The sequence below is a fragment of the Oncorhynchus mykiss genome, chromosome 15 (genome assembly GCF_013265735.2).
Source record: "Oncorhynchus mykiss isolate Arlee chromosome 15, USDA_OmykA_1.1, whole genome shotgun sequence".
In the NCBI taxonomy this organism is placed as follows: domain Eukaryota; kingdom Metazoa; phylum Chordata; class Actinopteri; order Salmoniformes; family Salmonidae; genus Oncorhynchus; species Oncorhynchus mykiss.
Window position 1 is genome coordinate 61,651,441 of NC_048579.1, and position 54,294 is coordinate 61,705,734.

The 54,294-nt window shown below is 43.0% G+C and overlaps 4 protein-coding genes across 5 annotated transcripts; 1 reads left to right on the forward strand and 3 right to left on the reverse strand.

Annotated features, from left to right (window-relative positions):
- The first annotated feature begins 3,951 nt into the window (after positions 1–3,951).
- Positions 3,952–20,198, forward strand: LOC110490530 (lamin tail domain-containing protein 1). The gene is made up of 10 exons (XM_021563967.2): positions 3,952–4,039; positions 15,084–15,136; positions 15,228–15,301; positions 17,038–17,221; positions 18,207–18,390; positions 18,597–18,716; positions 18,928–19,103; positions 19,232–19,368; positions 19,539–19,618; positions 19,887–20,198. The coding sequence occupies exons 1-10, from the start codon at positions 3,956–3,958 to the stop codon at positions 19,998–20,000; spliced, it is 1,206 nt and encodes a 401-aa protein (XP_021419642.2). The 5' UTR covers positions 3,952–3,955; the 3' UTR covers positions 20,001–20,198.
- Positions 20,199–20,202: 4 nt separating this feature from the next.
- Positions 20,203–24,700, reverse strand: LOC110490528 (E3 ubiquitin/ISG15 ligase TRIM25-like). The gene is made up of 7 exons (XM_021563964.2): positions 24,114–24,700; positions 23,429–23,524; positions 22,690–22,923; positions 22,296–22,455; positions 22,147–22,191; positions 21,964–22,026; positions 20,203–21,872 (listed from the first exon to the last, which is right to left on the reverse strand). Exons 1-7 carry the CDS (start codon positions 24,432–24,434, stop codon positions 21,355–21,357), a joined length of 1,437 nt encoding a protein of 478 aa, XP_021419639.2. The 5' UTR covers positions 24,435–24,700; the 3' UTR covers positions 20,203–21,354.
- A 1,410-nt stretch (positions 24,701–26,110) lies between these two features.
- On the reverse strand, positions 26,111–34,339 carry LOC110490526 (plakophilin-2-like). 2 transcript variants are annotated; one of them, XM_036944904.1, is made up of 12 exons: positions 33,896–34,339; positions 32,651–33,271; positions 31,831–31,969; positions 31,378–31,576; positions 30,933–31,110; positions 28,506–28,623; positions 28,034–28,189; positions 27,535–27,708; positions 27,146–27,299; positions 26,790–26,982; positions 26,402–26,489; positions 26,111–26,294 (listed from the first exon to the last, which is right to left on the reverse strand). In XM_036944904.1, the coding sequence occupies exons 3-12, from the start codon at positions 31,831–31,833 to the stop codon at positions 26,238–26,240; spliced, it is 1,320 nt and encodes a 439-aa protein (XP_036800799.1). In that variant the 5' UTR covers positions 31,834–31,969; positions 32,651–33,271; positions 33,896–34,339; the 3' UTR covers positions 26,111–26,237. The 2 variants fall into 2 exon arrangements, with proteins under 2 accessions (XP_036800799.1, XP_036800800.1); XM_036944905.1 differs by having other exon boundaries at positions 31,730–31,969; positions 33,896–34,336.
- Positions 34,340–41,220: 6,881 nt separating this feature from the next.
- On the reverse strand, positions 41,221–53,311 carry LOC110490535 (diphosphoinositol polyphosphate phosphohydrolase 3-beta). Its single transcript, XM_036944906.1, has 5 exons — positions 52,875–53,311; positions 48,237–48,347; positions 46,759–46,803; positions 46,403–46,490; positions 41,221–43,914 (listed from the first exon to the last, which is right to left on the reverse strand). The coding sequence occupies exons 1-5, from the start codon at positions 52,968–52,970 to the stop codon at positions 43,706–43,708; spliced, it is 549 nt and encodes a 182-aa protein (XP_036800801.1). The 5' UTR covers positions 52,971–53,311; the 3' UTR covers positions 41,221–43,705.
- Positions 53,312–54,294: the final 983 nt, after the last annotated feature.

Sequence of the window (54,294 nt, forward strand, 5' to 3'; positions counted from 1 at the left end):
GATTTCATCTTTGTGCTCGCTTTCAGAGAGTTGAATTTGATTAAAGATGACCAGTAGTCTTCAAGAGCTAAACAATGCACCTGTCACGTCCTGACCTTAGTTCCTTTTTTATGTCTCTATTTTGGTTTGGTCATGGCGTGAGTTGGGGTGGGCATTTGATGTTTTTCATTCTATGTTTTGTTCTGTGTGCTGTATTTCTATGTGTTTGGCCTGGTATGGTTCCCAATCAGAGGCAGTTGTCAATCGTTGTCTCTGATTGAGAACCATACTTAGGTAGCCTGTTCCCACCTGTGTTTGTGGGTAGTTGTTTCCTGTTTTGTGTTTTTTCACCTTACAGGACTGTTTTGTGTCATTCACGCTCATTCAGCTCGTCGTTGTTTTTGTCATTCAGTGTTCAGTTTATTTAATTACATTTACAATGAACACTTACCACGCTGCACCTTCGTCCTCACCTTCTTCAACTCACGACAGCCGTTACAGCACCGAAATTCCATGACTATAATATCATGTTCATCTTTGATGGTTTGGGTGAAAGCGGACTTCCTTTACATTTTCATCAGAACAAGAATTTGAGTGATTTATTTTACTGAGAAATAATCAGTGGCTGTGTTGCTTACAAACCTCCTCAAGGGGAATCTGCTTCCCAAAACTCTCATCTGGATAACCTCACGGCCAGCAGCAACCAATCAGATCCCCCGCCAGTATATCAACAAGGTGACGGAAGTACGAGAGTTCACTGACAAACAGAAAGAAGAATACTTCAGGAAAATAACCTCCACATCATGTGTCACATGCCAGTCCTATTTATTCCATGGTTCTAGAGCAAATGTTGGACATGAGAGTGGAGAGATTATAACTCTGACTGAGATGTACATCACCTCCTGCTCATTCAGACAAACCTGAAAATCAGTACGTAAATGATCTAGACATAAAAACAAACAAAGAACCAAACAAAGAAATAACTGTTAAACTGGCCCAGATGGCATTTGAACAGCTGGTGAATGGCAATATCCTGTTCTATAAAAAAGACCTGGAAGAATAGGGCATGATGTCAATGCTGCTTCAGGATACTCTGGGTTTTGCACAGAACTCTTCAAGACTACTTTTTGTTTCATCAGAGGAAGGTGTACTGCTATGTTCATCTGAGCTTTCAGGAGTTCATTGCTTCTCTATATGTGTCCTGTGTGAGATGAACACTAGGGTGCTTAAGTTTTTCCTCAAGCACCCTTGAGGAAAATGTGTCTACAGAGCTCTGTTTGTTCATGAGTTGCTGAAGATGATAGTGGATATAACCTTGAAAAGTGATAATGGATATCTGGACCTGTTCCTCCGCTTCCTTCTTGGCATCTCACTGGAATCCAACCACAAACGGTTGCAGTGGTGTGTATTATTGGATGCCAAGGGAAGCCAGGCTTCCCCAAAACATTTACCAAGAAAAAAATGTATATATTGTATGTATGTATTTTTTTCTCTTTCGTCTCTTTTGTCTCTCTGTTTCATCATTTTCCTACAATTCGCAAGAGGCTGAATGTATCTCATGAGAGAAAGCATCAGAGCGAGCGACACAGCGCCCCTTTGTCTCTGTATGTGTAGGCATTCTATCTGATGCTGTCTGGTCAGAAAGAGTATGACATTGTTTCCGCCCATAGCCTTTTCCGCCAGCGAGCGCACGGCCTCCCTTGATAGAAAAAAAAAACGAATAGCCAATCAGTGTTGAGCTAAACTGTTAATGGTCCTGGACCACCAAAAAAAGTGACAAGGGAAGCCAGTTTTGATTTGGCTTCACTCCTATCACATCACATCGAGAGAAATATGTAATTGACAGAAACAACTTGAATTGTTGCACTTCGTTGTGTTGTTGTCCTTCGGTGGCTAGCTAGCTAACTAAATTTGGCCCTTTTCTAAATTAGCCATGGATGGAGATAGGGATTTGGACTTGTGGTTTTACCGGCCAATGATTATAACAGTGATTCTGATCCAACCATTAATTCATACATTGTGTCCCTGGACTGAGAGGATGGAAGTTCAATATGTAGCTAGATGTAGAAGGCCAATGTTAACTAGCTAACATTGCCCATGAAAGGAAGTTAGGCTAGCGAGCAAGCAAGAAAATACATTTCTGGTACACACTGCTCAGCACTGCCCAATGCTATGCTGATGTCAAAGGGCATGCTGGATGAGTTTGACATGAGAAAATATAACATATCTGGTTGGGGGAGTGAGAGACTGATCCCTGCTGTGAGGAAACGCAGAAAGGCAATGTAAGCACAATAATAACAAAATGCCAAACTCACACATACCACATAACTATAAATAATCATACAATTGTAGACCTTAGGGGCTTTGGTGTGTTATTTTTTTTGATTCACTTTGACACTTTCATACATCAATATGGTACGAGACACAACAGCATTGGGGACAAATATATGACACTGTAGGAATTATATTTTCTTTGCTTCTATAGATTGTTTAGACTTAGTCTTTCAGTTGAGAGCTGTGAATCACTGGCCTTCATACTCCAATCAGCAGACTCCCTTCTAAAAGAGCTGGACCTGAGGAGAGTTATGGTGAGGGCAGACTGTGTTCTCTTAGCTGGACTGAAACAATCACACCGTAAACTAGAGACCTTGAGGTCAGTACTTTTGGAATTTGGAGTGGTCTTGCAATTATGACTCAGTGGCCTTGTGGTTAGAGCATCTGCCCTCAGATTGGAAGGTTGTGAGTGATGCCTGGCTGAGTCATACCAAAGACAAAAAATGGGACCTGATGTGTCTCTGCTTGGTATTAAGGAGATAGATTCATGGTAAGGCCCTGCGATAGACTAGTGTCCTGTCCTGGTGTGCTTCTACATAAAGCTGCCTCATGATATAGAAACAGGAGATAGGCTCCTGCCATATGAGCTGGTCTGGCTCGCATAAGGCTACTTACTTCACATTATGATAGCCTTTAGATCTCTTAATTTTTGGACAGTTTGTTGGGGTCAAAATGTTTCCTGTTTTGTTCTAATAATTATTTTTATTGGTACTCACACACCTACAGTCACATGCATACAATGAGTATACAAACATTAGGAACACTTGCTCTTTCCATGACATAGACTGACCAGGTGAATTCAGGTGAAAGTTATGATCCCTTATTGATGTCACTTGTTAAATCCACTTCAATCAGTGTAGATGAAGTGGAGGAGACAGGTTCAAGAAGGATGTTTAAGCCTTGAGACATGGATTGTGTATGTCTGCCATTCAAAAGTTGTTAAGTGTCTTTGAACAGGGTATGGTAGTAGGTGCCAGGCACAGAAGTTTGTGTCAAGAACTGCAACGCTGCTGGGTTTTTCATGCTCAAAAATGTCCCGTGTGTATCAAGAATGGTCCACCACCCAAAGGACATCCAGCCAACTTGACACAACTGTGGGAAGCATTGGAGTCAACATGGACCAGCATCCCTGTAGAACGCTTTCAGCACCTTGTAGAGTCCATGCCCCCATGAATTGAGGCTGTTCTGAGGGCAAAAGGGGGGAGGGGTGCAACTCAATATTAGGAAGGTGTTCTTAATGTTTTGTACACTCAGTGTATGACTACAACAGATGACCCAAGACATGGACTTATCTCAACAGAGGACCACTTTCGAGGTCTGAATAGATTTCACGAAATGAATGTGATTTTGGGATGTAATGTCCCTTTAATTGTTTTATCTCGAATAATAGACACATCAACATTGGATTTCACTCATTGTATTAAATGTAACATTTAGGTTTCATCCATAGGATCAGATGGTTGACAATCACAAGATGGCAGGTAAAATATGTCACCAATGGCAGTAGGGGTGTGGGTCAGCATACAGTATGTAGTGCTGCTGTAAATCATATCTTAAACCCTCTATTGTTGCCTGGTCTTATGGACTTCAAGCTGCCCCATGGCAACGACAAACAAGCCCTTGACAAAGAAACTCCTGCAGCATGGAAAAAGAGAGAGAGGTCCAGAAAACAAGGCGCACATTAACGTTACATCACAAAGTGCCTGAAAATATGTCACACATGCTGGTGAGTTTGACATTTTCAATCGCCTTACAGAAACTTGACTCTTTTTGTCGAGCCTTTCTAAGAGAGAGAAAGGTTAGGTTCAGTCACACTGTTCATATAAAGGGAGATGGACATGTATGCACAAAAACATAAACAGTTTTGAAAATTACTGAATTACTGTGGACCGAAATTATGTTCTTTATATAGACTTCAATGTTTACATGGTGGATCATTTTGGTCTATTTTCAGTATTAATTTCAGTTTGATTAGGAGCAATCTGTAGCATGACCAGTGAAATGTGGTGTATCGGGGAGGAGGAAAATATCCATCTATCTTGTCCTCCACTCCAGAGTGGTTTTTAGAGTCTTGGTCAGAGCAGGAGGGCTCTTCTACTCATTACAGTATACAGTACATTGACTCTTAAGGTAGGGCCAGGGTGATACCAGAACATGACTTTATGCTGTGTACTGTAGTATTGTGTTTAGTGTTCTGTTTAGAGGCTAAGTTAGCCTGATTCACCAGCCTGACCACTGCGCTGAACTTTCCTTTCTCTTCATGTACGTTTGCGAGAGGCTAACCCTACTGTAAGTAGACACTAAACATTGTTGTAACATTGTCATAAGAATGACAATATACCTGACAGTACATGAAATGACAAGCAATGACACTGAAGTGATTTCCTCTGAAGCATCATGGCAGTTTCTTAAGAGTGTTCGTAAGGAACACTAGGAAACAGCTGGATTGCATCCGCAAAGAGGGACCTTTTGGCTTGCACATTAGGAATCCATCAATCCAGCAACCACAGTTGTAGCTATAGCAATGTGCCCTTAACTTGCACATTAGGAATCCATCAATCCAGCAACCACAGTTGTAGCTATAGCAACGTGCCCTTAACTGACCCTGTAGAGTGGTTGTTTTATTACTGGGATATATATTTAATCCTGGCTATATCACTGATCCTAAAGCCTGTTAAAAGATGATCAGCACAACATGGCAGTATTAGATTTGAAAGTGAGTGTATTTCCACTGTAAACTCTGAGACTGGTAACTAGATTGAGGGATGTAGAAAGCAATTCTCATTCTAGAGTAGTATGAGCATTAATCATGAGCACTGCGTGTGGTGATGATCAGGCAGAATCCTTAATCACTTCTCTCGCTACCCTCATTTCCGCTTATCCAGCCCACTCCCTATACATGCGTAAGCAGAAAAAGAGAGGGTGTGGGAGTATGATGTGGTGATTAAGAGCACTTGGAGGGAATCAATATATTACACAGGACGATACATATATATATAAATATATATATAATATAAGAAATTGGGGGAATAATATTTACTATTTTTTTTACATCTACATAAAACATTTTTTTATGAACAACAACTTACAGACACACACAAACAATGACTACATCTCATCTGCCCAAACCCTGTCACGACTTCCGCCGAAGTCGGCTCCCCTCCTTGTTCGGGCGGCGTTCGGCGGTCGACGTCACCGGCATTCTAGCCATCACCGCTCCATTTTTCATTGTTCCATTTGTTTTGTCTTGTTCCCCGCACACCTGGTTTTCCCCGCATTCCCAGAGACGGGGAGTCTCTCCGGCTCCGGTGCCCACGGAGCTGGGAGGGGCTGCGCTTAGGGAGACTGGAGGAGGGGCCTTCACGTGCACCATCTGTGGCCGCAGAGGGCACACTGCCGGTCGGTGCCGGGTTGTTCCCTCTGGGAGTCGAGGCAGCAGGCAGGGCTCTCTGGCATCACCCCGGGTGAGGCTGCACCACTCTCATCCAGAGCCCTCTGTTGACCACCTGTTTGTGCATGTTTGTTTTCCTGAGTTTTCCCTGCATTCCCAGCATAAGGCGCTCGTCGATTCAGGTGCGGCTGGGAATTTTATCGACAGAGCGTTCGCCCTTAGTTTAGGGATTCCCATTGTTCCTGTGGTTAGACCATTCCTGGTACATGCTCTGGATAGTCGACCATTAGGGTCCGGGTTAATTAGAGAAGCCACCATCTCCCTGGCCATGGTGACGCAGGGGAGTCACGACGAGAGAATCAGTCTCTTCCTCATTGACTCTCCTGCGTTTCTCGTGGTACCAGGCCTTCCCTGGTTGGCTAGTCATGACCCCACCATTTCATGACAACAGAGGGCTCTAACGGGGTGGTCGCGAGAGTGATCTGGGAGGTGTGTAGGGGTTTCTGTTGGTGCTACCACTGTGGAAAGTCCAGGCCAGGTCTCCACCGTGCGCATCCCCCCAGAATATGCCGATTTGGCTCTCGCCTTCTCCAAAAAGAAGGCGACTCAATTACCACCCCATCGACAGGGGGATTGTGCGATAAATCTCCTAGTAGACGCTGCACTTCCCAGGAGTCACGTGTATCCCCTGTCACAAGCGGAGACAGCGGCTATGGAGACATATGTCTCTGAATCCCTGCATCAGGGGTACATTCGGCCCTCCATTTCACCCGCCTACTCAAGTTTCTTTTTTGTGAAGAAGAAGGAGGGAGGTCTGCGCCCGTGCATTGACTATCAAGGTCTCAATCAAATCACGGTGAGGTACAGTTACCCGCTACCTCTCATCGCCACGGCAATTGAGTCAATGCACAGGGCGCGCTTCTTCACTAAACTGGATCTCAGGAGCGCTTACAACCTGGTGAGTATCCGGGAGGGGGACGAGCGGAAGACAGCGTTCAGTACCACCTCAGGGCATTATGACGAGACAAGATTTTCAGGGACCTGCAAGGGTAGGGTGGAGTGGTGGATATCGATAACATTCTGATATACTCCGCTACACGTGCCGAGCATGTGTCCTTGGTGCGCAGGGTACTTGGACGACTGTTGGAGCATGACCTGTACGTCAAGGCTGAGAAATTCCTGTTCTTCCAACAGGCCGTCTTCTTCCTAGGCTATCGCATTTCCACTTCAGAGGTGGAGATGGAGAGTGACCGGAGGTTTTTAAGGTTTGCCAATTACTACCGGGGTTTTGGTCAGGTGGCTGCTCCAATTACCTCACTGCTGAAGGGGGTCCTGTACGTTTGCAGTGGTTGGTTGAGGCGGACAGGACTTCTGGTCACCTAAGGGCTCTGTTTACCTCAGCTCCCATGCTGGCCCATCCGGATCCCTTTTTGGCGTTCAGAGTGGAGGTGGACGTGTCCGAGGCTGGGATAGGAACCGTGCTCTCTCAGCGCTCGGGCACGCCACCGAAGCTCCGCCCCTTTGCCTTCTTCTCAAAGAAGCTCAGCCCGGCGGAGCGGAACTATGATGTGGGTGACCGGGAGCTGTTGGCTGTCGTCAAGGTTTTGAAGGCGTGGAGACATTGGCTTGAGGGGGCTAAACACCCTTTCCTCATCTGGACTGACCACCGCAAGCTGGAGTACATCTGGGCAGCAAGGAGACTGAATCCTCGTCAGGCAAGGTGGGCCATGTTTTTTTACCCGTTTTGTGTTTACCCTGTCCTACAGAGCAGGTTCCCAAAATGTTAAGGCAGACGCACTATCCCGGCTGTATGACACAGAGGAGCGGCCCATGGATCAGACTCCCATACTCCCGGACTCCTGCCTGGTAGCGCCGGTCGTGTGGGAGCTGGACGCGGACATTGAGCATGTGTTGCATACAGAGCCTGCTCCCCTCCAGTGTCCCGTCGGGCGTCTGTACCCTCCGTCTGCTGTCCGTGACTAGTTGATGTATTGGGCCCACATGTCACCCTCCTCTGGTCATCCGGGGATCGGACGGACGGTGCGCTGTCTGACTGGGAAGTACTGGTGGCCCACCTTGGCAAAGGACGTGAGGGTTTATGTTTCCTCCTGCTCAGTGTGCGCCCAGTGTAAGGCTCCTAGATACCTGCCCAGAGGTAAGCTACATCCCTTACCCGTTCCACAATGGCCTTGGTCACACCTGTCAATGGATTTTCTAACCGATCTTCCCCGCTCACAGGGAAACCACGATCCTGGTTTTTGTGGATCGTTTCTCTAAGTCCTGTCGTCTCCTCCCTCTGCCCGGTCTCCCTACGGCCCTACAGACTGCGGAGGCCTTGTTTACACACGTCTTCCGGCACTACGTGGTGCCTGAGGATATAGTGTCTGATCGAGGTACCCAGTTCACTTCGAGAGTCTGGAGGGCGTTCATGGAACGTCTGGGGGTCTCGATCAGCCTCACCTCAGGTTTTCACCCCGAGAGTAATAGGCAGGTGGAGAGAGTGAACAAGGATGTGGGCAGGTTTCTGTGGTCTTATTGCCAGGACTGGCCGGGGGAGTGGGCGGCGTTCGTGCCCTGGGCTGAGATGGCGCAGAACTCGCTCCGCCACTCCTCGACTAACCTCTCCCCCTTTCAGTGCGTATTGCGGTACCAGCCGGTTCTGACGCCATGGCATCAGAGTCAGACCGAGGCTCCTGCGGTGGACGACTGTTTCCGGCGCGCAGAGGAGACATGGGAAGCCACACATGTTCACCACCGCCAAAAAAACAGAGCGCACCAGGTCTGGCTCTCGACCCGAAACGTACCCCTCCGCCTGCCCTGCCAGAAGCTGGGTCCGCAGTTTGTGGGGCCATTCAAAGTCCTGAAGAGAGTGAACGAGGTGTGTTACAGGTTACAACCCCCCCGCCTACCGCATTAACCCCTCGTTCCATGTGTCTCTCCTCAGGCCGGTGGTGGTTGGTCCGCTGCAGGAGTCTGAGGTGCGGGGGGTCCTCCCGCCTCCTCTGGATATCGAGGGGGCCCCGGCGTACTCCGTCCGTTCCATCCTGGATTCGAGGCGTCTGGCGGGGGGCCTTCAGTACCTCGTGGAGTGGGAGGGGTACGGTAGAGAGGAGAGGTGCTGGGTTCCGGTGGCGGACGTGTTGGACCCTGAAATACTGCGAGAGTTCCACCGTCTCCGGCCGGATCATCCGGCGCCTCGCCCTCCGGGTTGTCCCCGAGGCCAGTGTCAGCACGCTGCTGGAGCCGCACGTCAAGGGGGGTACTGTCACAACTTCCGCCGGAGTCGGCACCCCTCCTTGTTCGGGCGGCGTTCGGCGGTCGATGTCACCGGCCTTCTAGCCATCGCGCTCCACTTTTCATTGTTCCATGTGTTTTGTCTTGTTCCCCGCACACCTGGTTTACATTCCCTAATCAACTGCATATATATATTCCTCTGTTCCCCCCATGTCTTTGTGTGGGATTGTTTTGTTACGTGTTTTGTATTGATGCGCCTAACTGGTTTTTCCCCGGGTACTATGGTTCAACCCGGAGTATGTTTAATTGTTAAACATTTTTGCTTATTTGTGACTGTCGCGCTTTGCACTCTTGCCTTTGGCTGGAGGTTTGTTGGACACTGTTGCGTCCGTCTGTTGTTTGCTTCTGCCGAATAAAGTGTGCGCCTGATCACAACTCTCTGCTCTCCTGCACCTGACTTCAACACCAGTAGCACATACGCTAACAGACCCACATGCTCACACCCCCATCTCTAGTGCTTGCATTATTGTTTGCCACTTGGCCTTAGATTGTACCAATCTGTTTTTCTAAGTCATTACATATTGTATCATGCAAGATGTTTATTAAGGACACCCCATCAAGGTTGTTCAGGTATTCCCAATGACCTGTGTTATGTTCCAATAGGGTAGAAGGGATTTGATTTGACCTCACCTCACCTCATTTGACCTGAACCTACAGGAATTAAAAGGCTCCATGTTTTGACCTTGCCTGCCTAACCAGATGAAGCCTCTAGGATCTTTGACAGATGTTTGTCTACAGCTTTCAGGATATAGTCAATGTTACAAAATAACGGACTTAAATAGCTCCGCTCAATTACCTGGTTATTTTAAATTACACCAGTCTTCCAATCAAATCAAATTTTATTTGTCACATACTTCGCAAAAAACAGTTATAGACTAACAGTGAAATGCTTACTTGCAGTTCCTTCCCAACAATGCAGAGAGAAAGAAAATAGCAAAATAATAGAAATGTAATAACACGTAATAGTAAAGGTAATAATAAATACACAATGAGTAACGATAACTTGTCTATATATACAAGGTACCATTACGGAGTCGATCTGCAGGGGTAAGTGCATTGGCTATGATGTCATTATGGTACAAAGTCCATGATCAGCTCTTTCATTCAGAAACTAGGCTCGGATTTGGATTACGAGATTGGATGATGTTTTATCGTGTTTGCAATTGTGGAAGATCCCAAAGGCAATATGCAATGCCATCTGTTTGCTATTACAGTATTGTTGGACGTTAATACGGTGGGTGGATTTAGTATTTCATTTGATTTATTTAGTATCTACTGTTGGTTGACATAAGGACAGATGTGGTATATAACAGTTCACTAAAGCCAGATACAGACATAGAGGAATACTAAAGAAAATCCACAGTGCCAAAAATCCATGCACATGTTAAAATATTTTTGTGTTTTATATACACGATACACCACAAGTGATAAACAAATACAAATAAAATATTAAAGTGAGACTGCCTGAGAATTTTGTATGGTATATGAAATTACTTTAAGCTTGTCCTTTAACTTGATTTGTGACTGAAATGTCCTGCGTTTGTGACTCCCATTTTGGAGGAGAGCCAGATGAGAGACGGAAGAGTCTGTGTAAGTTACTGACCTACTCTACTCACACAAACAACATAGCGTGTGTAAGTCAAACGTTATTTTATCAACTATTCTCTATAGCATAGCTTGCTTTGTACAATAGTTTCAAGATCTTTCTCTGTGTGTGTGTGTGTGTGCGTGTGTGTGTGTGTGTGTGTGTGTGTGTGTGTCACTGCTCGGGAAAGAGCTGGACTGAAAAGGAGGGATGTGGGGAGGACACACTGATTCATAGTATAATCGATAAGATCTCCTCTCTCTCTCTCAAACCCCCGCTGCGATTTCCTCCCCAAAAGTTTCAATCTGTGGTCAAACCCGCCAGGAAGAAACGGTAACCTCAACAAGATGATATGGTGTTTAAAAACACTTTCAAACCCCCTCTCAAAAAGGTTCTCGACAAAGACCAAAAACATTTGCATACTTAGTGGTTGCCAAGGCAAGGCCTCACAATGTTTGTTACATCATAGAGGGTGTTACTACATTCCATACATTCTCAAGAGATCAGAGGGATATTTTGGCGTGTTATATGGGCTCCACCTCATGAAGCTGATATATGGAACAACTCTCCACAATGCTGGGGTGAGTGCTGCATAGTACAGGCCTCAATGACTTCATTATCTTCCAGAGTCCTTCTCTGTGTGAACGTAATTCAGTGGATGATAATTCCCTCTATGCAGAACACCACAAGCAGTGAGATTCAGTGTGGGGGATTAGGAAAAGAGACAAGACTCTGCAAATTGACTCTGCATGCCTTGGCTTTCATCGCGGGTTGCCTTTCAAAAGATCCCGAAAATACAGTTGTTTTTTTCTCCATCTATGTCTGAGAGTTGAATGACAACTACAAAGCAGAGGTGGAAAAAGTACCCAACTGTCATATTTGAGTAAAAGTAAAAATACCTTAATAGAAAATTATCCAGTAAAATACTACTTAATAAAAATATCTACCTTTATTTAACTAGGCAAGTCAGTTAAGAACAAATTCTTATTTCCAATGACTGCCTTGTTCAGGGGAAGAACAACAGATGTTTACCTTGTCAGCTTGGGGATTCAATCTTGCAACCTTTTGGTTACTAGTCCAACACTCTAACCACTAGGCTACCTGCCGCCCCACTTGAGTAAAAATCTAAAAGTATTTGGTTTTAAATATACTTAAGTATCAAAAGTAAAAAATACAAATCATTTCAAATTCCTTATATTAAGCAAAACAGAAGACATAATTTCTTGTTTTTTAATTTTTTATTTACAGATAGCCAGGGGCACACTCCAACACTCAAATATAATTTACTAACAAAGCATGTGTGTTTAGTGAGTCTGCCAGATCAGAGGCAGTAAGGATGACCAGGAATGTTGTCTTGACAAGTGCGTGAATTGGGCCATTTTTCATGCATTCAAAATGTAACAAGTCATTTTGGGTGTCAGGGGAAATGTATGGAGTAAAAAGTATATTATTTTCTTTAGGAATGTAGTACAGTAAAAGTATAAATAGTAAAGTACAGATACCCACAAAAACTCCTGAAGTAGTACTTTAAATGATCATTACTTAAGTATTTTACACCACTGCTACAAAGACAGTGCTCCACCCAAGCAAACTAGATACTTGATTGAAAACATCTGGCACTTATTTAATGTAGACATCTTGAGGGAGTGTCAGATATGACCGGTGGTTGACCTTAGAGATGTGAAGTAATGCCTCAACATAATGGTTGTGTTTACATCACTTCTCGCATAGTCAAGTCAAGCACACGTTCAATGGAATGCTTTCAGTCATGTAATGGATATAGACACAGTAGGCTACTGCACAACATTTGCTAGTCAAACATAAGCTCCAAACACTGTAAACAAAGACTGCTCTTCACATTCCCAAAGTTCTTAGAACATCCAGATTGGAGCCTCAAATGAACACATTCATTGTGGTATCAGTAACAAAACAAAAGGTTTGACATACAAATGAGAGTTGACTTTAAAGTATAACTTGTGCATGTTATCAAAGGTTTGGTGTTATAGGTATGTGGCTACTAGGAAAGCATCTGCAAGAGCATTTCATTGGGGATGTGACTGACGTTAACTGGCTTCAGCAACTCTACGTGACAACTGAATAAACTTAAAGGTCCTGAGTGTGCTCATGCAGTTGGTGAGGTAACATTGTCGGCTAATTGTATTAGATTACATCACTCGATACAGATTGATCCATTTAGAGCTCTGTGGAATGATTACAGGGATTACACATTTACCTCCAGGAAAATATGTCTGTAGCCTCAGTAATGTATCACTTTCTGAGGAATGAGAAAACAAAAACACCTTACTTGATTGGAAGAATGATAGGTGGTGATATAGTGTATAGCCCACCATAGTGTTTTTAGAAAAATTGTTGTATGTTGTTTTGCTTTGTAAAATGGATCAAGGCACAGATGCTGATGTTACGTGGTAGTGTTAATTATTGTTGCAACATTGCCCTCTGTAGGAAAGATATAGGAATGCCTGACTTGGTAGAAAAAGACAGTCAGATCATTGTGTCTGTTCTGCATATTACATTTCTATGTCCAGATTTCCAAACTAAAAGCAAGCTGTATGACTGTTTCTGTTGATGCTCCAGCTTGGTCTTTTGAAGTGACATTTTAACAAATAAATCAAGCGAAGCCCGTTCAGAAGGGAAACCAGAGTGTGTTGGCATCAAATTTAACTTTGAATACAACAAGTGCCGACCTTACCGTGAAATGCTTACTTACAAGCCGTTAACCAGCAGGGCAGTTCAAGAAGAGTTAAGAAAATACTTTCCAAATAAACTAAAGTAAAAAATAAAAACAATTATAAAAAGTAGCACAATAACATAACAATAACGAGGCTATATGCAGGGGGTACCGGTACCAAGTCAGTGTGCGGGGGTACAGGTAGGGGTGAAGTGACTATGCATAGATAATAAACAGTGAGGAGCAGCAGTGTAGAAAACAAATGGAGGGGGGGTCAATGTAATAGTCCGGTGGCCATTTGATTAATTGTTCAGCAGTCTTATGGCTTGGGGGTAGAAGCTGTTAAGGAACCTTTTGGTCCTAGACTTGGCTCTCCGGTGCCGCTTGCCGTGCAGTAGCAGAGAAAACAGTCTATGACTTGGGTGACTGGAGTCTCTGACAATTTTATGGGCTTTCCTCTGACACTGCCTATTATATAGGTCTTGGATGGCAGGGAGCTTGGCCCCAGTGATGTACTGGGCCATAAGCACTACACTCTGTAGCGCCTTACGGTCAGATGCCGAGCTGTTGCCATACCAGGCGGGGATGCAACCGGTCAGGATGCTCTTGCTAGCGCAGCTGTAAAACCTTTTGAGAATCTGGGGACCCATGCAAAATCTTTTCAGTCTCCTGAGGGGGACCATGATAGTGGATAGTGGACCATGATAGTTGACCGGTGACATCGATGACAACCGGTGACATCGACCGCTGAACGTTGCCCGAACATGGAGAGGGACCGACTTCATGACACTGTGTGTGGAGTAAAGGTGGTCTAGATTTTTTTTCCTCTGGTTGCACATGTGACAAACTGGTAAAATTTTTGTAAAACTGATTAAAGTTTTCCTGCATTAAAGTCCCCGGCCACTAGGAGTGCCGCTTCTGGGTGAGCATTTTCTTGTTTGCTTATGGCCTTACAGAGTTGGTTGAGTGCGGTCTTAGTGCCAGCATCGGTCTGTGGTGGTAAATAGACGGCTAATAAAAAACATAGATGAGAACTCGGGGAGGCAGGGTAGCCTAGTGGTTAGAGCGTTGGACAAGTAAGTTGCAAGTTCGAATCCCCGAGCTGACAAGGTGTCGTTCTGTCGTTCCTAGGCCGTCATTGAAAATAAGAATTTGTTCTTAACTGACTTGCCTAGTTAAATAAAGGTAAAATAAAAATAAACTCTCTTGGTAGATAGTGTGGTCTACAGATTATCATAAGGTACTCTACCTCAGGTGAGCAATACCTTGAGACTTCTTTAATATTAAAACATCGCGCAGCAGCTGATGCATCAGAGAATATTGCATCAGTTGGATCCGCACTTACATCCATGTAAATTGACCAGTTCTACACATGCTACCTCGATGCCGGATGTCGCACACACGTGCTGGTATCTCTTGCTGTATTGCTGTTGCTGCTGTAACTAACTAGCTATGCTTGCTGTTTTCTGATATGCCAGGGTTCTGTGTTTCTTCATTCAGGGGATTTGGTATAGCATATCGTGCTCACTACCTGTAGTTATTTGATCACCTTTATATGACGCTTCACTCTGGCAGTGAGCTACCCTGAAGGAGCAGAGCCTAATGCCAATGCATTGTACTCTTTTCTAATATATGATTAAGGTTAAACGTACACATGGTGTTTCCTTTCTGAACTAGGCCTTACTGATACACATTAAATCAAATTGACATACAGTTTTTGAGAGAAGTGTTCGTCTTGTCAAGGATTTTTTTTTTTTAACTGTACCAGACCTAATTCAGTGTATATATGGAATATAATCTCTTCCACACAGGCAATGTGGAAGGTGCCCTGGGATACCCATGGGACTTCAGCATTGGTCCCCAGGTAGGAAAGACTGGCCACATAACATATAAAACTGTATGTGCATTTGTGTGTGCACAAAGTTTCAAGTTTTCCACCTGGTCCATCCCCAAAGACAGGCCCATGTGAAGAGACCTGCTACAGCTGCAGACATCGGCCCCAGAAAACCGCATCAGGGAGCAGATAACAGTATGTATTTTTGCATTTGAATAGAAGTATTGAGAACGCAGACTAAAACATTCAGGCAACAAGTCAAGTACTGTCATATTTAACAAACTAATTGTTTAGTTTCTATACATTGTTCTTCTGCTTCCAAAACCTAAACCGAGTGTGTGTGAAAGTTGTGTAAATCAGCATCTGCTGGGGTGGTGTCTGTATACCTAGTAGAGACAGCTGCTCACCAGTAACGCCTCGATCACACCAACAGTGTTTTTGCGCAAAATGGCACACAGCATCATCTGGATATGTGTGCAACAAAAGTTCAACATTCACCTTCTGCTGCCATTTATGCCAAGCCTTCTACACATACAGTCGTGGCCAAAAGTTTTGAGAATGACACATTAATTTTCACAAAGTCTGCTGCCTCAGTTTGTATGATGGCAATTTGCATATACTCCAGAATGTTATGAAGAGTGGTCAGATTAATTGCAATTAATTGCAAAGTCCCTCTTTGCCATGCAAATGAACTGCATTTCCACTGCATTTCAGCCCTGCCACAAAAGAACCAGCTGACATCATGCCAGTGATTCTCTCATTAACACAGGTGTGAGTGTTGACAAGGACAAGGCTGGAGATCTCTGTCATGCTGATTGAGTTCGAATAACAGACTGGAAGCTTCAAAAGGAGGGTGGTGCTTGGAATCATTGTTCTTCCTCTGTCAATCATGGTTCCCTGCAAGGAAACACGTGCCGTCATCATTGCTTTGCACAAAGGGCTTCACAGGCAAGGATATTGCTGCCAGTAAGATTGCACCTAAATCAACCATTTATCGGATCACCATGAACTTCAAGGAGAGCGGTTCAATAGTTGTGAAGAAGGCTTCAGGGTGCCCAAGAAAGTCCAGCAAGTGCCAAGACTGTCTCCTAAAGTTGATTCAGCTGCGGGATCGGGGCACCACCAGTACAGAGCTTGCTCAGGAATGGCAGCAGGCAGGTGTGAGTGCATCTACACGCACAGTGAGGTGAAGACTTTTGGAGGATGCCCTGGTGTCAAGAAGGGCAGCAAAGAAGCCACTTCTCTCCAGGAAGAACATCAGGGACAGACGGATATTCTGCAAAATGTACAGAGATTGGACTGCTGAGGACTGGGGTAAAGTAATTTTCTCTGATGAATCCCCTTTCCGATTGTTTGGGGCATCCGGAAAAAAGCTTGTCCGGAGAAGACAAGGTGAGTGCTACCATCAGTCCTGTGTCATGCCAACAGTAAAGCATCCTGAGACCATTCATGTGTGGGGTTGCTTCTCAGCCAAGGGAGTGGGCTCACTCACAATTTTGCCTAAGAACACAGCCATGAATAAAGAATGGTACCAACACATCCTCCGAGAGCAACTTCTCCCAACCATCCAGGAACAGTTTGGTGACGAACAATGCCTTTTCCAGCATGATGGAGCACCTTGCCATAAGGCAAAAGTGATAACTAAGTGGCTCGGGGAACAAAACATCGATATTTTGGGTCCAAAATGCATTTTCACTGTCGGTGTGATCGAGGCGGAATCTTAGTTCGAGGTGTGTCCAATCTGGACTATGTTAGATGGACAACCCATGCCAATGTTCAATTGTTTAAAAAAGTGATGGTCCACAAAAATGAAACAACAAATCCAAACTCTCCTCTTCTTCACCAGGTGAAAGCCAGCCTAATAATGAGTTTCCAACATATTATTTTTTACCTGTTAAGTAATTTCCAATCAACTTCAAATGCCTTCGCAGGTAGGGACAAAATGGTTGCTCGTGCCAGGCGTTCTGAGTCGGCTGAGGACAGTCGAGCCGGATGCACCACAGATATCTGGCACTCCCTGACAAAGGACCTGGTGGAGGAGAGCATTCCCTGCGGGACACAGGAAATGAAGAGGAGGCCGTCCACAGCCAGGCAACACAGGCATGAATACTCCAGGTATGACCCTTGAACACAATAAGTTTGGGAGTAGGAAAGTGTCAAGTCATGCCAAGGTGACTGTGGTGCTGGCTTACTGTGATGATGATTAAGATGGTGATGATTGTGATGGTGATGGAAATGATGATGATGATGGTGGTGGTGTTGGGATGTGCTAAACTTTGAACATTGAGATATTAAATGAATGATAGGAAATTAAAAAGACTGGGTTATGTTAGAATTTAATGGTTCTCAGAATAAAGAAGGCTTTGGAATGTGTTTGATGGAGGAGAGGAGAGCGATGTGTTGATACAGTGGAGACAGATGGAATCTGTGTATTAGATGAAAGAGGGGTTGAGGTCAGGAGGTGAGGACAGATTCTCTTAAGAGAGTAATAAATGTTTGGAATCCTGTTACCCTCTTTATTAGCTTCCTGTAGTGCCATAAAATGTAAGGATTGGAGAGAAATTGGAGTGTTTTAAGTAGAATGCATATAAACTGTGAAGTCTGTCTGTTTTCAGCTGTGCAGAACCTTTGGGGAATGATTAAACTTGGTTAAAGCTTCTATAGTGTCTGAGTAATTTACTCTGAAAAATAAGGACCTAACAGTGGTGATGAGGATGGAGGTGATGAGGATGGAGGTGATGATGATGATGGAGGAGATGATGATGGAGGTGATGATGATGATGGAGGTGATGATGATGATGATGTTTATGATGATGGAGGTGATGGTGATGATGATGGAGATGATGATGATGGAGGTGATGGTGATGATGATGGAGATGATGGTGATGGAGAGGATTGTGATGATGATGGAGGTGATGGAGAGGATAGTGATGATGATGGAGGTGATGATGATGGAGGTGATGGAGATGATGGTGATGATGATGGAGGTGATGATGATGGAGGTGATGAGGATGGAGGTGATGGAGATGATGGTGATGAGGATGGAGGTGATGAGGGTGGAGGTGATTATGAGGATGATGACTGCGGTGCTATGCAATAGTGCCTCAGGCAGTGTGCGGATCACAGATGTCCAGCTGCAGGGTCTGTTAGTGAGGCTGGGGAACTCCTCCCAGAGAGAGCAGGACATCGGGGGGTTCCGTCTCCAGCAGAACGTAGCAGGACGTCCCATCACAGAGTTCCTCTTCCCTCCCAGAACACTCCTCCAGCCAGCTAGCTCTGTTACGGTAAGCCCGTGATGAAAACACAGACATTAATCCTTTGGTGAACATTGGTATAGGTTGTCATAGAATATCGACTTTTGTTTACAAAAAAATCCTCATTTAATTTTCAATTGAACAACTTAATCAATCATTCTAGGAGGTAGTTTATGCTTTGACAGAGGTTTATGAAGTCGACTCAGTTTTGACCGTGATTTGTACTGTACTGTAAGGTTTGGTCTGAAGCCTCTGGAAGGAAGACACAGAGCCCAGGGGACTTCCTTTGGGTTGGGTTGGAGCGCATCATGTTGAGACCAGAGTGCACCACAGTCCTATGCAAAGACAATGGCCAAGTGAGAACACTGTGAGGGGTGAAGGATGATTGAGTGTTCTGCCCCTATGGTTTGATAGACTGATAGTATATAATTGATCCAGGACTACATTATTTGCCCTTTTTCACATAATTAATCTAAAAACACATTTCCTACAAGTCTCTTGTATGTTAGCATTGAATGTGCTGTATACATAACATGTAATGATCTGCATACTCTGGTGGGTGGCTAGGCCATAGCATGGTACACACCTGCACGCTGTACTGGGATAAAGCCACAAAAGGCCTGGGCTGAGCATCATGAAAAAATGGAGAGCTGCAGAGAGGACTCTTTGTCCTGTGAAGAGGCAAGCATCCCTGCTACAGAGATCAACTGCCCTGACAACACACCCTTTCTTCTGATTAAAAGGTCATCTGTGTATTCAAATGCAACATTCAACTAATGCTCTGTTGACGTACCATTAGAACAAGAATTGATTGAAGCATCACATAAAGTGATACTATTTATTTAATGCTAGTGGTTTGATTTTCCGACAGGAAAAAGCATGTGTTTAGGGTGTGCCACAGTCCGTGGACCCAGAACCCTTCATCCATAACCCATCCTTCCTGCTCCCCCTGTGCTCTGCTAGACTTCCGGGCCCAGCCCCAGAGCAACCCTGCAAGGAAGCACACCGGTACAGATCTCCATAGTTAAAGTCAGAACTCTTATTCCGTCATTGAATTTAATTACTTTTTTTTCTGATTCCTTAATTGAATTTAGAATGTGTGACACATTGAACTTGAGAGATAAGTGTATCATAGTATGGTTCTCAAAGTCAAACTATGTGTGTACCATCACATGCAGCCGGTGTCCAGGCCAGAAGACCTGCTACCCTACGTTCCCAGGGGACTGGAGTGGGAGGAGGGCCTGTTCGATCAGCAGGGGTATGTAGATATTACACATGCTATTTTTTCTTGCTGCTGACACTGAACAATGTAACCGGTAATTTTGTGGATAGAGAAACTATATCATTCAGTAGGGGACAATTCAAAGTCAGTGGTAGTAACATCCCACTGGGCACAGATATCAATTCAATGTTAATTTAACTGAAATGACGTGGAAACAATGTTTATTCAACCAGTGTGTGCCGAGTGGGATGACCATTACCCAGAGTACAGTAAACATATGGCTGCTTTGTGTGTTGTGTCTCAGCCCTGTGTAGGAGGCATGATGTTCCTTGGCTCTCAGCCCCCCTGCGCCTCCCCCCTCCAGCAGTACCGCACTGCAGCTAAACTACACAGCCACAACATGGTTATTACTGCTTAGATGCATGAAAGTCAAAGCGGTAGCTACTGCTGCACAGGCACATGACTGTCCAGGGACTACGGACATGAGACTGAAACCACCTTGGGCAAGCAGCAGAAACAGAGCCCCACTCTACTCTTCATCTGTTTCATTAGGTCTACTTAACAGAAGATCCTCTGTACTGTCAGCTTTGGTGTCTATTGGTTGCCTGTTTAAAAATAAAATATAATGTACATGGTTAAATAGTCACAAATGTCAATATTATTCAATTGGATAAAATAAAATAGTATTTCTTTATTTTTTTTTAATAGGCAGGTTGCAAGTTGGGATGTATTTTATTTTCCTCCAGGTCAAAGAGGTGTAAGAAGTTCAAATGTATTATTCTCAGTAAAAAGTCTAACTATAACCTGTCCTTTATCAAAAAGCATTCCATGTAATTTAAAAAGACAGTCAATGGACAAGGTCAAGAAGGTGCTTCTACACCAGCATGGCTTGTTGTTAGGGGTTTTAGGCTGGGATTCTGTACAGCACTTTGTGACATCTGCTGATGTACAAATGGCTTTATAAATACATTTGATGAATTGATTGAACCAAACCAAGACAAAAACACAGAGGATGGAACAGGGTCGAGGGGAAACACTGGATCTAGGACTGTCAATCACTGTCAATCATCCAAATTCCTGGTTTTTCTCACATAACAAAACAACAACTCCCCAATACTAACTCTAACCCCCCCTCTCAGGAACTGTAGTTTTGTTCTTTATTTTATCAAGTTAGAAATTATACTATAAACAAAAATGTATTTAATTTATTAATGTAATCTTTAAAACATAGGTCCCAGCCCTCCCCAATAGTAAAGCTTGACTCAAACATTGTAGATAAAGAGCGGCTTCGCAGCAGGACTCCTAAATGAAGTGTCAACTCCCTTCATCCATGTCACGATTTTAAGCAAATCAACTTTCTCCAGTTTTCCCAAGTGATCCGTCTTATATTTCCTTCATATTTTCATTGACCACTGGCTCTATACACTCACTGGACTCTACCCACACACTCACACACACACAGGCAGAGTTTCACACTCTTCGCATACACTGGTGCTACTCTGTTTATCTATCCTGATTGCCTAGTCACTTTTACTCCTACCTACATATACATATTACCTCATACCCCTGCACATTGAGTCGGTACAGGTACTCCTTGTATATAGCCTCGTCATTTTGTGTTACTGTTTCATTCATTTACCCCCCTACTTTTTAACTCTGTATTGTTGGGAAAAGGGCTCGTAAGTAAGCACAGTAAAACCTACACCTGTTGTATTCGGGGCATTTGACAAATACAATTTGATTTGAAATACACTTGATTCTATGAAGTTCAGTCAACACAGAGCCACAGATGATCCACAACCAGGACCAACCCAAAACCCAGCACAGAGGTCCTCAGTGAATGTGGTCTGAACTCTGTGGAGGAGGGTCATTGTATCCGAGACGCTGTAGAAGGCCAGAGTCCCTGCCCTGCTGTCCAGATACACTCCTACTCTGGTGGAGCAGGGGACAGGGATATCAGTCCTATTCTTATTGTGCCAATAGGAACAACTCGAGTTGCGACACACCAAACTCCAGGACTGATCATTGGAACCAAAGCAACATTCCAATCCGCCCTTCCTGCTGATGCTTCTGTATGTGATGGCTACCTCACACTCCCCCCTCCTATCCACCTCACAGTAGCGGGTTCCAGACAGATCCTCTTTACACAACACCTGGTAATGGTCTGTGAATCTGTCTGGGTGGTCAGAATAAGACAGAGCCTTGTCACTCCATGACACTTCTCTATTGCACTCAGACAGACGCAGGTGTTGATACGCTGAGTTGGGATCCAACGTGAGATGGCAGTAGTCTAAGAAAGTGAAAAAATTAAATGAAGGTGAAATATGCATTCGTGATAAGGTCTGTGTGTGTGTGTGCGTGTGTGTGACGGTATTACTTACTCTCCAAGAACTCCACTCTGGTCTTGGGCTCATGATGGAAATGTACTTCAGCGGCAGCCATTACTATATAGAGTTGGGAGGCATCTTAATTAATTAATGTTTAATTAAGAAACATTCAACACAAATATATACAAAAGTAAACCAAGATTAAATATTCATTGATTGTGTGTGTGTATTACTCACATTCTGGTCTAGGGCTGAGGACACAGACTTCGGAGGCAGCCGTTACTATACAGGATAGGCAGACAAATGGATGTATTCATTTATAATCAAGAAGCATTTAACAGAAAGTTAACCAAACATTTTATCTTCACTATATCTGTAACACTTACCTTTTCCAGGTATCTGGACCATTTCCTCCTTCAACACATCCTCCAGTCGCTCCATCATTCCAGAGATGGAGCTCTTCACTTCCTCAAAGGAGAAGTGCTGGTTGGCAGTGATATAGGGTAAGAGCTCAGATGCAGGAGCCACACAAAGAGACTGGAAAGTCTACAGCGGGAGAGAGAGAGTGAGAGAGGAAAAATAGACAATAAGAAAATATGAAGAATTCTGGAGCTCAGAGGTTATATGTTGTGTAGAAGTAAGGAATCCTGGGTCATGCTTGATGGGCACTAATTGGGAACATATTATGACACAAAAATAAACATTCTTATTGAACAAGCTCGGGTAGTTTCGTGCCTAGCTCCGAACACCGCCCTGCCACTGTGGATAGAAAGACGTCACCTTGATGAAATGAATGTTCTCCTCTGTTTGTGTGAGCTGCTCCAGATCCTTATCTCTCCTCTTCAGCTCAGCTATCTCCTGCTCCAGTTGCTCCAGGAGTCCTTCAGCCTGGCTTACTGACGCCCTCTGGTGGGCGCTGATCAGCTCCTTCACCTCACAGCGCCTTCTCTCAATGGAGCGGATCAGCTCAGCAAAGACCAGCTCACAGTACTCCACTGCTGCCTGTGCAGAAAGCTGTTACGAGAGAAGAAGAGAGAAGGATGGGGGGGCCATTTTAACCAGCACATTCACTCTGCTCTCACCTAGACCCATAGAGATAGATAGAGCACTCCTCTTTGCATGTGTGTCATTGTAGTGTCTGTGACAGCATGGGCAGTGCAATTGAGTCAGTCTCCATTTTGAAGTAGTACATTTTCTTCCTCACAATTGGCTAATCCCTCCTGATGACACAGTTGGACATGACTCCAACAAAGTCACCAGGAGGGATCAGCCAATGATGTTAGAAGTCCCACCCAGTTAACTACATTAAATTAGTGGAAGCCCTTAACGGCGCTGCCCACACTAATTTGGCCTTCTGGCCACTAGAGGCCTCTATCATTCTCTATGCCTAGACCCCAGACAATCAGTCCCTATAGTGTGTCCCAGTGGTATTAGGCTCCTCCCTGGTTTTAGTTTAGAAATAGTACATAACTTTCTGACAAATAAATGTACATACTCTAAATGGTTATTAAATACTCACTGAAAGGGACATCACCGCCTGTCTTATGTCCTGCATCTCCTTCTCTCTCACACAGATTCTCAGCCCGACCTGCTGCCGTTTCTCCCTCAACTGCCCCTGTAGAGAATAACCATTTCAAATGATTACCAAAATTAAAACAGTTTTCATAATAGACCAAGTTATGTTTTTGAGTGGGGAAATAGTTATGGAACTACACTTGTCATATGGCAACAAAATTATTATGCTAAACAAATCACTTAGACTAACTTAACTGATAAATGAGTGCCTTCAAGACAAAAAGGTTACGATAGTTCAGAGTTCATGCCTCTGCAGTGTATGTAAATGAGTGACCTTTGACTTTTGAGGATACGGTCTGGCCCATCATGCTGTTTTCTGTAATCTACTCCATCCTTTGTTTGTTTTAAAGTGATTTTGTTGTGACAGCCTATTTTGTCTAACATAGTTGGTTTTTGACTCTATCACCAGTCAATTTGAAAGCAGAATAGAGAATTTACAAATAACAACCTAATTGTGGATTATGTGATACTGACCCCTGAGTGTATGTCACTGGAACAACTCAATTTTGATGTTGGCTGGAATTTCCTACTCTTCCAGTTTCTGGCAAAACAGTAAGCAATAACGAAGCTGATCTCTAAATATAAAACATTATAGATGGCAGTATTATGTTCCAGATCCATAGGCCTACCTGTTTCTCCGTCCTCTCTGCTGCTGCGGCTGAGTCATCACGACCATACTTCACATCTTCAGGTCCAGGGAAACAAGAAGCAGAGGGAACCGTTTTGAAATCGGTCTTCAATTTCTCTACCAACTCAGCCAGCAGAATGTTTCGATTCAGAGCAGGTCTTGGGGTGAAGGTCTGTCGGCACTGGGGGCAGCTGTGAATTCCCTTTTGGTCATCAAGAGACCAATATTCCTTGATACAGCCTTTACAGTAGCTGTGTCCACAGGGAATAGTCACTGGATCCTTCAGTAGATCCAGGCAGATCGAACAACTGATCGAGTCCATGGTCTCGACTATTCTGGTGCACACACCAACCAACTGAGTCCCAAGTGGTGAATGCTGAGGAGTCGAAGAGAAGGGCTATCACATGCGCTGCTGTTACGTGAGAAGTGTTTACACTTCCTGTTTGGGTTGTTGTTTGGGTTGGGTCGTGGGTAATCTCGGAAAACCCAGATTTGTGTCCGCTTTGACGGAACATTAAGGGGGTTCGATTCATCCTGTCCGGGCGCCCGTGTAGGCGTGTTTAGCTTCGGCTGAAAATGTATTGCATTCGATTTGGAACCGGGCTGCCTCCCATGTGTGAACCGGGTGCCCCGATCAAAGGTCAGGGCGAAATCGGCTCAAAACAAAAGTGACGTAGGCCTAATTAAGCACGTATAGTAATTAACAAGGATTATGTGTTTACCCATGTAAAATGTATTACTTTTGATAAAAACGCGTTATGTGCATGCCATCCCAATGAAAACTAGTTAGGCAATTCTAACATTTTATGGATAAGATTGTTGTTTGTGGACGATGCCTTGACAAAATGACCGAGTGGTGGAGATTACTATTCAATTCGAGAATGGAACGCCTCCCTCCCCGCTTTCGCCCAATTACGTTACTGGTTCATGCCCGGTGATCCGCGTTTCAGCATAATCGAATCTGCCCATTGGTAACATTGTGGCAGGCAACCCGTCTGTCCAGAGTAGTTCGTGTGTTTTGCCGTTGTCATGTATGTATAGCGCGAAGCACTGATTTGTCACTTACATCCATCCCACTCAATGACAATCATGGAAAACATAAGTAGTCTGGCTAAGAGCCAAAAATAGAAATGAGAAGCCATCTATGGGCATAAATGGATGTGACGTTTGCCGGGATGACATACAAGCGCAGCCGATCAACGTTCCAGCGCGCCAAAACGATGCAGTTGAAAGGTGGGACTGGGAGGTTGCCGTATAAAGTGTTGCGTCTTTGCTGCCAAGACTACCACCACAAAAATAACCAACCTTCATGATTAAACCCTAATTATATTTTACTAAAACAGTGTAGTAACAAAAGTACCCAAGTAATGCAATGTGTAAGCTAACAAACATGTATATACAAATATTTACTTGAAAACTGAAGCACAGCTATCAACTTCAGATTGATAAAATATTTTGTGGCTTGTTTAGGCATTTTTTTCAGCACTCGTCACTGTTTGCATTACAAACAGAGCTCACACCAGGGGTGCTTCAGCAGGACGCAACATTTTGTTACATTCAGATAGATCTCTGCTATGTAGAACAAACATGCCCTTTGGCATGTAGAATAAGAAACCATGTCTATCTGCGACGTTGGTGGCTCTGTTTTTGATTGATTGACCCCCACATTTTTAACACTAATAGTAGTAATTTAATATAGTTTACAACCCCAACTATGTTAACATCAAAACTATATTTTACAACTTCAGTTAGTTACTTAAGTTATGATATTAATTCATAACATACAGTAGATCATGTTATCCTTATCTTGTCTTGTCTTCCACTTCTAAGCGGATTCATTTTCTTCCTCAAGATCCTTCCTACAAATGGAATTCAAGTCATTGCTGATCCTCCATCAGTTTAGTTTTTAAATCATTGCTTTTCCCCATCGTAGACAACTTGGTCTGCTACCAAGAGCTTTCAGCAATTGTTGTTACTGGAACACACTCACACAGTGGAGAAGTCAACACACAAAACAAGTATTTTATAAAGCAGTGAATTGAGTCATCCAAGTCCACACAGAAGAGAAACTACACTATTGCCTCAATCAGCACAATGCTTTGTGATCGTCCACTTAGTCCCATATTTAATGTACAGCCTTTGATGTCCTGCTGTTGACGAAGTCTGCTTTTCTATATCCAGCCTAGCAGATGATGAGAGGAAAAGCAACACAGATTAATTCAAAACTATTGTCACCACACAAAATGTTTCTTATCCTTTGAGGTTATACTGTGTAGGGAGGGGCCTTATCTTCCTATAGGCCCTGTGGAGCTCTGAGTGGCTCCACATGCTGTGTAGTAGGATGCAGGCTGCCTGGCCAGCCCTGGTGGGACCAAACCTAAAGGGACACAAGGTTACGGTCATTGGACATAAAATGAACAGCATAAAGCAAGGAGAAGAGGTTTAACAGATTCAAATAAATTCCCTCCAATCCAACTCATAATGTTCAGGAATAATACAGTGCATTTTAAGGCCATCTGCAGTCCTTGCATAGCATCAACCAACAGTGCCACATCGACTGCACAGTCGGGCATCAGATTACTATGTACAGTATATCATGTGGTTAGTTGACATGTTAAATCCAGGCAATGTAGTCAGCCTGGAACGCAGCCATGGTCTTCAGAAGCTACCCACTGACCCGTTGTCCTCTGCGCTGATGTTGATGATCTTGGGCAGCGCCCCGTGGTTGACGATGGCCCTGACGTGCTGCGTCTCGTCCTGGCTCAGGTTGATGAGGATGTGGCACAGGGATACAGTCACCTCTGTAGGCAGGTCTGTGCTCGTGTCGGAGTTGGGTAACATGACCACCAGCTGTGGCAACACCTGTTTGACTACAGAGAGAGTGGAACGCTTCGTGAGAGATTGTTTGATTTTCTACAGCAGCAGGTTTATGCTGCTGTGCTTTTACATACACTTACAAGTCCAAAGACAAATACTTTGTGGGACTTAAGTAGGACTAAAACAATGCAATTGATGAGTCAATTCACAGCTCACCAATGTGAGCGTGAAGCTCTCTGTAGCGTGAGATGTTACATCGCAGGGACACAGCAGTCTTCTTCACAACCATCCCTCCTTCCTGGAGCATCTTCATGGCCTGGAGTAGACCATTCTCCCTCTGTACTATGGTGTGGGCGATGGCCTGGGATACCTGCCCAAACAGAGCCATGAGCCCAACATCACCAACTGACAGTCAATATAGTAATGCATAATATAGTAGTCACATCAATTTAATACTTACTATACAGTCAAATCATTACAATATAATAGATGTGTGGCTGTATTATAGTTATTCCAAATCAAACCCATGGGCAAATCAATTCCACACTCCCAGAAGTGTACATAGCCCATAGAAATAGGATCAAAGATCTGTGATATAGCCTTACCAGGCCGTTCCCAACTGTGATGTTCTGTAGGGCTCCGATGGCAGCCTCCTGGGTGTAGGGACAGATGCTGCGTTCCATGATTGACAGGTACATGCGCACTGTGATGGCACTCCACAGCCACTCTACCCCAGAGGGACTACCCTTCTCCAGCAGAGGGCGCTTTGGTTCAAGACGCTATAGGACCAAAACAACCAGAAAACTTTGAATTAAAGGGCTTCCTGTTAACTCCCAGATACCAGGTTTCACATTCATTTTCAATTAACGTGTATAAGGCTTTTTAACAATTACATTTGTCAAAGAAAACCGGGCTTAAAGAGTTAGTGGAAAAGCATACGTTTTGAACTTAATTAACGAGGCGGCTTATCCATAACATAGGAATTGCTCATTTTTTTCTTTAGTGGTAATAACTTATTTATAACCAGATAGAAACAGTGCATGTCAAGTACATAAGGGCCACAGAGATGATAACAGCCACGACATAGAAGTCATGGGAGCCTACCTGGATGATTTTGGCACTGCGGGAGCCGAAACAGCCGGGGGTCTTGGTCTTTGGAGCCAGGTTGAGTCGAGACTCATGGAGGTCGCTGGCATACTTCTGTGGAAGCTCCACCTGGTAGGAGAGATTGTGTAGGATGCACACACAGTTCTCTGTGGACTGTGGGAGGAAATAAGTGGTTCTGTTCAGAGGACTATGATTTTAAGATCAAACATTCTGCAGATGTCTGGTGCACAAATATTTAATTGGAGAACAGAGCTGGTTCATGATGTTCAATATTTAACACTAAAGGAGAGATTAATAAGTTGTTCTAGAGACATAAATTAATAAAATATTAGGCAAAAACAGTCTTATTTAATTTCCCTGTGTCAATATTTATTCCACCTACAAATGTTCAGTAATGCTTGTACGAAAATAAACAAGTGAACACTTTGCACAAAAGCTTCGTAAAATGTTAGTCCTTCACATGCAGTACCTTGTCATCAGGCTTGTAGTCAGCTATGGTCCCGCGGATGTAGTATACCAGTGAGTCAATAAGGTTCTCACACTGCCGCATGGCTTTTCTCCCTTCTGGACCAGCGGAGCTTATGTTTCTGACAACAACAATGACAGGTTGTCATTATCGCCACTAGGCAACAACAAAAACATGTTTTTACATACCAGACATTGGCCAAACATCTATCCTAGCTGTTGGCCGGATGAGCCAAATGTTTATGTAACGGAGAGATATTTGGAGTACTTTAAAAAGGTTCTCTGTTGTCTGCAGTTAAAGCCATTAGAATACGTCATTGTAATACAATGTCTCTATGCGTTGAGAGATAGCAACATGTATTTCAAGCACAAAGGAAATGTAAGAAAAAGAGTAACATGAGTTAATCTTTCACTTTAATTTCAACCACTTGTCAATGAGTCAACTGTTCCACTTCCTTTTAGATGAAGTCAGCACGTAGAGAAAAAAAAAACATGACAGTTGCCTCAATACATGTGACCAAATGGTCATTATTTATTCCTAAAAATTCTGCAGTGTTTTTGTTAACGTCAAGCCAAATACAGTAACATTAGTGATGACCCAAGGTTATGGCTGTGAGTTGGAGTGTTGTGTTTTCGTTTTAAATCATGCCAAAGACGGAGGAATTCCTCAGCGTTACACAAGTCAATGGTTGCCAGGGCTTGATAGCACCAGTCAATATGGATTCAGAGGTTTCAACTCTACTAGAGCCACTAAGAGGGAGAGGGCTCCATTAATAATTTAGTCCCGGACTGTTTTCAGTTGTATCGGTTGCTAGGCAAAAGCAAAACACTCCTTGTTATACCATGTTGTGTTTGTCAGGTGGTATATTTGTGCCAAACCAAATCAATGGCAGTTGGTTCAACAGGAACACACGGTATGCAGGATATTGTTTCCAGCGCATTGCTGCTCCATCGAGGTGATGCTGCCAAGGCAGAAGTTATCATGCCTGTTTTGCCAGGTAGAAAGGAGTAACAGGATGACGCTGGCCCTTTGAGGAACCTCACAGTTCTCACTCATGGCGAGGAGGCTGTCAGAGATAAATATAATGATCTTGACAAAGCCTTGTGAGATGTAACACTGTGGTGAGAGATGGATTGCACATGAACCGCCTGGGTCACCGTATAATAATCAGCGCCTTCAGTATTCACACCCCTTGACTCTTTCCACATTTTGTTGAGATAGACTACATTTAAAATGAATTCAATTGAGATTGTGTCACTGATCTACACACAACACCCTGTAATGTTAAAGTGGAATTATGTTTTTAGCAATGTTTATAAATGAATTCAAAATGAAAAGCTGAAATGTCTTGAGTCAATAAGTATTCAACCCTTTAACGGCAAGCCTAAATAAGTTCAAGAGTACAAATGTGCTTAAGTCACATAATAAAGTAGCATGGACTCACAGTGTGCAATAATATTGATTAACATGATTTGTTTAATGACTACACCTTCTCTGTACCCCACACATACAATTATTTGTATGGTCCCGCAGTTGAACAGAGAATTTCAAAGATTGAACGAAAAAGACCAGGAAAGTTGCTTTTTGTTGCCAATGCCTCGCGAAGAGCACCTATTGGTAGATGGGTAAAAAAAGACATTGAATATCACTTTGAGCATGTTGAAGTTATTCATTACACTTTGGATGGTTCTTGAGTGGCCTAGTTACAGTATTGACTTAAATCAGCTTGAAAATCAATGGCGAGACTAGAAAATGGCTGTCTAGCAATCATCAACAACCAATTTGACAGAGCTTGAAGAATTTTTTTCCAAATATTGTACAATGCAGGTGTGCAAAGCTCTTACGAGATTTACAGAGAAATACTCACAGCCAAAGGTGATTCTAACATGTATTGACTCAGAGGGTTGAATACTTATCTAATCAAGATATATTAATTAGTGTTTTATAGTGCAATATTATATATATATTTTTAATCTTCTACTTTGACAGAGTATTGTGTAGATTGTTGAATAAAAAAAAAAAAGACATCCATTTTAATCCCACTGTAACAACAAAATGTGGAAAAAGTCAAGAGATGTGAATACCTTCTGAAAGCACTGTATACCATTTAGCAGAAGATTTAACCAAAGCGACTTAGTCATGCATGCATACATTTTACATACGGATGGACTCGGGAATCGAACCCACTGTCCTGGCTTTGAAATACACCACGCTCTACCAACTAAGCTACAGAGGACCATCAATCAAGAAATTATTTCATGATCATTCCAAACATAAATACAATACCCCTTTCTGTATCCCACTGCCTAGTGTCTACCCCAGGCTGCCCTAAGACGGATCCCTAGAAATACTTGACCACAGATACTACATAGGTCAGTGTCAAACACACAAATGGCCAATAAATGCCTTTGTCCAGACCAGACGACCTACCGGAGGCAGCCAGTGGCGTTGTAAAAGGTGTCTGGGTCAGCCAGCATGCCATCTTTGGGGTTCTCCCCCTCAGACAGGCCTGAGCAGGGCACGAGCACAGAAGTGGTCAGGATCTCCAGGGCCTCTTTGGAGAGATGCTCCTTCAGCAGGTTATGGGAGGATAGGTTCCACAACAGCCCTGTGGAACATGTTTCATTCTTAGGTTACTACTGTGTCATTACCATTTTACCATGTAAGTTCATGTCAATCACATATTCACAAAGCATCTCAGAATAAGAGTGCTGATCTAGGATCACCCCCCCCCCATTCATTGTGATTTAAACAGCTAAACTGATCCTAGATCAGCTCGCCTGCTCTGAGGCACTTTGTGAATACGCGCCCTGGTCATTAATAAAGTTCTACGACGATTTCTTTCAGATCTACACCAGCAGGTGTTCAAACTAACCAGTGAGCTGCCGCCGGGTCAATATGTTGCGACTTCTCCTGAGCAGACGCATTACAGGGGCCACGCCCTTCACCTCCATCTTGTTCTCGCTGCTCTCGAAGACAACGTTTCGAAGCGCCCCCGCCGCTATGCGCTCCAGCTCCTCGCTGTCGCTCTGCAGCAGTTTGATCAGCCTGGGTATACCGTGAAGGTAGAACACCTGGGGACAGACAGGCAGAGATCTTCATCTACCCTGGTTTCCTATGAAGAGTGAGCTCAACATGAATTTCTCATGCAAATCACCCACATAATCTCAATATAAATTGAAGGGTAAATACCCCTACCAATCCAATTATTTGAAAATAGCACATACTGTATAGTCAACATCAGCTGTATTGTAGGCCTCCAGCCTGGAAGCCTTTAACCTTAATTGAGCGACCAAGTCAACAGTAGTAGAGATGGGCCCCAGCTCACCATCTTCTTAGCATCAGCGCTGTTGAAACATTGGTTTTAAATAAAGCTGGCAGCAGTGATCTGTATCTCATCATTCTCTTGGCCCAGCAGGTTCACTGCCCTCTCCAATGTCAGCTCAGGCACCTTGCTCTCTGGCTTCCTATGTATGGGAGAGAGCAATGAAGAGGAAATCTCCCGGTCAATGACACACTCACTTGATCAATCCCAAAGGCTGGTTCATCCAATTTCTCATCCCCACAACACTTTCCATTGTATTCATTTATATACACCCATTACAAAATCTAGGTAAATCATTGATCTGAAACGACAGATAAGCAACTGACCCACCGATAATTCTCTGGAAGACTCTTTTATAACAGCTTTAGTGCCAGCCGAGATAAGCCACCGAAGTCTGGAACCAACAGGACCCTGAACAGCCATAAAACTGATAAATAGCTAGTTACATAGTTAGCCAAATAGCTACCTAGACTGCTACCTTGATCCTTTTTGCTGCTGTTTATTATATATCCTAGTCACTTTATTCCTAGTTACACAGTATGTACATATCTACCTCAATTACCTCGTACTGCTGCAAATCAAGTCGGTACTGGTACCTCGTGTGTATCGCCAAGTTATCTTTACTCATTGTGCATTTATTATTACTTTTGTATTATTTTTCTATTTTCTTTCTCTGCATTGTTGGGAAGAGCCTGAAAGTAAGCATTTCACTGTTAGTCTACGTGCATGTGACAAATGACATTTGATTTGAGTTGTTGAAAACTAAATTAATTGCCAGATGTAATCAACTACAGGTTTGTGTAGAACACATAAGCCATCTTACAGCGCAGTGACTTCATTCACATCTGTCTGCTGGATCTCTGGCTCCGCCGCCGCCCTCATCTGGCCCATGTCCACCCCCATGCTGACCAGCGAGGCCATTTGGCTCCCACATGCTTCTGGCTCTCCCTCCCCACCTGGCCCAGCCAGGCCAGGCCCTCTGCTCTCTGGGTAGCATTGAATGACCTGTTTGTCTCCTCGCCCCCCCTTTGAACCTCCATCAGGTAGGGGCTGTTGTCAGTGCGAATCGCAGGGCTGCTGCACAGGAATGAGTGGTCTGCAGAGAGGCCCTCGAGTCTGTCTGAGGGACTGGCCCCAGTGGTAGTTGCCGCCGTTAGCCATGGGGTGCGTCCTTGTGCTACGGGCCACTTCCGAATGGACATAACGTCGCATCAAGTCTGTCCCGTACGACCGCTCCTCTGAAGTCCATCATGGGCGGCTGGCTAGGGCCGGGGAGGGTGCAGGTTCCAAAACTGAGTTTCCCGTAAGCCAGATGGGAGCGAGGTAACTCAGGGCTGGTGACTGGGGTCAAATCCACCATCTTAGGTGGACTTCTTATATTCTCCTTGAAAAACGACAGGCTGCTGAAGTCCCTGCCTCCGATCTGGCCCAAAGATGAGTGTGTCTACAGGGAAAGGTGAAAAGCAGAGGTTGCCCCGTTTCAGAAGGCTCACAACTGAATCAACCATAAAGACAATTCTGGTAATAATGCTAAAACATCTGTGTAAAGCTGTTGCATATAATTGGACAGTCTTGATGACTCAAAGCAACACAAAAGGTTTAGGGAAAAAGATCCTACAAAAACCGAAGAACCGGTGATAATTGATGGCTTTCTGGATAGATGAAGACTACCTGAAAGATACACCACATGTGTACTGAAGGATCATGCCATCTCGCCAATTCCCTAATTACCATCTGGCTGCACGCACTCTCCTATTGGAAAGGTAAATGGGAAGGACTGCAAATACAGTAGACTAGAGGAGATTGAATATAATAGTTTGCTGACATGATTGCAAACATCATGACAAATACAATGTCACTAAGAATGACACCAATGACCAGGCCTGCATGTCCATTCGGTTGCATCTGGTTTCGACCCGTCCTGTATTTCCTGGTAGACTATGCCGAAACATTTTTACCCCCCAATCATCAACTTCTGATTCCCTTGGCGATTTTAATTGGCTAATCTTGCAGACCTCGTTTCTTCGTACAGACTCAATGAAAAACACATTTTAGACTACCATTTTACCATTGGACGTTGTCTTTTTGCCCTTACGAGCAAGTGTGAGCTGCACTTGTTGCTGAACACGAAAACTCCGTTCGTTTGAATGGGTATATATATAATCCTCTGGTGGTAATACCAAACTCGTGTCATCTGCGTCAAGTGTGAATGAGTCTAGTGCAGGTAAAACCGACTTATTAAACTGCGACTCTTCCATGATTCCGTAGCTCTCCAAACGTGTAATTCCATAAAATAGCCCGCAGATTCATCAAAAGTGTCACTATCGTCCTTTCCCGACCCGTTCATATACAGTGAAGTACACGGGTGAGTCTGTTCCAGTGCAAGTGAGACAGTTGAGTTCATTGTCACTGTGGTGTGGTCTGTATTAGTCGACACCTGTAATATCATTTTACAAATAAGGAAGCGAGGACACGCTGGGGAGAATGCCAAAATATCATCGGCCAATTCTCTGGCAAATAGCAACCCTTGTAGATCCGGGATGAGCAACTGGCACCCTCCCCTTTATAGGTCCGCGGATAAGTCTCCCCACAACCACTTTTTTTTTAATGAACTGTCAGTTCAATTTACTGTTGATAGTTGGACTATTAGAAAATACAATATGCTATTTCGAAATGTGGTTGTGCATCAGCAGTTTTTCTCTTATGTCAGTTACTGACTGTCACTCACTTAGTTCATATCAGCAAAAATGTTTTAGATTGGTTTGTTAGTCTAGCGCCCAGCTATCTAATCATGTTCGAATTATCGACCGGCCCCCATTGATCATCAGATATCATATAAAAAACTGCAAACATGTCTACACCCTATGGCAAAATGTAAAAACATTGCAGGAAATTGTCTGTAAAACTGTAAATGTTTCTCTCTGCCCAACCTGGTCTCAGAGCATTTTGTATTATTCTGTATGTAAATTAGAGACATTCCATTTAGTATGATATCTTATGTTTAGTATGGTATGTATTATTTTGTGGATGCCCATCATCTATTTCTTATATGTGTTACGAATGACAATTCGTATGAAACTAATTTGCTAAACTTATGATATGTTACGAATTCCAATTTGTTGTGATTGTCGTTAGCTAGGTGGCTCACGCTAGCTAGGCTAGGGCTTAGCGGAAGGGTTAGCTAACATGAAAAGTAGTTGAAAAGTTGCTAAAGTTATACACCCACCCATCCACCCCGACCAACCACCCTCCTTTTATTTTTGTCTTAAGTAACCTGTCTTGTGTAATTATACCATACCAAATATAACATATCATACTAATTTGATTGTCTCAGATTTACATTTACTATGTTACATATAGCCTGAGACCAGGCTGCTCTATTGAAAAAAATGAGCAGAATTGCATGAAATGAGTTATACAATTGCAAAATCTTCTCTCTGGCCCATGGCAAAATGTGTAGAATTGCAGGAAATTAATTCAAACTTCAATTTTCTCTTTGCTGTCAAGAGGGGGGGCTGATAAAATGTTTTGCTTGCAAGGTGGGGGGAGTGGCAACTTCACATAAGACACCCAAAATGCTAGAGCCGGCACTGACTGCACTTGTAGGTTAACAAACCAGCGAGCCACTATCAAATGTATTAATTCCGTTTTTTGTGGGGGCCCCACCCCCATCAACATTGCCCATCCCTGTTGTAGATCAGTGGTTCACAAACTTTTTCGGTCACTATACCACCAACTGAATTTTTCTGTGCCCGAAGTACCCCTGAAATACCCCCTCATGCATTTTAACAGTAGGCCTATGGTCTCTGAGTATTCTCAAGTACCCCCTGTGGATAGGCCAAGTACCCCAAGGGCTCCTAGTACCCCTGATTGGGAACCACTGTTGTAAATTATGCAGAATTTCTGGATGAGGTCTTTTTTTTGCCATTGTTTCCATTTACTATCCAATAATTTCTGATATGCAACACCTGTATCACACCTGTCAATTACTAATACCATTTGAATCTCACAAAGTCACACTTTATGATTTCTATACCAAAGTTGGGTAGTTCTGTGTCATAATCAAGCAAAAGTTTTGTTAATGCCTGAAGAGCAAGCAGGCAGGCATGTACCTGAAAAGGAATATAATGCTCCCAAGCATGTGATGTGTGTGTTGTGTGTCAAGTTGGGTACTGTGACAAATATCAAGAATATTCATGCAAATGGATGAAACAAGTATTTTATTAAACTAATGCATATTGACTGTAACAAGTGTTATAGGCAAGACCATTCACCTCGCTGTGTAATGGCTCTCTACATTTTCATTAAAGGAGGTGTTCCCAGTGCAGTACGGTACTAAGTATGACACAGCACTGCAGATTCTGGTGTGGGAGTTCTTCTCCAGACTGGAGGAGTTGCTGCCAGGGCCCAGTTTTACACAGGTTCTGATATGACTGCATCTTCATCCTATCAATTCAAATGTGAAAAATGTTGCGTTTACAGTTATGAATGAATGAACCCCCTTTAATAAATGAATCAATGGATGGAACATTCACACATTTCCAGTGGGTAGGAGCTAGGGGTTGATTTGGTATTGGACTGCACTCTCCTTTTCCATTTTAACTTTTAAGTTTGCCTCTCTCACCCTCAGACAGCATCTTGTCTCAGCCTTGCCTTCTCTGACCTGGAGGAGTGTGTTCAGTCTGTCTCTGACCTTGAGCACCTGAAGACACTGCTACAGCATCAAAGACACCTGGGACACCTAAACAGAGGTAGGTAGCCTTCAGGTTATCCATACTGAACAAAAATATAAATGCAACAATTTCAAAGATTTACAGTTCATATCAGGATATCAGTCAATTGAAGTAAATGCATTAGGCCCTACATCTATGAATTTGACATGACTGGGAATACAGATATGAATCTGTTGGTCACAGATACCTTCAAAAAAAAGTAGGGGCGTGGATCAGAAAACCAGTCAGTATCTGGTGTGACCACCATTTGCCTCATGCAGTGTGACATCTCCTTTGCATAAAGTTGATTAGGCTGTTGATTGTGGCCTGTGGAATGGTGCGCAGCCTACGCTGCCATACATGTCGATCCAGAGCATCCCAAACATGCTCAATGGGTGACATGTCTGGTGAATATGCAGGCCATGGATGAACTGGGCAATTTTCAGCTTCCAGGAATTGAGTACAGATCCTTGCGACATAGGGCTGTGTATTATAATGCTGAAACATGAGATGAATGGCGATAAAATGCTATTTTATTTATTGCCTGTAGCTTATGCCTGCCCATACCCTAACCCAAGGGGAGGCAACGTACTTTAATCCGGCCCGCAAAACATTTTTAAAAAAAAAATATATATATATATACAGTGCCTTGCGAAAGTATTCGGCCCCCTTGAACTTTGCGACCTTTTGCCACATTTCAGGCTTCAAACATAAAGATATAAAACTGTATTTTTTTGTGAAGAATCAATAACAAGTGGGACACAATCATGAAGTGGAACGACATTTATTGGATATTTCAAACTTTTTTAACAAATCAAAAACTGAAAAATTGGGCGTGCAAAATTATTCAGCCCCTTTACTTTCAGTGCAGCAAACTCTCTCCAGAAGTTCAGTGAGGATCTCTGAATGATCCAATGTTGACCTAAATGACTAATGATGATAAATACAATCCACCTGTGTGTAATCAAGTCTCCGTATAAATGCACCTGCACTGTGATAGTCTCAGAGGTCCGTTAAAAGCGCAGAGAGCATCATGAAGAACAAGGAACACACCAGGCAGGTCCGAGATACTGTTGTAAAGAAGTTTAAAGCCGGATTTGGATACAAAAAGATTTCCCAAGCTTTAAACATCCCAAGAAGCACTGTGCAAGCGATAATATTGAAATGGAAGGAGTATCAGACCACTGCAAATCTACCAAGACCTGGCCGTCCCTCTAAACTTTCAGCTCATACAAGGAGAAGACTGATCAGAGATGCAGCCAAGAGGCCCATGATCACTCTGGATGAACTGCAGAGATCTACAGCTGAGGTGGGAGACTCTGTCCATAGGACAACAATCAGTCGTATATTGCACAAATCTGGCCTTAATGGAAGAGTGGCAAGAAGAAAGCCATTTCTTAAAGATATCCATAAAAAGTGTTGTTTAAAGTTTGCCACAAGCCACCTGGGAGACACACCAAACATGTGGAAGAAGGTGCTCTGGTCAGATGAAACCAAAATTTAACTTTTTGGCAACAATGCAAAACGTTATGTTTGGCGTAAAAGCAACACAGCTGAACACACCATCCCCACTGTCAAACATGGTAGTGGCAGCATCATGGTTTGGGCCTGCTTTTCTTCAGCAGGGACAGGGAAGATGGTTAAAATTGATGGGAAGATGGATGGAGCCAAATACAGGACCATTCTGGAAGAAAATCTGATGGAGTCTGCAAAAGACCTGAGACTGGGACGGAGATTTGTCTTCCAACAAGACAATGATCCAAAACATAAAGCAAAATCTACAATGGAATGGTTCAAAAATAAACATATCCAGGTGTTAGAATGGCCAAGTCAAAGTCCAGACCTGAATCCAATCGAGAATCTCTGGAAAGAACTGAAAACTGCTGTTCACAAATGCTCTCCATCCAACCTCACTGAGCTCGAGCTGTTTTGCAAGGAGGAATGGGAAAAATGTTCAGTCTCTCGATGTGCAAAACTGATAGAGACATACCCCAAGCGACTTACAACTGTAATCGCAGCAAAAGGTGGCGCTACAAAGTATTAACTTAAGGGGGCTGAATAATTTTGCACGCCCAATTTTTCAGTTTTTGATTTATTAAAAAAGTTTGAAATATCCAATAAATGTCGTTCCACTTCATGATTGTGTCCCACTTGTTGTTGATTCTTGACAAAAAAATACAGTTTTATATCTTTATGTTTGAAGCCTGAAATGTGGCAAAAGGTCGCAAAGTTCAAGGGGGCCGAATACTTTCGCAAGGCACTGTATGTATATATGTATATATACACTAGTCAAAAAAATAAAGGGAACACTAAAATAACACATCCTAGATCCTAGAAACAAGTCAAAATGAGGCTCAGTAGTGTGTGGCCTCCACGTGCCTGTATGACCTCCATGGGACCACGCAGCCATCATACCGCTCAGGAAGGAGATGGATTCAGTCTCCTAGAGATGAACGTATTTTGGTGCGAAAAGTGCAAATCAATCCCAGAACAACAGCAAAGGACCTTGTGAAGATGCTGGAGGAAACGGGTACAGAAGTATCTATATCCACAGTAAAACAAGTCTTATATCGACATAACCTGAAAGGCCGCTCAGCAAGGAAGAAGCCACTGCTCCAAAACCGCCATAAATAAGCCAGACTACAGTTTGCAACTGCTCATGGAGACAAATATCATACTTTTTGGAGAAATGTCCTCTGGTCTGATGAAACAAAAATAGAACTGTTTGGCCATAATGATCATCGTTATGTTTGGAGGAAAAAGGGGGAGGCTTGCAAGCCGAAGAACACCATCCCAACCGTGAAGCACGGTGGTGGCAGCATCATGTTGTGGGGGTGCTTTGCTGCAGGAAGGACTGGTGCACTTCACAAAATACATGGCATCATGAGGATAGAAAACTATGTGGATATATTGAAGCAACATCTCAAGACATCAGTTAAAGCTTGATCGCAAATGGGTCTTCCAAATGGACAATGACCTCAAGCATACTTCCAAAGTTGTGGCAAAATGGCTTAAGGACAACAAAGTCAAGGTATTGGAGTGGCCGTCACAAATCCCTGACCTCAATCCTATAGAACATTTGTGGGCAGCACTGAAAAAGCTTGTGCGAGCAAGGAGGCCTACAAACCTGACTCAGTCACACCAGCTCTGTCAGGAGGAATGGGACAAAATTCACCCAACTTATTGTGGGAAGCTTGTGGAAGGCTCCCCGAAACGTTTGACCCAAGTTCAACAATTTAAGGGAATGCTACCAAATACTAATTTAGTATATGTAAACTTATGACCCACTGGGAATGTGATGAAAGAAAGAAATGCTGAAATAACAATTTTTCTGACATTTAACACTCTTAAAATATAGTGGTGATCCCAACTGACCTAGAACAGGACATTTTTACTTGGATTAAATGTCAGGAATTGTGAAAAACTGAGTTTAAATGTATTTGGCAAAGGTGTACGTAACCTTCCGACTTCAACTGTATTTATACTTTTTTTTACCCCTTTTTTCTCCCCAATTTCATGGTATCCAATTGGTAGTTACAGTCTTGTCCCATCGCTGCAACTCCCGTACGGTAGAGAGCCGTGTGTCCTCTGAAACATGACCCAGCCAAGCCCCACTGCTTCTTCTTGGCACAATGTCCTCTTAACCCGGAAGCACCAATGTGTAAGAGGAAACACCGTACACCTGGCGACCGTGTCAGTGTGCATGCGCCTGGCCCGCCACAGGAGTCACTAGAGCGGAACGGGACAAGGAAATCTCGGCCTGCCAAACCCTCTCCTAAACCGGACGACGCTGAGCCAATTGTTCACAGCCTCATAGGTCTCCCAGTAATGGCCAGCTGTGACACAGCCTGGGATCAAACCCAGATTTGAAGCCTCAAGCACTGCGATGCAGTGTCTTAGACCATTGCGCCACTCGGAAGGCCCCCGATTTGCGTATTAAATTCTTTGGCAACAGCTCTGGTGGGTATTCCTGCAGTCAGCATGTCAATTGCACGCTCCTTCAAAACTTGAGACATCTATGGCATTGTGTTGTGACAAAACTGCACATTTTAGAGTGGCCTTTAATTGTCCCCGGCACAAGGTGCACCTGTGTAATGATCATGCTGTTTAATCAGCTTCTGATATGCCACACCTGTCAGGTGGTTGGATTATCTTGGCAAAGGAGAAATGGTCACTAACAGGGATGTTATCTTTTTGTGCGTATAACATTTCTGGGATATTCTTCGGCTCATGAAACATGGGACCAACACTTTACATGTTGTGTTTATATTTTTGTTCAGTGTACATGGTAGTTGCATGAGCAGACACCTTACTATAAAGCACCTTGTGATGTCTGATGTAAAAAGGGCTTTAGAATAACAATTTGATTGACTTTTTTCCAACTTTATTTTCAGTTCATTGGGCTGCAGCCTATCGTTTTTTCAACAACCCTAAAAATATTGTGGGCCAGTATGTCTTGTGCACCCCTCCTTAGTGCCCTGGAGCAGTCATCTTGAGTCCCTTTCCATGCAGCATCACTGTGGACTTCCTGTTCTATACTGTATTTTTAAACAAACACAAAGTAACACCTGACCCCACCACCTAACACCTCCCTCACACAACCATGCACCAACAACCTACCAAAAGACTGGGAAAACACTGAACAAAATGAGTAGATACAGTACAGACATTACAGACAGGCTGGAGTCAAGTAATTCCCTTTTAATTCATTATTATTCCAAACAGAATAGTCTTCAATCTACTTTATCCAATTTCACTGTTCATATGATCATAAAGGAACTTCTGTTTGCATTGATAAACAAGTGAGTTCTTCAAGACACCTTAGTGAGAGAGTGCCTGGAACAAAGTTGATCAGCACACATTCACAGCAGTCCCCCACCCATTCATTATACAGGGACTGTTTAGTGTCAGTAATAAGGGTCCATGGGGGTAATTCATTCAAAATAAAACTACAGCTGCTGTACATTTTCCACTTTTCCCCTGCAATTTTTTTAAAAAAGAAGGTCAAATTCAGAACAAATAGCATTCATGTCCTTACTTTCCTTCCTGAATGTAGTGTACCAGTATGCATAAATCCAATCTCCATAAATTGTTATATCCATAAAAAATACAACTGGTTAAAGGTGATAGTTTCATGAATAACCATGTTGTTTTGAAATCCTTAGAACATTACCAAATGTACCAATTATTATCATGTATTAGACATGGCTAGAGTAAGTAGATTTTGACTTTATCATTCTGCCTGGCCAATTATACCAAACATTTGTCATTTGGCACAGGATCGATATTTATTTGTCACACAGACACAATGTATGCAACAAACAACACATGTAGTCTGACCAAGTGGCAGACATTATCCAATGACATGTTTTATAGAAGGACTGGACCAGCCAGATGACTGTCCAATCAAACAGGCCGGTGAAAGCTTTCATGCAACAGATTTTAAGAAGGGTCCATATCAAACTCACAATAGATCCCACCTTCATCTTTTAACACTTTCTTGGGTTATTTACTTGCTCCTAAACACTGCCTCCCAAAACTGCTTTGATAAAGCATGAGCTCAAATTAAAACAAGCATTATCCACAATGGCAGACCCTGGTCAAGTACACTTGTAAAATACAGTGCTCTTGATTTGGCTTACCTAGTAAAATGGAACCAATGGAATAATCCCAAAAGTACAAACTCCACCCACCCAGCAATACCTCAAGTATTTGAAAGTTGACATACTGGTATGTATTTGACAATGTCTGCCTCAGAGGGGTATTCTTGTGATAAAAATGAATGCTGGGAGTCTGGGTGAGATAGTGGTTGAGTGATAAGATTAAAAAGTGAAACCACTTATGTTTGTGTAATCTCCAGTAAAACACTACAATTTTTCAACTACAATATCTCACATCCATGTCCATCGTAAGAACATTTCCATGTTCAGCCTAACCATCAGTGTCGTCCCACCGTGAATCTAACACGGAAAGCACTCATTTCCATCCATTCCCGTTCTCTTTCAGACTTCTTCCCTATTCGTTGTTCCATGTCATCTCATCTCTGTTTTTAGGTGGAACTGAAAGGAGGAAAAGGTTTACTCTCACACCTTCACTACATGGCACAGCATTTTCTCCATGAAACACTTTTTTTTTTTTTTTACATCATTAGAAAAACAATTGCAAATATGGAGGAGAAAAGTTAATATGGTTGCATTTCTGTTAACCAGACACACAACTCTACACTTCTCTGCAGCAAAGTATTTACAGGTCCCCTGTGTGGGGGGGTTCAGTCCTCATTCAGCGGTCAGACAAGATGCTCAACTGTGGATTAAGGTACATTATCTCAGCACTGAGGAGACATCATTTCTGGCAATGTAATGAAATATAGATATTATTATATTAAAGAGGGCCTGCCTTCAACTAGTAAAGAGACTCTTTTGAAGGTTGACCAGATCATATATGGGGCGGGGGTTAACAATTAAATTAGCATATCAAATTATTGTTATTTATGATGATGATGATAGATGGAGAAACTGATGACAATCAAGGCAACACAATTAAAGGCAATTAAATGTGAAATTCTCCATATAAGAAATTCAAAATGTGTTGTTTTTACAGCTAAACTTGAAGAAGAGCACCAATTACTGAGGTGAAGGGACAATAGTGAGCCCTTGTCTTCTGCCCACACAGTATGGTACTACTTGAAGTAGGTAAACAGTCATATTTGTGAGCTGTAGTTTGTACAGGTTAAACACCAGCCAAAGGGAATCTGACACCGTGTTAAGACATCCTTCCAGTGCTAGTCCAACTGAGGTAGCATCTCTTTGTTGTCAACACTGCTCCAGCTCCCGAGGTCCAATGACACTGCCATTTTCCATCCTATTGTCAGCCAATGACCCCTTTTCTGTGGCAGCCATGTTGTGTGATTTTCTTAATTATGGAAGAAAATAATAATACAATTGACCCCAATAGAACATTCTTAAAGAAGTTACTGAAAGGCATTCCTTAACTGAATCATCCAGACACAATTCCAAGTATGGCTTTGGTTTGTCCAAGTATACAGTAATCTACATACATGTGGCGTGAGCCGTGACTCTGAGGATTTGTATATTCATGCAAAATGTCAGTTTTCAGTGTATCTGTACAGGTAGAAGATAGTTCATAGGCGTGGGAAGGGGCCAGTCCTATCTGCGCGAGGGGCCCAGAACAGATCCAGTGGTGAGGGGGCCGTAACGGGGGAAGTTGTCATTAGGGGGCTGGCTGGGGAGCAGGGAGTTCCCATTAGTTGGAGAGCAGCTGAGATGAAGCCGCTTCAAATACTCAGCGTGGTCCGGCTTGTGGTGCTGCAGGACTTTGATGGCTTCGTCCACTGTGAACCACTCCCGTTTACGACCTGCAGGGGGAGACAGAGACTGAGTGTCAGAGACTGGGGGGGGGGGGGGGGGTCTTTAATACACTCCCAATAACCAATCAGCATTCAGAACTACTGGGGTTTTCCACATGAACTTAGTGTGACATTTGCCCTTTGAGGGATGGGGATCTTCTCACAAAGAAATGGGATCTGGATCAACCCCATGTGTCACTGTCAATAAAATATTCTGGTATCCCCTTACCAATCTGCAAACATGCCCAACGTTTGTCATCTAAACATTCAAAATGCCCCTATTATTTTCAGCCTACCTAAAGTCTTGTGAAGGGTTCTAATAGCCCGCCTGAATACATGTTTACAGAATAGATGTTATCAGAATACATTGATTATCTCTAACAACAGCTACATTGTTATTGCGTGAAGATGAGGCCATAGACATGAGCTCATTTAAAGGTCATTCATAGTGGCATGCTTTAACAACATTCTTTTTGAGGAACAAGTTGTAGCCCATGTTTGGTAATCCTGTGTGTTAACAGGAATGAGGATTATTAGTGCAAAGGAACAAATATTGGTGCAGTTAAGTCGGTAAACAAAACCGAAAGAAAGACTGAGGCTGATATTCTGCCTACTGTAAGATCTATAAGGACTGAAAGCTCCAGCCACCCAGGAAAAAGATTGATTAAGTCTAAAGGATGATTAATGGATTTCAACTGCTCGGTAATCCAATCGCACGTTCACATTTTACTCTACCTTTTACCAGCTATTTTAGTCCACCTCTTCAAAGCCAGCAGGCTGGTGTGATTTAGCTGTTAGCAGCATAAGTTGAGTCTTAATCAGCCACTTTGGAATTGATGTGTTATGACTCCAAACTTTAGATTAGGTGAAGCCGGATATTATTGGAAAAATATTGAACTTGTTTGTTGCTTGTTTTCTGCAATCCCAGGCCTTTTAGTCAGTGAGAGGGATTTCATTATTTAGTCTGTGAGGCCTGTTGGAACTGGCAATATCCTTCCTGGAAAAACAGATTATTATACTAGACACTGAAGTCCTGATTAGAGGTCGACCGATTATGATTTTTCAACGCTGATACTGATTATTGGAGGACCAAAAAACCCGATACCGATTAATCAGACGATTTTTATATATATATTTGTAATAATGACAATGACAACAATACTGAATGAACAATGAACACTTTTATTTTAACTTAATATAATACATAAATAAAATCTATTTAGTCTCAAATAAATAATGAAACATGCTCAATTTGGTTTAAATAATGCAAAAACACAGTGTTGGAGAAGAAAGTAAAAGTGCAATATGTGCCATGTAAAAAAAGCTAACGTTTAAGTTCCTTGCTCAGAACATGAGAACATATGAAAGCTGGTGGTTCAATATTCCCAGTTCTTCAATATTCCCAGTAAAGAAGTTTTGGGTTGTAGTTATTATAGGAATTATGATGTGTCAACTATTTCTCTCTATGCAATTTGTATTTCATATACCTTTGACTATTGGATGTTCTAATAGGCACTTTAGTATTGCCAGCCTAATCTCAGGAGTTGATAGGCTTGAAATCATAAACAGAGCTGTGAAGCAAGCATTGCTAAAAGCAGCTGGAAAACGCAGTAAAGTTTGAATGAAAGCTTACAAGCCTGCTGCCGCCTACCACCGCTCAGTCAGACTGCTCAATCAAATCGTAGACTTAATTATAATATAATAAACACAGAAATTCAAGTCATTAATATGGTAAAATCCGGAAACTATCATTTCGAAAACAAAACGTTTATTCTTTCAGTGAAATACAGAACCATTCTGTATTCAACCCTAAGTCTAAATATTCCTGTTACATTGCACAACCTTCAATGTTATGTCATAATTATGTAAAATTCTGGCAAATTAGTTCGCAACCAGCCAGCCGGCCCAAACTGTTGCTTATACCGACTCTGTGTGCAACGAACGCAAGAGAAGTGACACAATTTCCCTAGTTAATATTGCCTGCTAACATGAAAAAATGTCAACTAAATATGCAGGTTTAAAAATATATACTTCTGTGTATTGATTTTAAGAAAGTCATTGATGTTTATGGTTAGGTACAGTCGTGCAACGATTGTGCTTTTTTCACAAATGCACTTTTGTTAAATCATCACCCGTTTGGCAAAGTAGGCTGTGATTCGATAAAAAATGATTATACGCAACGCAGGACAAGCTAGTTAACCTAGTAATATCATCAACCATGTGTAGTTAACTAGTAACTATGTGAAGATTGATTGTTTTTTTATAAGATAAGTTTAATGCTAGCTAGAAACTTACCTTGGCTCCTTGCTGCACTCGCATAACAGGTGGTCAGCCTGTCACGCAGTTTCCTCGTGGAGTGCAATGTAATCGGCCATAATCGGAGTCCAAAAATACAGATTACCGATTGTTATGAATACTTGAAATCGGCCCTAATGAATCAGCCATGCCTATTAATCGGTCGACCTCTAGTCCTGATGTCATGTGACCATAAACTCACCTATGTTGACCGAGTCCTCCCATGCTTCCAATGTCTCCGTCACGGTCAATACGTAAACGTACGTTCGGTGCTTTCGGTCTTGATTCTGCTGTAAAGTTCAAAAGAAAACTACATTTCAAAATTCAGGTTGGAAGAATCTCTACCTGTGGCACCTCAAGAAAAAACAGCTGCTTTCAGAGGGTGCCCATGCTTTAGGGTAGTTTGTCAACCCTTGACTACGCATCAACCAAATCCACTCATTTTCTATTCTTGAATTCCATTCATGTGACAATTTACACAAGAGAGCAATGACAGTTATTCAGGGAGTAAAAATGTAACTGTCTTATAATTACTGTCAGCACAGAGTCACACCTTACCTCAAACACACCTAGGAGACGTCCCAACTTGCCTTTCACTCCTGCCTGGTGGGAGAGAGGAGAGAGGTATTAGGGGGTTGTGATATGAAGTATTGGGCCTATGTCTATTTGACAAACCAAAACACTTGTGTTAGATTAAAAAGGAAAGTAGAGAAAACCCAATACTTGACAATACTGTGTGGGGGTTTAGAATGAAAACCTTTGACTGGAGTTAGGAGTGTGTTGAGATGTGAAGAGTGTGTGTTGAGATGTGAAGATAGAGAGTGTGTGTGTGTGTGTGTGTGTGTGTGTGTGTGTGTGTGTGTGTGTGTGTGTGTGTGTGTGTGTGTGTGTGTGTGTGTGTGTGTGTGTGTGTGTGTGTGTGTGTGAGAGAGAGATCAGAACACGTTGACCAATATAACATCACTGAATATCACAACACAAACCCAGTCCTGCTGTATATTTAGAGGTCAAAATCAGAGAGGTTATTGTTTCCAAAAAAACACATGACCCATCCCCTATTCCCCTTCCTGCCACTTTATCAAGCTTCACAAAGAATCTGCCCACGTCCCACTGGACAGGCTTTAGGACCTGTGAATGTGCTGGAATCCAGCAGGGAGCCAAGTTTAGCCTGCTGACGTACCCAAGTACGTTAGGTTTCCCACCAGCTGGACCTTTGGAATACCACGAGCTCCTCAGTCCTTTCTCTACAAACCCACTTTGGACCCACCAAAATGTACCTCCCAATTGTGTCATGTCATAAGTGAGTTCCCGTCACCCACTATCATTGCATACATCAAGTCTCTCAGAACGGAACCCTTTTTAACTGTGAAGCCACTTTGGAGAGGACATGCTATGAAGTGCCAGTGAGATATCCCAGGAGATCGACAAGGTCAGTCACATGCCACAAGGAAGGCAGTGATGAATTATAGTGTCTCTCTCTCTCTCTCTCTCTCATAGTGTATATGAGAAAATGTAGGGCCTGCACGTTGCCTTTAAATTACCAATCAGGGGCCAGCAATACTTTTGATACTCATATAGATGACATGATCACTACATGACTTGAAGCCAGAGTTTACAACTAACACATTACAATAGTCTCACCCATCACTAAAAGGCATGTTCTTTACAGACAAATCAATGAATGACCATCAGATCAATGTGTTTTTTGTGCGTGCATATAGCTATTAGTTACACACCCACTTCGTGATTCATTTCAATTTCATCATCACTGATGATTATGGTGATGATTGATTGGATTAAAGTAAAGATCCAATCATTCTGAATGTGATATTGTTTTTGTGCATCTCTGAGCGATGCTCTATCGACTCCCAGGTCATTCTTTCATTTTGATGTGTATCTGAAAAATGTTTTGCATCATATGAAAACGTGAAATGACCCCGGGAATTGACAGAACATCGCTCAGAGATGCACAAAAACAATATAACATTCAAAATGGTTGGATCTTTCCTTTATATGATGATGATGAGTGAACTCACCTCTTCAAACACTTCTCTGACCGCTGCGCCACAGGGCTCCTCCTCAGGCTCCATCCCTCCACCTGGGACGATCCACTGGTCCGGATGCCGACTGCTGCTCACCAGCAACACCTGGAACAGAAAACACAATAGTTCTGTGAGTCCAGCTCCACCACATGGCCCTCTGCTCCACCACAGGGCCCTCTGCTCCACCACAGGGCCCTCTGCTCCACCTTTGCTAATCGATTGACCCAGATCAGGTCCTTTTGGGAGCATCGAAGCAGGTGCCTGAGCTTAAATTACACGACAGTCTGCCGTGTACAACAATCCGAACAGATTGAATGAGCCTGTATCTGCATTTTCATGATGCAATACACACACATGACCTAAACACACACACACACACTCATGACCTATGGGGCTCATAGTTGCTCAGTTGTCCCTTTCACCAGGCTGAGGAAACATCCAACTCAAGTCAGTCGAATGCGACATACGACAGTAATGCAGCTAATGTGGCTTTCATCTTCCATCTTTTCCCCATCCAGACCCCTCTATACGGGACCAGTGTGTCAGCCTGACAGCCATGTCATATCAGCTAGCAGCTCGGCTTTGACACTCCTCTGTGCTGCTCTAATGGGATTGCTGGAGCAGACCCGTTGTTGTCTGAGCCAGGAGCCAGGCAGTAACAAGTCAAGTGGCCAAGAGAGGCCACCCAGTGGATACGGCACATGTCACCCTTCCACTCTGGGTCACCATGTCATGTTCCCGGGCCTTAACTGAGCCGACATCTCATCAGGCTCGTCCCGGGCTAAGAGGGGATGGAGGGTGGACAGGGAGTGGGACGGTTAGCTATAGTTACGGGCGCCACATACAGATGAGGGGATCCTACTGAAGCAGCGGGGTAGACCAGACTGTCTGCTTAGTACCCTACATTATAAAGCCATAAACCATGGAGATAGAATGAACCTACTAACCTATTTATAACAGACTGCTAGCGCTTCAGAATGTGAGTGCACATGTGTGTACACAAGTGTTTGTGTGTGTGTTGGGGGGGTACTGTCTGTGTTTATATATGGGGGTGGGGCACCGCTGTGGGCCTTTTGCAAATATATTTTTGGGGGAGCTCAGGGATGTCACTGTGTTTGACAGTGTCTGCTGTGGAGTTTACAAAACAAAGCTAGTTATACATCCTGCCAGTGTTATTTTTGCCTCACTTTAAGTCCTATTTTTTCTATTTCTTGCTCAAAATGTGGTTGGATATGAAATGTTACGAATGTAACTCTTTCCAGGAAAGACATGAAGCTTGTCAGCACCTCATACAAATTCATGCAATATACAAAACATTGTTAATGTCATTTATGTCAACAGCTTAGACTAACAAGGTATGTCCCACAGAAAAATCATGGCACTGAGGAACACTCGGCACAGTGAGGAGCAAAACCCCACACCAACATATTAGATAGGTCAAAGGTTAGGTGCAGATGGAGGGGGGGAGACCAAAGGGAATAGAGCAGTGTCTCCCAGCGAGATTCCAGTGTGTTTTGTAAGCCTGCTAAACGGGCCAGAATCTCAGGGAGGAAATAAACACCTACTTTCTCGGAGGAGCAACACTGTGGCTGTCAAATAAACCAGTCTCCCACATGCCAGCCTACGTAGGTTTGAAGTTTTAGACAGGAATATTTTAATGCAATAGGAGAGTGGTTAGTCATAACCAAAATAGACCTATGAAGTTAACATACGGAAGTTTGCTGCCCCTTGTTTTACACCAAGTAACACCACCTAGTCGGTATAAAAAAACGAACCCCAAATATATGCCAATTCAAGACCACACACATTCAATACAGCTTTAAATTCTATCTAGCAATGTACAAGTAGGGCAACATCATTTGCCTAGTAATAGGCTACCCTTTAGTCCATCCAGACCAACAATAAACCGTACTTCAACTTTACCAAGTGTCAACAAACCCTTAGTCTTGTAGTGACACAATGGACTGAAAACACACAATGTACTGTAATACAGTCTCGGGGGAGACACCCATTGCTGGATGAAGGCACCCATAACAGATTGCTCCTACCCCCGGCATGAACGCTCTTCTAGTCTCTACTGTTGTTGGAGGCAAATGACCCACCCACTGGCCCTGAGGGATGTCATGTTCCTGTTTTCCCTTGATGGACTTTAAACCTTGTCACTGAACACCTGACCCAGGGGGTTCCTCTTTCTCCTTTTCCATTCCTTAAACAAAGTCTCTGACATCACACAGAGTTCCTATTAACCTACTCAGGCCCTCTCAATGGGGGGTCATGTCTAACATGTCATGTGTGTGGGGGGTGGGATTCAGGGATTCAACAACATGGGATTGACACAAAGAGTTGGCATTGGCATAGACAGTATTGGCCACGCAGGAGCCACAGAGGCTTTTCTCCTATTCAGGCTTAACGAGTTCATGCAATTACGACAGAGTAGCTGGACAGACCCAGAGCAAACTCTGTAAAGATGTTCCTGGGGATGGGCTCTATACATTACAACAGCTCAGTATAACAGTTGAACAGACACAGGCGAAGCATTTCTTGACCTAACAATATCCTTGACCAGAGACACAAGCGGGTGATTGAAGATGGTCTCCATTTGTTCCACCACAGGTATCTTAAATATTAAAACAAGATAAGATATTACACAAAGGTTGACTTGTTTTATAGCATCACAAATGAAATATCAGCAACAAGATTGTATGTGTAGATAATTACTAATGTTAATAAACATTTCCCATGTAAAAATCAAAGGGGAGATTGGTATGAAGCATTGAGACTGAGATTGGGCAGTCAGTGAGAAAGCCTTCCAGCTACCCAGCTGCCCTACCACAATGCAATGTGCCTATGGCACAGAACACACAGCAAACTGATATATATTCCTTGTTCCTGAAAGAACCGGCTATGCATGAGGGAGAGAACTCCTTCAGGCCACCTCTCTCTGTGTGTGTGTGTGTGTGTGTGTGTGTGTGTGTGTGTGTGTGTGTGTGTGTGTGTGTGTGTGTGTGTGTGTGTGTGCGTGTGTGTGTGTGTGTGTGTGTGGTACAAATACTTGAGTGCTCTGATAGAGTTCTTAATGACAGACAGATAAAGTCTGCAGCTTATTTATTGCATAACAGTGGTGCAGGGAAGTCAGAGGTTGCAGTGTCTTGAACTGTCTGATTCAGATTTGGATTTCTATCAGACAGTACAAATCCAAATGCAGGAGCTGTTCATAAACAAGGCGTGTGGCTCAGTAAGAAATGAAAAGCATCGCCACTTTTACAATAATGACCCGCCTTAATAGTCTTCTCGACTTTAGTTCATGCACTGAAAAATGACATAATTTGCTTACTAAGTCTCCTATGACAAATCAAATCAATCGAATTGTATTTGTCACATGCGCAGAATACAACTGGTGTAGACTTTACCGTGAAATGCTTGCTTACAAGCCCTACCCAACAATGCAGTTTAAATAAAAATAGTAACACATCACAATGGAATAGGTCCATAGATTTTGGTTATGATAAAGTGGGCCAATTTAACTTGTTACGGTAGACGATATAAGTCATATCTGTATAAATTGTGCCTTTAAACATTTAAATAGACCTAGGCAGAAACCATTGGAACATGCTATATTGACTGAAAGGACACATGCACAACAATATAGCCAATTACATGGAAATAATTGCTTCCGATTTAATCAAATGTTTAAAAAAAAAAAAATGTGTGGAACGAGTCCTATATGTTGTTATAATTTCGGGGAAATTGACTTGGGTAGATAGTCCATTTTGTCAAACCATAGACAGTGAACGCTTGCATCATGGTGGTACGTAGGCTATGGTGAAGCCCGTTAAAAAACAGAAACTATTACGAGGAATATGTCTAGGTCTACAGCAGTTTGTTAAGAATATTCTCTCAAACCAGAAATATAAAAGCAAAGCCTTGAATGAGACTACTTTTCAGTAGACTACCTTTGGTTTCAGCCTAGGATACTTGAAAACCTGTCTTACAAAATGGCCACTTCATCAATAACGCATTTTCATTTCATTTCTATGAGGCAGCAGAGATTATAAGGTGTAAAATGATGGCGGTGATATTGTTACTAGTATTTAAACTCGTATGCATTAGTACAGTGGTATCGTCATGCAATGTAGCAATGGCTGGACTGATGTCCCGCCCGTCAAATGAAACATGCAACAGAGCGCCTCGACCCCCTTGCATTTCTCTCAAACTAGCCCAAACTGGATAGCCGCGGGCAGTCACACAACACCACTGAGGATGTATTCCAAAAGCCATGGAACTTAGGCTAAAAAAGCGTATAAATAGACTATAACACTCCTGGGTTGTTTTTTTTTGGGGGGGGGGGGGGGGTTGTTTACCATCAAGCCTACTTCTCTAATCATTAGGTTTGAAAAACCCGCAGAAGCATTTATTTCAGACACGGCAAGACAGCCCCCGCACATCGACATTTTCTGAGTAATTAAGTGGTAAAACCACAATAAAAACCTATTTAAGTCTATTACAATTGGCAAATATAGATACAATATTAACAAGTGTAGGATATAGCCGAGAACCGTGGTTTGGTTTAAAGACAGGACAGTATCGGTCCCCTGAACTGTCAATGAGAAATATAACCATCTAACGTTATACCTCTTCTTCACGTTCGTTCTTGAAGCACAAGCATGCCGCTCGTTTCTTGAAGCCCTCGCCATCATAAGTTCTGGTCTGGTTCGGCTTGAACTTCATTATGTAGGTTACTCCTCTCCTCACCGGGCAGGCAACGAAATCCAGAAAATGAACGAACGAAGAGTGAGTCACCAAACCAAGATTCTGGATGGCGAAGAGAAAACCGGCATATGTGTATCACTGAGGTACAATAACGCGATATACCGGCAATCTACCCATTGACGGTGTATTTTCCCATTCACTCCAATTGCGTTTAGTGCGTTCGTGTCAGGGAATTCCCTCCGTGATGTTGGGTTAATGGATGCAGTTCAGTCCCCCATAACCTCCACTTCTATCTGCAATCTCTTATTTAAGTAGAGTAAGTCGATACTGTACCCTCCTCCGAAGTCCTCCCACCTTAGGTAGTAGCCTACAAGGTAGGCTTTGCGCAGTCGCTGACTGTAAATAGACAGAAGGCAACCTAGCGGAGCGCTGTTACGCACGGCACCATACGTCTGATAACTGTTGGAGGATAGGATAAAATAAAGTAGGACAAATCTAGCTGTGATTGAACACCTATGCAGTGCTCACTCCATCTGACTTTATGCTTCCTTAAAAAGTAGCCCATATGGATAAGCAATCTAGAAAATAGTACGGTTACAATTTTTAACCCTTAAGCCTATAACTTCATCAGAGTATTTTCTCAATATAAGATGTAATGTGACGTATTGCCCTGAAATGTCAGTAATCAAGATCTTTAAAATACTCCTTATAATAGCCTCCAATATAAACGTCTGTCTTTGGATTGGGGGTGGTGGAAAAGAGGGTTTCTGACCTTCCACTTTTCCTGTGTTCACATCTGAAAAATGATTTCACAAATAAAGCACTGTCAATTTTATAGCCTACCTTAGCTACTCTGTGACGACTATTCATGCTATTGACTGAAAGCAAGTTGGGGGTATAGATCTAGTCTAGGTTTGTTCTGTTTATAGCCTATAAAGGAAGGTGGGCCCACTTGAAGAGGTCTAGTTTTGTATGTTATTGTATAGCTTTTACGTTATAGAAGACAGGTCAGACAGGTCTACCTTACCCTCATAGAAAAAGGTATAGATGAAGCAAGCGATATAACCCTTGTTTTTTAAGTGTATACACATACAAAGACATGTGGAATAGGAGTTCCTCTATCTTAGTCACTGCATTTCACTGTTAGTCTACAGCTGTTGTTTACCACGCATGTGACAAGCATTTGCTGAGGGTGTTGTAAAAGTAGAAAATAGTTATTATTGAGCCAATGTTTTAGCAACTGTAAATGCAAGTTTGTTTTGTTACTTACTGAAACTAGTGTTGCATAGCAGTAGATAAATTGTACATACATTCAACAACATCTCTACCGGAACCTGAATAT

What these genes read in the sequence shown, in the direction of transcription:
- LOC110490530 (XM_021563967.2), top strand. Translation starts at nt 3,956, where the DNA reads ATGGAAAAAGAGAGAGAGGTCCAGAAAACAAGGCGCACATTAACGTTA. An exon ending in AGCCAGCTAGCTCTGTTACG is followed by an intron (nt 18,391 to 18,596) that starts GTAAGCCCGTGA and finishes CTGTACTGTAAG; the next exon opens with GTTTGGTCTGAAGCCTCTGG. An exon ending in CCCTTTCTTCTGATTAAAAG is followed by an intron (nt 19,104 to 19,231) that starts GTCATCTGTGTA and finishes ATTTTCCGACAG; the next exon opens with GAAAAAGCATGTGTTTAGGG.
- LOC110490528 (XM_021563964.2), bottom strand. Translation starts at nt 24,434, where the DNA reads ATGGACTCGATCAGTTGTTCGATCTGCCTGGATCTACTGAAGGATCCA. An exon ending in CAGAGAGGACGGAGAAACAG is followed by an intron (nt 23,525 to 24,113) that starts GTAGGCCTATGG and finishes TATTCTCTACAG; the next exon opens with GGGCAGTTGAGGGAGAAACG. An exon ending in CAGAGTGGAGTTCTTGGAGA is followed by an intron (nt 21,873 to 21,963) that starts GTAAGTAATACC and finishes TCACTTTCTTAG; the next exon opens with ACTACTGCCATCTCACGTTG.
- LOC110490526 (XM_036944904.1), bottom strand. An exon ending in GACCCGGCGGCAGCTCACTG is followed by an intron (nt 31,111 to 31,377) that starts GTTAGTTTGAAC and finishes CATGTTCCACAG; the next exon opens with GGCTGTTGTGGAACCTATCC. An exon ending in GCAGTGCCAAAATCATCCAG is followed by an intron (nt 27,709 to 28,033) that starts GTAGGCTCCCAT and finishes TTGGTCCTATAG; the next exon opens with CGTCTTGAACCAAAGCGCCC.
- LOC110490535 (XM_036944906.1), bottom strand. Translation starts at nt 52,970, where the DNA reads ATGAAGTTCAAGCCGAACCAGACCAGAACTTATGATGGCGAGGGCTTC. An exon ending in AGAACGAACGTGAAGAAGAG is followed by an intron (nt 48,348 to 52,874) that starts GTATAACGTTAG and finishes TTTCTGTTCCAG; the next exon opens with GTGTTGCTGGTGAGCAGCAG. An exon ending in TCAGAGAAGTGTTTGAAGAG is followed by an intron (nt 46,804 to 48,236) that starts GTGAGTTCACTC and finishes CTCTCCCACCAG; the next exon opens with GCAGGAGTGAAAGGCAAGTT.